Here is a 72089-nt window from a genome sequence, read left to right as displayed (position 1 = left end):
CGAGATTAAGTTGTATAGCCATGTCACGGTTCTAAGGTTAAACATGCATCGCGAATTTACTATTGTAGCCATGTCCACATAAAGCTGGCGAAAATGCAGCCAAAAATGTACTTTAGTATTTTACGAAAAATTCTAATATAAATGAAATAAGAGTCTAAAAACAGGTCCAAAATTTCCAAAAGAACTCATTCGAAAGCCTATATACATATTTATAATAACAAATAAATCTAATTAGATAACAAATCATATATACTTTCTTGAATCCCGTTTCTTTGAAATTTCTTCACAGGCCTTGACTAAATGGAAATGGGTGCAATAAAAAGTTTAATCAAGCACAGTAACAAGAACGCCATCTACCGGTCGGACTTACAATCACATTTTTTCATACCAATCTGAATCTCTTTATTTGCGAAGAACTCGAACAGCCCCTTTTCAGAAGCCTCTTTGTAGTTCAAATTTATTCCACCAAGGGCATTCGCCACGTACAGGAACAGGTGGTAATCACTTGGCGCTATGTTCGGGCCTCCCATCCGAGCTCCCGTAGCTTCTAACGAGTCATCAACGAAGTGTTGGCGTCTGGCGTTGTCCTGGTGGAACACTATACCCTTCCTGTTTTCCAATTCTGGGCGCTTCTGGTCGTTAGAATTAAGCGTCTGGCCATATGGGAGCAGCTCATAGTGAATGATTCCCTTCCAATCCCACCAAACATACAGCAAAACCTTCCTGGCCGTCAATCCCGGCATGGCCACTATTTGAGACGATTCACTGGCCTTCGACCACGACAGTTTTCGTTTCAGATTGTCGTATGTGATTCATTTTTCGTCGCCAGTCATCAACCGCTTCAAAAATGGGTCGAGTTCGTTCCGTTTCAGCAGCATATCGCAGGCGTTGATACGGTCCAGAAGATTTGTTTGCGTCAAGTCATGCGGCACCCAAACATCAAGCTTTTTTGTGTATCTATCCTTCTGCAGATGGTTTAAAATGGTTTGGTGACTAACTCACATCTCCTGGGCGATGTCACGAGATGCCACATGCCGGTCTAACTCGATGTTTTCCCGATCGGTATTCGTCGTCACAGGTCTTCGGTCGGCTGGTTAATCCGTGAGTCGTTTTCACTTGCTCTGAATCGTCGTAACCATTCCTCCTCTGTTCGAAGTGATAGAGTACCATCCCCCAAAACACCATTAATCTCACGGAACGTTTCTCTAGTGGATTTGCCTTTAACGAAGGAAAACTTAAAAAAAAGCGCGAACTTCGGCGTTAGTGAACTCCATGTTTACACGTCTATAACTGTTGAACGCAATAACCTAACTAATCATACATAGCGTCGTTTTGTAGGTTATGTCAAGACCTTTCAAATATGATAGTATTGCCAGATACGAACTCTGTAGCGCTTTATACATAGCCGCGAAATACAAAAGACAAAATGGCGGAAGAGTGATATTTGCCAACCTAATATAATATTTTGAATTTAAATGAGGGCATGGTTTAATCCTGCTACTCAAAATCGAAATTTTATTGTCAAGGTCCTATACAAATGTATAGTAATATTAATATCTTACAACAAAGCTATATCACAATAACTTTCCAATTGAATTTGTATTTGCTGTTTACCTAAAATCTATTATAAAATTCGTGGAAGCCAGAGTCGTGACATAGCAACTCTCAGCGCAAATACAACAACACAAAATAAATGTTCACATTTTGTTGCGCAATACTATCATCGTGCTTTATTTTAGTTTTCAATTAAAAGCGTACGCTGACTGCTTTCGCTTTCAATTAGCGCCGCATAATTCCGTTTTTTATTTCTAACAACTAGTAACTAGCGCATATATCTGAGGACTGGCACTAATTAATTCCTGAAAATTTTTTTGCTTGTAACAATTAATTGCTACTAAAGCACAGTTCAGGGAATAATGTGTTGGGAAATATAATGATTTTTATCATTACAGTTAGGTACTGACTGCAAGTACTTCGAAAAAGCTTGAAATAGCTCACCATTAAAAATATATTTAAGCTGGCAATAAAACAGAAATTGCACGCAAAAAATTGCTTGGAAAAACAAATCAATGCGGAAGCCTCGCCAGTCAAATGTTGCAAAAATAATCGCTTTTTCACGCAAACAACTAACGGCGCACATATCTAACGGTATGTTGATATAAGCAAATTTATTAGCACTTACACACACACCCATCCGCACAACGGCGCACATTTGTAAACATATCGAACTGCCGGAATAAGCAGCTGCAGCGCTGAAAATATTTGCAACCAACTCCACCTTCCTCCCTCACACAGAGCTTCACACTCGCACTCGGCATCGGTTTTCTAGCGTCGAAGCCAGCGAGAATGCATTAATCTTGTGTGCAAATCGACAGTTATGGCTAAGTAAATTGGGTTTTGGGGAATTTGAGACGCACACGCGCCAACACTTCACAGGCAACACCCGTTGCTGGTAACAACAACAACACCAACGGTTGAAGCATATTGCACACGGCATGCTCTTTTTTCGGTGTTCGTTCGTCGGCTGTGAGTGCATGCAGTTTCGTGCACTTTCTAAATCACGTGCGTAATTGTGAGTGTGTGTGTGTGTGTGTGTGTGTTGCAAGCACAAATGTCGAAGTTTATGTAAAATAAGTGTGAGATAGCAGAGAGCGTACAAAGAAAGCGCAAAAAATGCGATATTCTAAAACAATGCGCTGGCAAAGTTGAGCGGAACGATAAAGAAGCGAAATCGAATTTCAAAAGCAAATTTAAACAGGAAGTGAAGCAAAGTTGCTTGCTGCCTGAGTATGTGTATGTGTGCGTTGCAGCAACAAAATACCGGAAGCTTTTATGAACATTCGACAGCCAAGGCGAAGATATGCCGAGTCTGCTTTCATGCAGGCGACGAGTGCAGGGAGTGTTGATATATGTATGTCTCTGTGAGTGTGTGTGTGGGTATATTAATGCAGTCAGTATGTGTGTAATGTAATTGAGGAAATTGAGTAGAATATTTGGTAGTTGGAGTGCATTGAAGTCTTTATATTGCATTTAAAAATACACAATACACTTAAATGTGATTATCAATGCGAAAGAAAACTTTAAATTTCTATTTGTAATCGAAATATTTTGAACCATTTCACAGTGGTTCGACTTGTATGAAGGTGCGGTCATAAATACATCCCGTTGAGATATCGCTTTGAAATTTTCACCAAAAATCTAGAAAATTATTTTAAATATATAGTAAATTGGCCCCATCGGACTACTAGGTCCTATAGCTCCCATAGAACAGTAATTGCCATTATATGGCAATCATGCGCAAAAATTCTTCTCATGGTCATGGTCGGAGCGTCAAAACTTTCAGTAAGGCTTTGTAAAAACATTTAAGAAAGCGATAAACAAGCTGAACATGATTTTTCGTTATAGTTTCCGCCATCCAAGCCCCACATTCAACCTGTAAGAATAATATCATATAAACAAATCATGTAGGATTTGCTTTTTTCCTATCAGCCAATTTAATGCAGTTAATTTTTTCACTGCCGTTCTACTGCCATTATAATTAGAACAAAAACTTATAATGCACCCTCTAGTAAACCGTACATAGATTGAAATAAAGATGGTTTATCCTTCTTTCCTAGCTTTTTTAGTCCAATTATAATGAGTTTGAACTTAAAAATAGTTAATTCAAAGGCGATTACTTCTACATCTGCAAATTTCCGCACCTAACTTTAACACTTTTATTACCTTAAGACTCTGGTAAAGACAATGTAAAATAAATCTAAAGGGGGATCGCGGGGGAACACAACAAAAACTTTATATAAACACATTGAGGACGCAGAAAAAAGGTACAAAAATATGTGATATAAAACACTAATTTCACAAAAAATACAAATCACGTTAATCTTAATTAATTTCACAAGTTAAAATAAATAACTTTAGCTTCAAAAGCCATTAAAAATAATCTTGATTCGTTAACCTGAACAATTACCAGAACAATTTGAAGTGCGTTGTTGCTGCGAATTTAAAAAAAAATGTCTGATGTGCTTTAAAAAAATACAGTTGTTCATGGGTTTAACTCTATTTTTAGAAAGTACCGTTAGATTTTTGGGAAAACCCGGTTTGAATATAAGAAGTTTGGACAATTTAGAGGCCACCGGTTTACATTTTGTCAAAAAATCAAGAGATGGATTTTTTGATTTTTGGCCTACGGCGGAACCACTGTGCATTTGCAGTTTTTGAAAACACTTTCGACTATAAAAAAAGCTCCTTTTATTTACTGCTATTATTAAATATTTTTTAGTTTTAATTTTAATTTCAGATCATAAGTGCTTGGAGATTCATCTAAAATCAATCGGATAAAAAAAAATTGTTTTATAAATAGATAATCCTGGGCTTGAACGCAGCTTTTTTTTCAAAAATTAACAAAATGGCGGCTTCAGAAAATTTTTTGCTAGATTTTCGGGAAAAATTCAACAGTTAATTGGTCTTAAAAAATCGGAAAAAATCCTTCGATCAGGCCTGAGTTTATTATGTATTCTAACAGCTGTATGAATTTCATTAAAATCTACTGAGCGGTTAGCGAGTAACAGTTGTCACCAGTTCAAAAAACATAGTTTTGAGAAAAACGCATTAAAAGATTCACCCGAGCGTTTTGGAGCGCCCGAGCGCTAATTGTTATTTGTCGAATAATTCGAAAAGTTATTATCGGATCAACTTCAAATTTTTAGAGAATATTTTTAAGATATTACACTTAACGCAAATGCAAAAAAAATTGATTTTTTTGAAAATCCTGACTATCCCTAACACCTTAATACTTATATACTCGTATATTCGATGGCCTTGCCGCTGATAAGTCTGTATATAGTCCGTGAGGGCGATACCTTTCTCATTTGACTAAAATTTCTGACTCCGACGCATGACCTTTTCAAGCTTAGAAACAAAAGCAAGTCGTACGGTATCTAATCTGGAGAATATGGTGAATGAGACAGCAGTTACATGATATTTACTTCACATCTTGATGCTTTAGTTTGAAAATGGGTGCAATCGGTTCACAACCACGCCTACTTTCTGTAAAATACAATTGTGATTCCATCTCATTTACTTTATAATATATAAATCTAGAACCAATGAAGATGTCGGAATGAAGCTTTGTACAAATCCTATGACATTTAAAAATTGTCGAAATCGGACTGTTTATTTTCAAGATCCCAGATTTAGAACATGAAGACCTTAGTGTCTATGGATAATTTATATTAATGTCTTAAGTATTTTATAAAAAATATTTTTCTTTTAATAATGTGCCTCTGTGACAAAATGGGTAAAATACTCCAGATCCCATATACCATATATGTGGTTTTCAAACATCCGGTAGGTTTTATGCTGTACATATATATCGGTTAATGTGTTAGATATCTTAGCACGATTTAGTGACCACCAATCTTGGTTATAATGTAGCTTGGTATAGTTGAAATCGGTACAATTACCAGCCCTCATACAATGTATATAATGCTTTTCGTTGGTCTAGTGGACTTTATGTGGAATATACGAGACGAGTTGTGTGTTCACTTAATTAAATTAAATAAATAAATTGCGAGAGTCTAAGATATTCAGTTACACCTGAACTTAGCCTTTTCTTTTCTGGTTCTTAATATAAATGGTTGGCCATTATCACTAACCACTGTTAGTTAGGGAATCTGTTTGGTGTTGAAGCTATGGTTGGACTAAAATCTAGTGAAAAAAGTGAACATTTCCAATAGATGAGACGTTAGACTTTCTGAACTGTAGAGGAGTTTACTTCTGAGACGCTCGTTAAGAAATCATCTACAAAATTACACTCTAGACTATATCATATTTTTCCCATCTTCTCTCAAGCAAGTCAATACTATTATGCATATTTATATTAATATTATTTTCGATTATCTACAGTATTGTGCGATATAAAAGCAGTAACTATGCAACACTTTTGCACATCTTGTCACTTTTATAACTCTTAATCAACACCAGATGTATTTAAAAAGCATTTTCTAATATTGTAAAAAACTCACTCTCTTTTGCTCACTACTGTACCTAACTGTGACTTTTCTACAAAACCGAAAACTAAATTACACACATGAGTTGTACACAAGTGAGCGTAAATTTGTGCCACACATGCAAACAAATGTCTGTCTGTCTACTGTCGATATGCGGAAGCATTTTATGGCAGTCACTGCAACAAACAACGGAAGTGTTGCACACAACACCATGTATGTGTCTATATGTAAGCTTTATGGTGTGCGTGTTAGGTGATGTGTGGTTGGCAAGCATTTAAGATGTGGTCAATAGATTTTACAGTCTCTGGTTTATTGTGCTCACAGGACGACACACTGGCAGACCGAATGAACTTTTTGTTAAGCAACAACTTGTTTATATGTTTATGCATGGTGAGTAAGAAGCAGGCATGAAAGAATGCAAGCGCATAAGCGAACTCATCGATAGCTTGTATTCGAAAAAGTGCAAAGTCGAAATATTATCTTAGTTGAACATGTAATTGGGCGGACATTCAGCTGGGTTCACAGCTAGGTTCAGAGTTCGGTCGGTGTAATTAAGTTGGTGGCCACACTTGGACTTGGACTGTTTTCATAAATTACTGAGGAAAACTGGAAAAATTAGAAAAATGCAAGAGCGGAAGAAGAAGAAAGAGAACAGAGAAAGATGAAGATGAGAAAAATAATATAGTAAGAAAGAGGGGTTGGAGCTCCAGCTCTAAAAGTATGCGATGCAGAACCCGCTGGTGGAAGAGGGAGACCCCCACTCCGATGGAAGGACCTGGCTTCGCTTGGTATAACCAATTGGCGCCAAACTGTCAAAAGGAGATATGCGTGGCGCGCTGTTGTGGACTCGGCTATAACTGCGTAAGCGGTGTCTACGCCAGTCAAGAAGAAGAAGAAGAAAGAGGAGATAATCGATAAAGGAAAAGTAATAAGGGAAGAAATAGGGGTGGATCGAAAAGAAGAGAGAAACATGATGTTCGGAGAAGAGAAAAGATAAAATTGAAAGTAAGAAGGGAAAGAATTAAGATCGGTATCAAGGGCGGAAAAACTGAAGAAGAAGAAAGGAGAAAAATAAATAGGAAAAAAGAGGGGGAAAAGAGATAGGAAAAAGAGAGGAAAACAGAGAAAAAACGAGAGATTAAAAAGAATGACGAAGCGATGTAGGGATGATAACATTTCCTATCTTAGAAGTACAAGGACCAAACTTCGCACCAGTAAATTCAATTTCGTGAGCAAATCATCCATCATTTGTGAAGCGAGTAAGTCTGGTTTCAATCGCTAGTGTCCATTACTCGTCAATATCCGATAGTTAACTCAATAAATCAGCTATACTGAGCACTTGAAGCGTACTTTAGGTCCTAGCATTCTACAAAAAATTTAATGAAATAAATATCGCATGCGATATTCAATCAATTTCATCACTTCTGCAATGCATTGAGTAATTTCCGTTGCAAATTTCAGTTTTTAACCTTAATAAACTGTCGTAATAAAATTAGCGCATTGAATTTCATCACCTGTCGAAACGAGGGAATATTATTATGACATAACGTAATTACAACTATCAAGTGTCGGGTTGAAATTGCCACACAGCACACGCACATAATTTCGTTATATTACATTATATACATACATAAGCGCAGCATATACATATTTATATGCCGACATAACATAAGGTAAACCATGAGTGCATATCCGTTTCCGCTACCGCCTCAACATCCGCTTCGGTCAGAACAATAAGTTATCGCTTCGCCTGCTACATATTATGCAATTCATTAGCATGCAAATTCGTAAAATTCATCAGTTGCGTTGGCGTGAGGGCGGCAGCGCTGTATGATGCCTACGGCGTCAAGCATAAAGCCCGACTCCATATATGTCTGTATGTATATGCATATGATTTACTTTTGAAGGTGTTTGCGTGAAGTTGCAACATCATGCGCTACATATACATATCACATATATGTTTATATGCATGTGCGCAGCAACATTCGACGCCGAATTACTATGCGAGCATATGCTGCTGCTGCGCGCATTGATATGCACAAAGTTTATATGCCAAACTTTTTAAACAAATAGTGCAGACAATGTGTCTGCGGTCGCCGGCCCCAGCTATACCGGCATCATTTTCCGCCTCACCCACCTAACCTCACCCACGACCTTGCATATAACTCCTACTGCTTGCGCTACAAAGCGTATTATCGGCAAAATGTGGCATGTTGCATGCGAGCGCTCTCTATATGCCTCACTGTGAAATTTGAGCACTTTGTTTTTGTTTTCGAGATTTTTTTTTTTATTATTTTTGGGTTTTATGCAGTTTACTGTTAGCGGTGCAATGTTGCTTGTACAAGTTCGCCAGATTGCTATGTGCGTAAACGCGCTTCACACCCACAAACACCCTCCAACACATACGAACAAATATTTTCTGCATAGCATTTTGTGGGCTGCCGCTCGTTTGTTCGCACTGGTGTGATATTTGCCGCTCGGTTGGAGAGGTCGCACTCGGTGGTATTGGTCATGCGGTGTATAAACTCGGGTCCATATGTTAAAGCTAGAAAAAATAACAAGATTTATGGGTATTTTGTTGGCCGGGTAGGCGAGTGTTTGAGCATTTGTGTGCTTATTTGTTTAGATTTTAGTAACTCGAAATGGAAAGTGTAAAGTGAAAAATTGTAGTTTTCTGTTTGTGTGTGTGCGTTCACCTAAGCTCTGTTGCATTAGAATAGCTCTCGTTTCAGTTGTGGTAGAGATTTTTAATTGGACTAAGCTCGTGAAAATGGTTTTGGGTTGAGTTGAGCAATTTTTGTGATCTAAAAACATAGCCACCTTGACTCTAACTAAAGTAAGCCTAATTAGTAATAAGCCTTCAACAGGCTCCTGATTTTTCTGAACAGATTCGATGAACTCGTATCCTGACCTCATTTGATACCTAAGCGCCTTTAATCGCTAGTCAGACCTTGTTTAATTGTGACGTTTTAAAATCTTAACCCGCTACTTGCTTTGATTACGCCGGAAGTTCCATTGGCCACGTTCGACTTTTAGATGGACTTTTCTTGGGTACTGTATGGACCACTTTTGACGCCTAGCCGGGCTTCATAGCACCGTCACTCTAAACTTTGACTCATTTTGCTCCTCGATCTCGCTCGACCCCTAGATGGACCTCGCTTGAACACTGATTCGCCCATATTCGACCCTAGGGCAGTAGTAGTAGCTCAGTAGCATAACTCTGAACTTTGATAAATTTCACTCCTCCATCTCGTTCGAACCTCTTTTGACTCCTCACAGAACTATGACTCTCAAATTTGACTTATTTAACCCCTAGCATGACCCCGCTTGACCTTTAATTGGAACTATCTCAAACCTTTGCTTGATTTTGTTTGTCCCTAGCTGAACATTGCTAAATCTCTAGGTAAACCTCGCGTAATTTCGTTTGAACTTTCATTTAAACTGGTCTGACCTTTAAATTCACCTCTCTTGACCTCTGAATTGACCTCTCGTGGCAGCTATAAAAGATGACGGACTCTGTGTATTTATGTAGGTTTGCAAGTTGAAATCCAATTTTATGTTGTTGTTAACACCAAAAGGTGATAATTATATAATCGAATGGGCAAAAACAACAAACACAAGAGCCTATTGTAAGTAACAAATGTAATTCATTGATATGCAAATGACTTTGTGCACGCTTGACAACATGCGAATTGCGAGCAAAATATTATATTTAATGCGCTTTGCCAGCCAATTGATTAATAATATAACCAACAACAACAAATACAAACACAATCGCCTTTGAAATGAGCACTTTTACAACAACTTGCATTAAGTACAACAACAGCGAAGCAAAGCAGCTGTTTGCTTGTATATCTCAGCTTGCTAGCATTATTTTTTAATAATAACAGACTTAAGCAGGCGCATACACACACAGCGCGCCCGGCTGTCTTGTCATGCATTAAGCCGTTAGGTATCTAGCGCTGCTCCTTGTAAGCTCTGCGCTAATTAATATTTTAATTTATGCCGAGATACTTTGCTTTGTGCAAATATTTACTGTGCTTGTGCTTGCGTATGTGCTTGCATTCATAATTAATGCGTGTAAGGCATTTGTAAATACAAACGTGACAGTGAATAAACACATGAGCGACTCTGCGTGAGCGTGTGTGTATTGGTGTGTGCGTTTACAGTGATTGCATGTGTTAACAAAGGATCTTATTGTGCGAATGCAAGCAAATTTTATAGCTTATTAACATGTCGATGACGATAAGTTAATTGCTTTATGACGTAACACAAAGTTGCAATGCATGCACAGTGTTGCAAGCGCGTGTTGTTGTTGTAAATAGATACATTCAATTATTATATAAATTTGTGTGTAGCGCTGATGAGCCGCATGTTAGTTCTGGTCATAAACCATGGTACGTGAAATGTGACAACTGGTTCCAGAGTGCTTCGCGACATTTTTATTGCAAAACTTCATGATGGAGGAAATAAACTTGTGATATTGAAAAAAAGAAATTGAAAGTTTGAAAATTCAGAATCATCCTTAAGATTTTAGCACGAGTACGACTATTAAAGAACTCTCCAATGTGGTTAAAATACTTTTTAAAACACGCTGGCATCATTGAAAAATTAGAAATATCATACCTTAAAAAAGCTTCGAAAGCTAAATACTAATAAAAAACTTTGAAAAATCTACGACAGGTCAAGAAAGGCTTAATGGTCTAGCATCAATGAATATTCATAGGGATATTGATCTGTCAGTTGATCAAATACTAGAAGAATCCTTTCAAAAACCAAGGAGAATATAACATGGAATGTGAGATCCCGTGTAATCCTCAATTAATCACTGAGCTTCAGCGATACTGCTTGTACAAATGTAGAGAAAGTTCGAATTATATGAATAACAACAACTTATTATAATTGCTTATAATTTGATGTGATTTTTTTGATCAATAACCTCATTCCAAACCCATTTCAACAAACATATATTTTTCTCTAAGTTTAGGGGGTGTTTTAACACCAAAAACCCCCCGTGGATCCGCCACTGTCTACATCTATCGAACAAGCTTTTAAGCTTTCATTACTTTGAATAAAATGAAGAATCATTACAAAAGTTTATTTTTGTTCACTGAAAAATATGGCCGCCAAAAAGAACCTCGATAGGCTAGAAAGAATGCACAATTTTGAAAGTAGGATAAAAGTCCTACGGTTATCGAGAAATTACATAATTTAGTTCTACAATGCATTAGCGGATTAAGTGCAAGATTATCAGCTGCAGAGTATGAGTTGTAATTTCGAACGTCGAAAAAGCAAGAATTTAATCAAAAATCATTTCAAATGGCTTCGCTTAAGATGTTCATTTGTCGTCAAACAATATCAAACATCAAAGTCAATTTTTGGCGGAAAAAAGCTTATGAAAGCTCTTGAGAGCTCAATGATCAGATGAAAGCTCAATGTGAAAGCTCAGGTGATATAATAAATCTTCAATATCGTATATAACGACTACATCTAAATATTTAAAGAATAGTAAATATGAATTCATTACCAATATAGCTTCACTGCACATGTTTTCAATCAAATCCACTAATTTAGCTTTGATCCTCATCGAGAAGAAGGTTGATACAAACATTCAGCAACGGATTTTTTATTTGAAAAAAAAGGGATTAAAGAGGAACAAATTAAATAAGACTTGGATTTCCTGGAAACTGTAACTTTTCTTCTTGGTAACCTCTCAATTTAACCAACTAATCCACTAAAGTGATTAACTCAGAAGATCGTGGTTAAATACTTAATAAAAACGTCCATGAAATACGCGGAGTGATCCACATTACATATATTTATTACGAGGCAGAAGAGTTCTGGTTCTTTTGATTTCTAACAAGGATCGATTTTAGAAGATCCATGGAAACTGCCGAGACTTTTTATCATACGACTTTATTCATAAACTTTTATACTCAATAATTTATTCGCTTAAATTTTACTACCCTCAATCTATCACTGGGTGCAAAATTATTGCAAAATCCCTTCGATGTGCAACTGTTTACGAGCGAATGCATCCGCGTAAGCTATTTACAGCATATGTCTGTATGTAGGCGCATATGCTGCGCTATTTGCTGGCATTGAGTTGAGCAGCGCTGCGTGCACTCGTTAATCAAGTGTAACACAATGCAAATTACCAAGATTGCAACACGCATACTTTTGTGCGCCGCCAACCACGCGTTGCCAGTAACGTCAGCACCGCGCGCTACTCGCCCGCCCGCCTGTATGCCTCGACGCCACTGCCACCCACAACTGTCTATTCGAATTTCAACAATTATGCATTTCCGTTTTCCGGCGGCTACCCCAAAGGCGGATTTCCTTCGTTTTCAATTAAGTATGCAAATTAAAAGCCACTAAAGAATAAATGCGCCAACAAACTAAAAAAAATCGCTCGCCGCACTGGCGGTATAACAATAGTGCATGCGAAATGGCGCATGAAATCGCACATGCAAGGGTGTGCATTGAAATAAGATTGTAATGAGATTTCGGGGCGAAATTTGTTTGATTAGACCCTCAGGGCCGACAGGAAATATTTGCAATGTAGCGCCTAATTATTGCCGCGAATTTGGGCCAAATTTCCTACACTTTTTGCTTTTCTTTTCTCTCTCTACTACTCAACAGCGCTTAGCAATTCGGCAGCTTAGCCGCGGCGCGCTGATTGCCACTATCAAGCGCGTTTGATGCGGAATTGAAAGCGTTGAATAAGATGAAGCGCACTTGACAATTGCATACAACGCTCTTCACCACCCTTTAAGCCCACCAATTAATTGTCATTTGCATTGCGTTGCAATCGAATTTTCTTTATTCACTTTGCGCCGCTGTTTTCCGCGCGTTCCCTTCTAATTAATAAATCGAATTTTAATTCTTTTCAACGCCACTCAGCGCGCTCATCGATTGTTTGCCGCCTGCCTGGTAGTCGTGCGCGCGCTCTCTGTTCGCGTCGGCGCCGCGCCATAGGATGCGCTATTGAAGGATGCTTCATCGGTTTGCGTTTTGCCAACTTTAGCGCTTGTAATTAGATCTCAATTAGTTGGTGAGTGTGCGCGAAGGTGCCGCGCTTTCATGCAATTCGATTTGCTGCCTTGCCGCGGCGCCGACAGACGCATCCTCATTGCAATGAGCGCCGCCAGGACATTTTGATTAAGCTCGTTTCAGCACACACACCTATTGCAGCTAGCGCTAGAAATCATGCGCTTGCACGTAACTTTGAGCGCATTGCTCTAGTTTTTATTGTTCTTGTAATTGTGTAATTGTTGTGTACTTGCGTGTTACTTAGCGGTTTTGCAGTTCGCACCTATCTGCCTCTACGATAATAAACGCTGTATTACGGTGAATTCATTGCGGTGTAAAAACTAAACACAATTAGCGCATATAATTGTTGCAGCAACTACAGCCAGGACCAACGTGCCAGCAGCATGCACACACACATACTATATACGCTTGGCAGCGCTGTAGTTGTAAGTTTGTAATGTGCTCATTTAGCACATTGTAAACAATGGAAACCACACGATTTCGCTTAATTGCCTCAACTTCTATGTCTGTCCTTGAATAATGGTGTGAATGCAGCGTTATTGCAGTTACTTATATAAACACTCTCATTTTTGTATGTGTTTGGGGTTTAAGCGAGGGGGCTCATTGATGTTCGTCTAGTTGGCTAGATTAAGTGACCTCATCTAGGATAATTTGTCGAGTTATTATTTCATAAAATCTTGAAAATTCTCTTATTTTAGTATCAAAATCTCACAACGGTGTCTTTGAAAGTGTCTACCAGTTTGTTTAAAAAAAATGTATGTCACTAATTTGGGTAGATACCTACTCAGACCTACCTACCATTTAAGTTCCACAAGGGTAAGGGTAATTGTGAAAAGGTTTAAGCTAGAGATCGTATACCGTGATATAGTATCCGAGTAAACTATTACTGCTTCTATCCATCATGATCTGGCATCCTCTAGAACCATTTCTGAGCTTGTTGATCGGACTTATCTTGTGAAGTGACATTTCATATTTTTCCTGGTAGATTAAAAAATAACACATTTTCTTATTACTCAAGATAGCATTTATTTCGCTAAGGTTTCCAGAAACCGGGTGTTCTGTAACTGAACTGACTCTGTAAGCTACTGTATTTCCAGTTCCCAAGACAATCGAACGGCTCGGAGAGGTCCTTCCCGATCCTGACGGAGCTTTTGGTGTTGCTCAACGTCAACTTACACAGCCGTATTAGTTTTGCGGGGATACCAAATTCAGACATCGCGGCATAAAGGCAGCTCCTTTTCGTGCTGTCGAAAGCAGCTTTAAAGTCGACAAATAGATGGTGTGTGTCGATTCTTTTTTCACGGGTCTTCTCCAAGATTTGGCGCATGGTGAATATCTGGTCAGTTGTTGATTTTCCAGGTCTAAAGCCACACTGATAAGGTCCAATCAGTTTGTTGACGGTGGGCTTTAGTCTTTCACACAGTACGCTCGATAGAACCTTATAAGCGATGTTAAGGAGGCTTATCCCACGATAGTTGGCGCAGATTGTGGGGTCTCCCTTTTTGTGGATTGGGCAGAGTACACTGAGATTCCAATCGTCGGGCATGCTTTCTTCCGACCATATTTCGCAAAGAAGCTGATGCATGCACCTTATCAGCTCTTCGCCGCCGTATTTGAATAGCTCGGCCGGCAATCCATCGGCCCCAGCCGCCTTGTTGTTCTTCAAGCGGGTAATTGCTATTCTAATTTCTTCATGGTCGGGCAATGGAACATCTGTTCCATCGTCGTCGATTGGGGAATCGGGTTCGCCATCTCCTGGTGTTGTACTTTCACTGCCATTCAGCAGGCTGGAGAAGTGTTCCCTCCACAAACACAGTATACTCTGGTCATCAACCACTAGATCACCGCTGGGGGTCCTACAGGAGTGTGCTCCGGTCTTGAAACCTTCAGTTAGTCGCCGGATCTTTTCGTAAAATTTTCGAGCATTACCCCTGTCGGCCAGCTTGTCAAGCTCTTCATACTCACGCATTTCTGCCTCTTTCTTTCTTTTTCTGCAAATGCGTCTCGCTTCCCTCTTCAGCTCTCGGTATCTTTCCCATCCCGCTCGTGTTGCGGTCGATCGCAACATTGCGAGGTAGGCAGTCTGTTTTCTCTCCACTGCGAGACGACAATCCTCATCATACCAGCTGTTTTTTTGGCTTTTCCGAAAGCCAATGGTTTCGGTTGCAGCTGTACGTAAGGAGTTTGATATGCCGTCCCACAGCTCCCTTATACCGAGATGCTGATGAGTGCTCTCAGAGAGCAGGAGTGCAAGTCGAGTAGAAAATCGTTCGGCTGTCGGTTGTGATTGCAGCTTCTCGATGTCGAACCTTCCTTGTGTTTGTTGACGTGTGCGCTTTTCTACACAGAGGCGGGTGCGTATCTTAGCTGCTACAAGATAGTGGTCCGAGTCGATGTTGGGACCACGAAGCGTACGCACATCAAAAACACTGGAGACATGTCGTCCATCTATCACAACATGATCGATCTGGTTGCGAGTGATTCGATCCGGGGACAGCCAAGTAGCTTGATGGATTTTCTTATGCTGGAATCTAGTGCTACAGATGACCATATTTCGGGCCCCGGCGAAGTCGATCAGCCTCAGACCGTTTGGTGATGTTTCGTCATGGAGGCTGAATTTTCCGACTGTTGTGCCAAAGACACCTGTACAGTACCCGCTGGTGGAAGCCGAGGAAGAGGGAGACCTCCACTCCGATGGAAGGACCAGGTGGAGAAGGACCTGTCTTCACTTGGTATTACCAATTGGCGCCAAACCGCCAAAAGGAGAGATGCGTGGCGCACTGTTGTGGACTCGGCTATAACCGCGTAAGCGGTTTCTACGCCAGTTAAGAAGAAGAAGAAGACAATCGGTTCTACATAACCGAAACGTACCCGGATTCTTATCCGACCAAGGACTGTCAAATCTGCAGCTTTCCCCAGAATTATTTGGGAAATTCATATGCAGAATAATATATATGTCTACAAAAACAAATCAATGTTTGAAAAAAAAAACCGGGTAGAGCCAGAAAAAGTTAGGAATGGCGTAGTAATGGTTACCTTGAAGTCTACAAAACTGTTCTTAAATGTATGGGGAGATCTGTCATGAACAATGAACTCCTGGTGACAGATTTGAGACATATGATCTAATTTTTTTTTAGATCAATGAGGCAGGTTATATTATCCCCACACTCCATTTGGAAGCGAATTGAGTTGAGTGAGTATAATAATCCATAAAATAATTTGAAATTAGGTGACCGATATCTTCTAGAAGAATGCGGGGTCGCCATTGTTGCTAAATAACTGAAGTGGAAAATATTAAAAAGTCAACCAAATCCACGAAAAGTTATAATAAAAATGGTGTTAGTTTGATATTTTTGAATCAAATCGTGCGAACTTTGCTGAAATCCCCCGCAAGAATCCATGTGCTTGTTTAGACTTGGCTGCTGCATTAACACTAAGTGCTGTGTACAATTCGCTTGCATTAGCTAATAACAAATTAATTAAGTGCCTCGCCTAGCTGCTGACACAATTTTGTCCACTTAGATTCCACAACTGAGTTACATACTAAACTCTAGGTGATATTGTAAGAGATATATGGGGAGCTCGAGAGGATGGAACTCATATTTAAATTATATTTATATTATATTTGTTGAATAATATTATATTTTTCAATAATTCACTGATGTGTAATGATAAACAGTAAGCGAAAACTCGAAAAATTTTCCTAATCCATTAACCTGTTGACCGATTTCAAGCCTTCATAGACATAGACTAATAAAAGACTTTTTATACCACTTTGTTTCTGCTTCTTAGACCAAATAATTTTTTATATGCCAAGTGCATAAATCTACACCCATCAAGTGCATTTATCAAACACCATTTAGAGCAACAAAAAGCAACCATTTATTTGCTTATTAACCGAGACCTGCGCTCACAACGCTGATGTAAGTGTAGTTGGTTGGTGTGTTGGCTGCTAGTTGCAGGTTAGACTCAAGCATGCCGGATGGATATTTAATAGAAATTTATAGCTTTGAATGGCCCGGTGTTTATGTGTGTGCGCCGCATTTGTGTTGAAATACCAGCCGGATACCTTGCCAAGTTGTCCGACAGCCCATGGGAATGCGGTGCTGCACATTTATCAATGATACTCTCGATGCCATCAGGAGCACGTGGGTCTGGGTCGCTAGCTGCCATTGTTGTTTGTTTCTATTGTTGTTTTTGTTGTTAGCAGCAGTGACAATTTGATTTCGATTTGCAAGCTTTCAAGGAAATGCAACAACGCCAACAACACACAATGTGTATACATTGTGGCAACACTCAACGGATCTTCAAGGCAATGTTTTATTTTCTGCGGCCAACAAAAACTATGAAGCCTCTTCTACTGCAGAAAAACACATATGAGTGTCGTGACTTTGGATGTGTGTGTGTTTGTTAATTTTGCATACTTACTAGCATACTGTAGTATATATAGCAGTAGTATAGCCATCGATAAGCAGGCACAACGCCGCCGCTGCTCAGCTCACTATCATCTATGAGTTTCACATTGTTGTTGTTATTGCAACAAATTGTTATTGTTTCGATTTGTGCTGCACATTTATCTAATACGAGAGCGCGTGTGGTGGTATTCACTTGTATGGGTTTGTCTGCCTTGGCGGCGTACTAGTAGGTGACGCATATTTATAGGCGCATTTAGCCTTCCATTTGCCGGCAGCGACTGTTGCACAAGTATCCGTACACACACATACACATGTACAATTATGTAGAGGATAGATAAGCACACGTGTTGTTGACTCCAACACATCCTATCCAACACACACACAAACACAGAGACACGCTCGATTTTTAGTGACGTTCAAGTGATAAATTTCATTTGCGTTTTTTGCAGTCACCATTTCTACACAGAGCCACCACCAATACACCTTCATATCCGCTACAATGTCTCCTTTCGTATGTGTGTGTGTTTGTTGTGGATAAGCGTTGCATGTTTGAGTGTGGAATTCATTCTGAATTTATTGCTTTTTGGTAATGGGCTGCGAATATGTTTGAACTTTTACATAGATTTTAATTTGTGAATTTTCCATTAAAGGCCTATAAGAAGGGAAGGTGGTGTGTGGTTTGGAAGATTTCTGATGCAACTAGTAGCTATGTAAGCCGGAAAAATTCCAGTGAATTCTTTATTAGAAGAAGCTACAAATTCAAAATATCATCTACCTAATGTTGTGAAAGCTTTTTGAAATTTGCAGACCAGGATTTAATAAGACTTCGTCTAACTGAATATTAGAGGTTCAGAAGATTATGAAAATGTGGAAGACAGATGAATATTAAAAATTTGTTTCTGTGCTGATGAATTGAAGAGGAGAAAAAATATTTTTTTTTTTGAAAATTTTTTACTTTTTTAAAAGTTTTGTATGAAATCATGAATACTCTGCAATTAAATTTTTCTTTGAAAAAAGAATTACACTGAAATATACAATTTGTGGACTTGAAAATTAAAATAAATAAAGAACAATGTTATAGCTACTACCATGCCTCTCAAACTGTGCTTCTGTTTTCACTTAGATATGCCATAAAATTATCAGAGCGCAGCACATTGCTGCCAGCAGTCTCTAACTCTCGTGTACATTAATTGATATAGGGAATTTTTTCAAAGCTTTCAGTAGTCACAACTAAAAATAAAGTCATCTAATCTTTTAACGGAAACTAAAACATATTTTTTGAGAATGCTTTCAAAAGCTTACAATACAGCTTTGTTGAATGAAAAATAGAGTACACAGCTTATATAAAGCTAGGCAAGAGAGGTTTATGTATACATGTATACGGTTCGAGAAAAAAATGGCATACGCGATTATATTTTTTCTGAAGGTATTCTGTGTGGTGAATTTGCCGTAGAAAATATAAAATCGCTATTGGAAACATACCGTTAGTAAAGTCTTCAACCATAGATGGAAAACTTTACTAAAATATCTTTTCTGAAGGAAACATTTTTGGTGAACTAAAGTCCGCTACTAAAATGGATATAAATATTCAAAATATTAAGATACTTGTCTTGATATTAATGAGATTAATCTTCTTTGAGAATTAATGTAACAAAAAATCGTAAAAATTAGATTATTTAAAAAATTTATATAGGCAGGGTCGCAAATCTTTTCTCAAATCAGTTTCTAAACCTTTAAGTTTAGTCATCAACTCTGTGAAAAGCTAGTCTTTCAAAGCTTTGTAAGCTAAGAAACTTAAAAAGTTTAAGTTATATGCAATATTAAGTAATTCACCTCTATAAAGTAATGGTATCGTATGCTTTTTGCATTCTCTGGTATCAGTATATTAAATAACGAATTTACAGATTGAATTTGTAACGCACTGAAGAACTTTTTATAGCATTATCGAAGTCTGTTGGACTTTTGTAACTTTTGTAACTTTTGTAACTTTTGTACTGCAGCTAGCATTTTTTCATAGAAAAAAAGCTTTTCAGTCAATTATTAATGACTTAGCTTTCAAAGTTATGAACCATTGCTACAAAGCTTTTAAGTTAACAGTAATTTATAGGCAGTGTGCAAAGTGCAGATAGCTTTCAGTAAAAAGCTTCGCTTGTAAAGCTTTGAAAACCTTAGTAGCCAACCCAAAAATATTTTATGCAGCATCAAGTAAATAATCTGTAAAGCAATAGTGAAGCTACTGTTAAGCTTAGTGCTTTAGTTAACGGTTAGTTAGCTTTTAACGGTATAAAAAGCTGCAAATGATTTAACTAAAAAGCTCAACTTTTAAAGTGTTGAACCATTAACGTAGAAAAAAGCTTTTTAGGTAACGGTAAATAGAAGTTTTGCGACTTGCAGTTTCTAACATAAGATGGCGTGTGAACAGACATATGTCAGCAATACAACTGCGTAGTTGCTCTTAATTTCACTTTCATTGTCCAGTGTTCATTTTCATTCAACTTTCGTTGAGACAGGTTAAATGGTTTGGAAACGTATGCGCTATAAAGAGGACTTTATATTATTTTGTCACTAACACTTTATAACTGTTGCATATGTTAGTCTTTAATATAATCCTTTGAAATGTAGTTAAGGGAGATCAAAGGCTGGCAAAACAATTTATTTTTAACACGAAAATCCTCCATTATCGTAACGATTTTAATTTTTTTTTAAATTCAAATGTTTCTTTGTTCACTTTGATGCTTTGTCGTTTGTGTCTTTTAAGAAATGGCGTCGTCATTTAATAGCCTTAAGCATAAACGACGATTATCATTTGTCATCTGCTCAGCGACAAGCAATTTAGATGCAATTAAAAAAATAATTTTATTGGCTTACCCCCTAGTCTCGACGAGTCTTCTTTTCGTGTGCCCACAAATAAACACTTGTCATAATTCACTCGGAGCAAGCGTTTGCCATGTTCTCACTTCTACATATGCAATTACAAAAATATATTCTCATATGGATGTGTGTTCGGCAAGGCGGTATTTGAAATATTTCTATTTCTATGCATCGTAGGCACATCCTACCTACTCCCTCATGCTATGCCGCCTGTGACGCTTTGAGTTTTCGCAGTATTTGTGTCGTTTAACTTTTTGATGTTAGAATGCATTTTAATAATTAATGCTAATTACGGTTAAATTATGACGTACAAGTGGCAATGATAAGCTTGTTTGTATTGCGGTTGTTGTTGTTTGTTTATGCTTAGAAGTATCTTATAATTGTGCCACATGAAATATGCGTGGGTGATATGGGCGGCATGCATAATGCGACTTTATTTACTCACAGTTATAAATATGTATATATCTATTTGAGTAAATAGCCGTATTTGCTTTGAAGTGCCTTTTCAATTTATATGATTATTTATAGAATTTATTTCAAGGGTTCTTTCATATTTTTATAGCAGCTTTGACAATATCGAGCATATATAAATACAAACAAACTATTTTGGTTACTGATCGCCAACTGAAACTGTGCACAGGTCCGCGTAGACAGCAGTAGGCTTCTCTACAACCCCACGGCATCTATTTAATTTCGAAACACACCTGCAAATTCTCAGCTGTAATTTTATACAAGCTTTCGCTTGATTGCCTGTCGTCTCATATTTCTTCATATTTTCTTTAAGACCACAGCGAGATTTATTAATTCTCGGAAATGTTTGCCATTTATTTTATTGCCGTTGTGAATTATGTCATGCAATAAGCGTGTAAATGTCACGGCTAAGCATTTTGCTTCACTTAAAGGCAGTCAGTATACACCAGTGTGGTGAAAAGTGTTGCATTAGAGTGAATTAGGTTAAAGTGAAAGTATTGCTCTCATTAGGGTGGTTCTTCGGGACTAATATTTGCATAAAAGAAATTGAATTCGTTCATACACCCAATGGCTTCAATACAGAGAATAGTCCAACGTTCGAAGCCAATGCATCCTATATCTACCTGTAGGAACTATAAATCTTCATTAGCAACTTTCAGGGGAACAAACTCAAGAATGGATGTTTGGATATATCCTACGAACAGATGCAGACTTGTCTATTCATATAGCATTTAATACTGCGAGAACTGATAACTGGAGCTAATACTGAGAATACTTCCCGTACTTATACCTATACAGGGCTACCACTCTACTATCAGGACAAGTTTTTTTTTGGAAAGGTATAATTTCAGAGAACACTTGAGCCATCTTTGCCTGTCGAAAGATGCAAAATATTCTGATGAATATGTCCAGATTTAAATCAGATAACGCATTTTGATACAGCGTCCTCTACCAGTATACTACAGTGGCATATGTATGTATGTGATTGGCGTTGCAACCGTTTAGCCTGTTATAGCCGAATGGAAGATAGTGCGCCACTTCTCTCTCTCCTTCGCAGTTCGGCGCCGGTTCTAGATTCCAAGTGTAACCAGGTCTCTCTCCACTTGGTCCCTCCGATGGAGTGGAGGCCTTCCCCTTCCTCGGCTTCCTCCGGCGGGTACTGCATCGAACACTTTCATAGTTGGAGTGTTTTCGTCCATTCGGACAACATGACCGCCAGCATAGCCGCTGTCTTTTTATTCGCTGAACTATGTCAATGTCGTCGTATAACTCGTACAGCTCATCGTTCCATCGTCTGCGGTATTCGCTGTTGCCAATGTTCTGAGGACCATAAATCTTGCGCAAAGTTTTCCTCTCGAAAACTCTTAGTGTCGTTTCATCTGATGTTGACTTCGTCCAAGCTTCTGCACCATAAAGCAGGACGGGAATGATAAGCGACTTGTAGATTTTGATTTTGTTTCGTCGAGAGAGGACTCTTCAATTGCCTACTCAGTCCAAAGTAGCAAAGTTGGCATATACTCATACCTTAATCACAGACTGTACTTAAATGAGACCAAATTCATATTAAAAACGATTATGCATACTTTATTAAAATTACAAATTTAAATTATTTATCGTTTTCCGTTTAAAATATATATATGTTTGTTCAATGCTTGCGTAAGACACATTATTTATTTTATAATTAAAAGAGTGTAAGCTTTGTTCTCTAGTTACAACTGAAAATTATCTTAAAATATTTCATTTTCGCTAATCTGTTTATGCTTTCCAGAGAATTCCTTTTGTGGTTTTATGGCTTTAAAATGACCGAATTGTAACTGTTAGTCGTAGAATTCCTGTTATGTATTTTTGGCTTTAATTTCTGTCTCACTCACCGCCCCGTTTGCGAGACCACAGCGTGCATTTGATTTCTACGCCCTTATGTGGCATTAGTGCATACAGTATGCCACCACGAGTGTCAACAGGGTTGCAATACCAAAATTGGCGTAATTGGTTGCTGCACCGGCGCGCAGCATGCCGGAACTTTCGTCCAGCGCTACGGTGGAGTGTGAGTGGCGAGCATAATAAGTGCCCGGCAATTTCATAATATCCGGCTGTCTGTTCGGGATGAGCGGCGCCAAGGCGACAGAACCCTCTGGTACTTCTATCGGTGCCAGTTGGGTGAGCGGTGCTAATGGTACGCCAATTTCCGCATTGCTAATGGCAGCCGGTGCGACGGTGGGAGCAATAGTTGTCGTTTGTGTGGTGGCGCTGCTAGCTGTGGGTGTGACCGCTGCAGCCTCCGTTGCATTCGTTGCGACTGGTGCGGGTGTTGTCGCCTCTGGGGGTGGTGCCGGGTAGCAAGCTATCTTCTCCACTTCAATAGTCTTTGTGCTGTCAGCTGGATCTGGTTCAGGGACACGGACTGGTACACAGATAATGCCGCCAGGGGCGGGCGGTTGTTCAGGTGCTGCGCCAGGTGCTGGAGCGGGTGCTGGCACTGAACCCGGATTAGCTGCGTTTGGAACGGGTGCACCGCTTGCAACAGGAGCAGTCTCACCAGTGGTAGGGGCAGGTGCGGCATTAAGTGTTGGAGCAACGGCCGCGGTGATTGCTGCACCGGCAACCGCACCGGTAGCCGCACCGCCTACAGCAGCAGCTACATTACCACCATTATCTGTTGGAGTAGTACCGAAAGGTGCTAACTGCGGCGCTCCTGAATTTGGTGCAATAGGTTGTTGGGCCATGTTCGGCTGTGGTGCATAGTTTTGTGGCGCGTAGTTTTGTTGCGGCACTGCTTGGGGTGCAGCAGCGGGCGCCGCAGCATTGGTAGTGATGACAGTCGTACCGGAGCCGGCATCCGTAGTTGTAACTGATCCCGGAGGTCCATTATTAATGATAATGATGCGATCGTCACCACCGCTGGCCGGTGGAGCGCTACCGCCACCGCTGTAACCACCTCCAGCGGGCACGCGCTCAATTACTTTGGTTTGTGATGGTGTCAGTGCATAGCCCAGCAGAGCGCCACCCAATGCGCCGGCGGCCAGACCAGAACCTGTGTGAAAGAAATGAGAAAGGTTGAAATCATCGAATTATAAAAGATGCTACAAGAGGATCGACGACATTTTCAATGTCGTAAATACATACCGAATCCTAAACCGGATGAGGATTTCACAGGCGCCTGTGGATAGTAAGTTGCACCAGCCGGTAGTGATGAGCCCGCCGGCAGGAAGGTTGCGCCAGCTGGCACTGCTGCTGCTGCTGGATAATAACTGGCACCGGCTGGCACCCCACCAGCTGAGGGATAATATGTGGCCCCGGCGGGTACATGTCCTGCTGGGTGATAACTAGCTCCGGCTGGCAAGGCACCGGCCGAAGGGTAATAGGTAGCACCGGCAGGCACACCACCAGGTGCATGATACGTAGAGCCGGCCGGATGATAGGTTGCACCCGCAGGTAATGAACTGTGATAAGTCGCGCCAGGCGGCAAGGAACCGGCTGAGTGATAGGTTGCACCAGCTGGTAAATGCGATGCCGAATTGTAATACGTTGCACCTGCAGGTAAACTCTGTTGGGGATAACTAGATTGTACGCCCTGCACATTAGTACGCTGAATTGGTGTATTTGAGCCACTGCCGAAACCTGTTGAATTTGCTCTTGGCCTATAAGTCTGCGCCGGTGTCATCGAACCGCGGTAGTTATTAGGGGAAGCCGCTGCGCTTGGATTGTATGTTTGTGCGGGTGTCATTGAGCCGCGATAGTTAGTAGAGGAAACCGGTGCACTGGGATTGTATGTTTGTGCTGGCGTCATTAAGCCACGGTTGGCCGTATTCGTTGCGGCGGAATAATTTGGTGGCGGCGCACTGGCCCTGTATACTGATGATGAAACAGGTGCCGTAGCTACAGGCGCCGTGGCTTTATAGGATGGCGGTGGCTCGTGTATATTAGTGCGTGCACCGCCCACTGGGTTGGTTGGCGAGTAGGCTGGTGGTGGACCTTGTGATTTGGGTACATTCCAACCGATAGGTGGTGACGAGGCGGCCGGACGTGATTGCGTGTGGCTGGTTACGGAGCTTTGCGGTTTGGGTGCCGTATAAGTGTTGCCACTGTAGCTGAGTTTCGAAGCATCCGAATGGGTATAAGAGGGACGCGATGCTGACGAGGAGGATGTGTGTGAAGTGTAACCACCGCCATAAGAGCTATGCGACGACGACGACGACGACGGCGATGAGGTGCGACGTGATGAGTACGAACTGCTGCTGCTGCTGGACCTGCTTCGACCGCTGCTGAAACGTTTAGCGTCCACAAACAGACAATTCGATAACAGCAAGCAAGCGATTGCGATGCAGTAGAGTCTCAGATTTGACGGACTCATTTTGGTGGGCTTTAAAATAAAGCAGTGGGGGCGCTGAGATACGCTGTTGTCTAGTGTCTTTGCTGAAAAGAGTGAGAAATGTATAGAGTTCAGTAATCGACGCTGGAATTGTGGTTTTTCGAAGGAAATTTATAGAAGTTTTGAAATGACTAACGATGAAATGAAGAAATTAGTGGAAGCGCGATACTTTTAATAAATTACTATAATAAAATGTAGTGAACGGCAAGTAAGCTATAAACATAAGTGGTAGTGGCGAGTATATCAAATACAGCTACAAATATTGCTTACAATCAGCAAAAACCCAAAGCTATCTATTTACGATTATACTCATGCCTCATCTTTCCAAGAGTCAGCGCTAGTTATCACTCAATTCTTAGAATTAATCAGCGATTAATGAATTAGTCGAAAGTCTATGTATAGTAAATTGTAGTAATTTATTTGGTTTATGTATAGTGGAATCTTGACATTGGGGTGGAAAAGTGATTATATCAAGATAATATTTTTTTTATAGTTTTTTTAGACTCTCTAAATTGTGATAGCATTAATTTATACGAATTTTTGCAGTCAAAGATTCTTAAAGGAAATTCAAACATAAATACATATATTTTTTGTTTCTTTTTAGAAAACTGAATTATCACCGGTTCTTAAGTAGTCTCAATTACGTAGCAAGTTTAAACTCACACTTCCACAACAACATTTTATATTACAACTGTATGTTTGTTTGTGCGCACTTCCCTTGTGTTTACAATTTATTTCGTTGTCACTTGTCAGTCATAATTAAGAAGAGTGCTTTCGAAAAACAAATAGGCTGCGGCTCAATGAGTATTTGCGCACGTAAAGTGCGCGCTGGAATTCGCTGGAGTCCGCAATTTACTAAATTATGTTTTCGGTTTGTATTTTGTAGTTGGTTGGTGGTATGGTTGTGTACAAAGTTGTGTTTATAGTTGTATTTACAGTTGTCACTATACTTATCACACAGTAAAAGTGTATATTTTCGCGCCCACGTTGACAACAACTGATAGTGGCTGCATTTGGTTGCTGTAAAGTGGCACAGCGCTAAATTTAGTTGCATGTGGCACACACAAGTATTAATAAAATACAATTGAATTATTTACATGTAAGCGATATAATTAGGTTTACTCATTTTCAGTTGAAATTTGAAAAAATCGTGTCTGTCTGTATATTTCGCATTATTCGGTGAAAATTATTGCTCCAAAACGCAAATCGCAGTCATTCAACTAAAAAACTTGTTTCAAAACAAAAACTTGTTACTCATCGCTTACAACAATCACAATTAACTGGTTGCTCTTACTGCGTCACAGCTGACTCACTCAGTCTGGTTAGTGCCATATATGAGCGGCAAACAATAAAACCGATTACTTTCGCGTGAACCACATATTTTTCGCGCATAAATTATGGCGAAATCCAAATTATTTTTTTTATTTATAAGGAAATATTTGTTAACAGCTTTAATGCATTACGTAACGTAATTACAAGCGCATTATATATAGGCCACTAAGCAAACATACTAACATACACATAAACGAATATTTACACTTATTTATGTATTTCTGTGTGCATCTCCCACATGAAAAAGCGAAAAAAAATATAATTTCCCATTTTAATTATATTAAGTTTGCAGCAAATGCCCCCGCAAACCGCACTTATTGGCAAGCTGCCTATTTGCCGATCAGCGAGTTGTCTATTTGTTCGTGCGCATGTCTATCTGTCTGTCTGTCTGTTTGTCTGTCGGTCTCGGTGTCTATCCGCCAACCACTCTTCGGCACTTGAAGTTCCACTCGAGTGGTTAGTTAAATGTGTCAGTGATTAATGAGACTGCCGTGGGTAGCACGAGTTGTTACCGAGTGCCTACTCAAAGTAAGCAGGTGAGCGACATCAATCGAAGGCTGTCAATTGTAAAGTGCGAAAAGAAGTTATGAGAAATGAGGAAACAACATTACATTTACATACTTTTGTGGGTTACGGTAAATAAATGCGTTATTAAATGGTATGCTGGAGGATATTGCAGCAAATAAAAATAATTAAAATAAAATATAATAGGAAAGAAAAGAGAGCTACATATAATTAAGGTTAGGAAGAGAGGTTACAAATTCGTTATTTCTAATGAGTTTAACGAATGTATTGAGGATTTTTGAGTTGGAAATTTATATCTTTTTTTAATAAATTTAGATTTTAAGCTATTATATCGACTTTTGTTTCTGAACTTCTCCGCTCTCTATATTTCTGTACTGTTTTCCAGTCAAAAATATGCTCAAAGAAGTAGCAACAATATTATCGAGTTGAATTCACCATCAGCGAGTGTTTTGTATTTTATATCTATGGCTAGTTATTATATCTTTTTATGCCAGTCTCTTATTTTTTATACCATTTACTTGTTCGATTCGCATTTTTCTATGATTCAACGTGAAAACTATATATATTTTTTTACTTTCCATTGCTTAAGACCACTGATTTAGTTAGAATATAGTATTTCAACATTTTTTGAATACACAAAGTTTTATCACAATTATAATTAAGATTATAGAATTAATGAATTAATTTTTTTTTTATTTTTGTCTAGCTGATCTTTGAATTCAGCAAGAAATCGCTGATAATACTACCTTGAGCGTATTGAAATCATAAATTTTCAATGAGCCGCGAACAAGATACGCTTATCAGCTGTTGGAGATCAAATGTCAATTTGGTCTATCGCTGTGACTTCAGCTGAAATTTACACGAGTGACGCGCTTCCAAATACAAAAAAAAAATATGAATTATAAGCAGAAGCAAATGAACTAAACAAATAAATATTTTTATTACAAAATTATTGCGAATAGACTTCGGTATATAGATGGAAATTAGAAAAACCTAATTGGTGCTCTTCCATTCATACAGTAGTGGGCATATAATTATGTACGTGGAGAAAAATTATTAGTTTGTTGTTACGAGTTCAGCTTTTTTGAAATTATTTGAATTTATAAGCTTCAACTAAATCACGATTTTTATTTTTGAATAAACTGATATGTATTTTGCGACAGATTTCATAATACTTCGATAAGAATTTGAACTGCGTTTGCTCTCTATGAAACATTTTTTATATTTATTCTAAAAACATTTCCGAAGTAGTTGTAAGATCTACAAAAACAATTTTCTAAAACATTTGTATATGTTTTTTAATAAAAAAATCTTGCAAAAAATTTCAAAAGAATATAAAATAATTAAAAATGCCGAACATTCATTTTCTATTAACTGAAAAATATCTAAAGTAAAGAAAAAATATATAAATTTCAAAAACATTGAAATTTTTTTCATAGAATATTCGGGGAAACTTTAGTATAGTATCCCCCGATTTCAGGGTTAAAATGGGTATGGTTGGAATGAGGAGGATCTCCAGAATACGTAAATGCATTGTTGCCGCCAGAAACTTATAGTTTTCGAGATATCCGCATTTTATGTTGAAAATTTCAAAAATTTTATGTGGCGATTTTTCCATCCAACCACACCCATTTCAACCCTGAAATCGTGGGATACTATAGTAAAGCCGATCAGCTATTTCCTTACAGAGTTCAGAAGAATTTATATTAAATTAGAAATGATAGCAAGTAACTGTCGTTCATAATGGAATGGCAGTGACTGTATGTATATAAAACTACACGTCTCATTTCATCTGATGATCATTAAAGGAAACGCAAATTCAATACCATTTTGTAAACACATATAATTTTTATAATATTTTTTTTTTGTTTTCTTGTTTATTTGCTAGTATTAAGTCATGCGCGGAATTTGCAAAATGAGCAGCACATATTATTAATTTTTTTTAATAAAATTTTTGAAATTTTTTTACCACTAAATACACGTTTGCATTCAAATATTCTAGAATATTAATATGCATATGCACAATAGCTAACAATCAATTCATAAAAACACACTTTTGAAAACCCATAACGTTGCAATTTAATTCCATTCAATTCAGCCGAGTGAGCGACCATTTAATAAAATTGATAATGCATTTTTAATTAAGAATTTCTTTTTCAAATAAAACGTACTTCAATTTATTTGACCTTCAGCGAACTTTCTATAGAAATACACTTGCAATAACACCAAATAGCAGAGAGTCAATTAAAAAATGTTATTTATGTTTTATTATTGCGTCTTCTGACACACATTTGCATGTATTTTTGTACCGAAAACCGGTAGTTTTGAAATTTATGCAAAAATCAATGAACACACACTTACATGAAACTCGATTCACTTGTTGTTGTTTGACGACTCTATAAAAAAATCTGCGCTTGAAGCACACGCTTCGCTTCACTTGCGACGGGTTTTATTGTTTTCTGTTTGCTGGTGTTTTTGTGTTCGCGCTGTTCAAAGCTTGCGAGTAAACTAAACTTGAAAATATATTTGCGGGCAGTTGCTGCTGCTGGACGCAGCTCAAAGCAGTTCCACTGAACTCAGCTCAGCTCAGCTCAGCTCAGCTTAACATACAATATACATACACACTCGTCTATGCTGTGCACGTTTGCTAGTAATTAGTTGATCGTGTTTGTTTCTTTGTTCATTGTGAGCGATTCTGTTTTCATTGTTATGATTATATATTTGTTGTTAGTTCTTGCTTTTAGCATACGAAATCGCCTAAGCCGATGTGTGAACATGATAATCAAGAGTTTGTTTGCATGTGTAGGTGTGAGTGTTTGTGTGCACGTATCGTTTCGAAGCAGTTGCAAGCACCGGCTGGCACAAACGTCAAAGCGGGAGCAAAACAAAACGCCAGATGAGTCGCATGTGCAGGGTTGCAAGTGAGTAGTTTGAAAAACGCATATTTATCACGTAGATTAGTTTTTCTACTCCTAACTATCGATAACTAATCACAATTTTGGTAGTAAAGCGATACTCAAAACAAAAAACTGAGAGCAAAAGAGTGAGAGAGAGAGTTTGAGTTGTGGAGAGAGCAATATTAAATTTCATTTATTCCAAATAGCGTTGATTTCGTTTGAAGCACAGAGATCTTTAGTAGCTTAACTCAGTACATTGCTTGTTAATTCATAGTAGCTACCCATTTATTTACCTTATCATAGCCGCTCTCTTAGTGAGAGTAATTCTCTCAGTTTTCTCAATATTCTCAATATTCAGCTGCATATTATATAAATTATTACTCGCAGTAATGAAACAAATTTTTAAAAGACTGTATGAAGATTTTGTAAATAAAAAGGTCTATAATATCAATATTAAAAAAAATCTCATTTTATTTCTTCACTAAGGTTCCAAAGTGTTGATATTAAAACAAAAAAATTCAAACTGAAACATGGATCTGACTAAATATTATATAACTGAATATCAACTATTATTTTCAGCAAAATCAAAGAATTTAACTAGAGGCAGCAGTGGTTGCTGTTGTTGTTGCAGGTGGATCAACATCAATATCACCAGCGATCGGTGCCACGGGGGTGGTAGGCGGTGCGGGTGGTGCTGGTGGCGCGGGAAAGCAAATTGTTTTCTGCACAACAATAACATTTTCCGGGTTCGATGGATCAGTTTCATTGAAGTTCCATGGCATGCAGATAATGCCATTTGTGGGCGGTGTTTCAGGCGGTGCTGCTGTAGCTGACGGCAGTTCGAAGGTTGCATTCTCGGCCGTAAGCTTCTGAGCGCTGATAATGGGTGGACTTTTAAATATAGGCTCTGTCGACTGTGATACGCCATTTGGTATCAATGTGCTGTTGAGCGGTGCCAAGGCTACTTCAGAGTCAGTGGGCCAATAATTGGTTTGATTTGTAGTGGGTGCTACAACTGTTGGATTCGCTTGAGTTTCTACTATAACAATTTTCGGTTGTGTCTCATTGTTGGCCTGCGCTTGCGGTTGTTGTTCGTAGTGATGATGGTGGTGATGACGCGTGCGTGTAAGACTACGGCCCACTAGATAACCCAAAGCAAAATCTGCCGAATCTGTGAAACATATATTTATGAATTTAGGAGATTTTTTAGATTGGAAGATATTTATTTCCTCAACTATTTACCGTCGTTATTTGTATGCGTCGGTGCCTGTGCATAGTACACAGCATTGGTTGGTATGCTGGATGGTTGCGTGACGTAGACATGTCCAGGTGGTAATTGGTGTCCACCCCAGTTGTGGGTAACATACGGGTTGACAGCATGAGTGCCATGATGCATAGCACTCGATCCCAAAGGATACAAACTGTGTGTATTATGCTGAGTTTGTTTCCCCAAAGGGGTGTGGCTGTTGTGATTTTCGTGTGCTGAATCGTGTTTTTGATTCTTGTGGTTGTTGGAGTTACTAGGGCTGCCCGTACTTTTGTGATTATTGTGACGGTGACGCGATCGATGTCTTGCAAACTTCTCATCAGTGGCCTGTGCAGCCAACATTGAGTTCGTGTAGTCCGTGTGCACTGGCGAGGCGCTGATAATTTTCCTCCTTGAGCTACCTCCACCTGAAGAGGTTTGTTTCTTGTGCGAGCGCCTATAAAAGGCGGAACCTAACGAGCCGCTACGACCGCGGCCACCTCGCGCCTCAGTGGTGATCACTAACGCACACAGTGTACAAATCGCCAAAAGGCAAATCAATTTGTGTGACATTGTAAATTTCACTATGTAAATGACCGGAATGAAAGTCCGACTGCTGCGGTATTCAACCGTAAGAGTCGACGTTTAGAACTTGACTACACACGAAACTTGACGGAGAAGATATGAATATAGCATCAAATTAATGGCTGCTGTGTAAGTCGAGCTACATTCGGGTGTATGAACTCGTCTACTAAATCTTTCGCTTGTTAGGTTGCAAATGATGTGCATAAACCTGAAAACAATTTATTTTAATATATCACGTTTTGATGTGAAGCGATCGTCAGTAGCTCAACTAAGTCGATTGCTTGGGTTTTCATTGCTATGCTCTTTATGAGAATATTTCTCTAAAAATTCTCAACATTTGTAGGAATATTAAATATTCTGAATATGAATTTAACGTTAAAAATCTCAATTTATTGTTTTTGTAAGTACTGACATTTAAAAAACAAAATTACAATTAGAAAAAAGGATCTGGCCAAATATTATAGATTAAAATGTTATTATATTTTGGTTTCAGCAAAGTTTTAAGCTGGGACTGCTGCTGGTGTTGTAGATAGATTAAGACCAATATCACCAGTGTTCGGTACCAATGGCGCGGTAGGGGACGCCTCCGGTGGTGGTGGTGGTGGTGCGGGAAAGCAAATTGTTTTCTGCACCACAATAACATTTTCCGGTTTCAATGGATCAGGTTCATTGAAGTTCCAAGGCATGCAGATAATGCCATTTGTGGGCGGTGTTTCAGGCGGGGCTGCTGTAGCTGTCGGCAGTTTGAAGTTCTCGGGGATAACATTCTGAGCGCTTTCGATAGCTGGATTTTTAAATATAGGCACTGTTGGTTGTGATACGCCATTTGGTACCAATGTGTTGTTGAGCGGTGCCAAGGGTGTTTCAGAGTCAGTGGGCCAGTAATTAGTTTGATTTGCAGTGGGTGCTACACCAGTTGGATTCATCTGATTCTCCACAATAACAACTTTTGTTTGTTTCTCATTGTTGGCTTGCGCTTGCGCTTGCGGTTGTTGTTCATAGTGATGATGGTGGTGATGGTGGTGATGACGCGTGCGTGTAAGACTTCGCCCGACGAGATAACCCAAATCAAAAGCCGATGAATCTAGATAATAAATTAAAATGTTTTTCAGATCAGAAAGTAATTATATGTGTTGTCTTAGCTATTTACCGTCGGTATTAGCATGAGTCGGTGGCTGCGCGTAGTACACAGCGTTGGCTGGAATGCTGGACGGTTGCGTGACGTAGACATGTCCAGGTGGCAATTGGTGGCCACCCCAGTTGTTAGACGCATGTGGACTGGCAGTAAGAGTGCCATGATAGGGAGCACTCGAACCCAGGGGATGCCAATTGTGGGAATTGTGCTGAGATTGTTCGTTAAATGTGGTGTGGCTGTTGTGATTTACATGATCTGTATCCTGTTTTTGACTCTTGCGGGGGTTGGAGCTACTGAGCGTCTTTTGATCTCTGACCACAATGTCAGAAACGGTGTGGCTGTTGTGATCTGTATCCTGCTTTTGACTCTTGCGGCGGTTGGAGTTACTCTGGGTCTTTTGATCTCTGACCACAATGTCAGAAACGGTGTGGCTGTTGTGATCTGTATCCTGCTTTTGACTTTTGCGACGGTTGGAGCTACTCTGGGTCTTTTGATCTCTGACCAGAATGTCAGAAACGGTGTGGCTGTTGTGATTTTCGTGTGCAGTATCGTGTATTTTATTCGTGTGGCTATTGGAGCTACTGTCGGTATTGAACAGTCTGGCCCAAAAGCCAGGACTGCTATTGCTGCTGTGATCTGTATCGTGACTCTTGTGACTTCTTGAGCTACTATGGCCGCTCGTACTTTTGTGACTGGCCCACAAGACAGGACTGCTACTGCTGCTGTGATCTGTACCGTGACTCTTGTGACTTCTGGAACTACTATGGCTGCTTGTACTTTTGTGACTACTGTGACGGAGACGCGATCGGCGTCTTGCAAACTTCTCGTCAACGGCTTGTTTTGCAAACGAGTCGCGATGGTCGCGGCCATCTCGTGCCTCTGTGATGATCACCATCGCACACAGTGTAAGAAGCGCCAGAAGGCAAAATAATTTGAGTGACATTGTAGATTGCGCTATGCAAATCAGCTAAATGAAAGTGCAACCGTTCTTATAATTATTTCAGAGTTGATTAATGCTTTCCGTCTACTGCGATATTCAACCGTATGAGTCGACGTTTAACACTGGACTACAGTCGAAATTTGCTTTAGAAGATATGAAATTAAATTTAATGGCTGCTCAAAGCAGAGCTACATGCGGCTGTATGTATTGGTCTTCGGTAATTAGTGTGTTGTCGTTAATTATCGGCAGTTCGGAAACTACTTAAACAAATGTTCGTGAAATCTCAACAAATTCAGAAGTTATTGGGTACAAGTATATAAATTTTGACTTAACTTTTGTAGTGAAATTACTTCAAAATACCTTAAAAAGCCTAAAAGAATCCCACAGTAATGATGGAATAATTTAAATCACTGGCTGTAGAGACACAGTAGAGACACAGTAGAGCCGAAACTGCCAAAACAGAAATTGAGTGCGTAGCGAATATTCGGCTGATAGGGCGTATTTATACATATTAGGGAGGTCCAAAACAATTCACTTGAGGTGTTATATTTGCTATTGTTGTTACAATATAATTCTAAAATTATTAATTGAAGTAGATACTGTAGGATCTATTCCAAAGGCTCTACAACATTTCTGCGATTTTACTAGCAGCTACATAAGTTATAGAACATCATATGCTAAATGAAATTATAATCCAAAAATGTTTTGCAAATAAGGCACACCCTAATGCCTATCAGAGAGTACCGCTCGGACTTTCTTTAGTATTCACAATTTTTAGATTACGATTTGCAGCTGCGAACTCTTATAGATTAACATGAGAGTCAGTGCATATACTATATAAGAACATGTATGTATGGCTATACCATATACTAGGTCTATACTATAAAATAATAGCTTAATAGCCCAATTTAGTTGTTCTCAAAACATATGTAGGCTTTGTACTCAAGTACTCATTGATTTAAGCGAAGTGACCTGCAGACTGTTTCAAACTATACATCAAGTCCAGTTTATTTAGTGACGTTCAGAAGTGGCCCAGCGTGTGAGAATGAATCATTAAGTTAAATGATAATTTAATTTGCGCTATAAAATAAAGAGCAAAATTAGATTTAACTAGTAATATATATACCTCAGAGCCTCTTTAAGATTAGTGTTAATACATATTATTGTAGGACACCTATGTGTATTGTAGAGTGTCTTACATCAATTGACACATGATCTCCGTGTTATTTGCGACTATTATCAGCATAACTTGATGTTCGCAAATACAACGGTTTATTATTTCGCGATACCTTATCAAGCGTTGTCATTCAGGTTTTAGCTTATCATTTATTTATTAATCCCACTAACTGTTTACGAAACTAATGAAGGGCAGCCATTAATGCATTCTCTAAATGATTGATTAATATTAGATGTTTGTGCAGTTACTACTTATTTGCTAATATTTTCCTGTATGACATAATTGCGCACTGTTTATTTTGATGAATAACGTCAGCTAGTTCTAGTGTATATATTTTTGCTGAGTTCTAAGTACCGATTACTTAATACAAAACCACTTTTAATGCTACAACAATAATTCTTAGTCATAGACAGGCCTTAGACAGTTGTGGGTTTCTTAATCTTATGTTGAATCATTTCTGAGATCTTGGAACTAGTTGTCTGTGCTGATAACAGTGTGACATTGACCCAAAGAATCGCATCATGTTTCGCAAAGAAGGCAGTACCATTAACACATGGTTTATAAAGAGATTATACGGAGTACCGAGACTTAGAGCGTGTATTAAAATAAATAGTTAGAGGGTTCCACTTCCACCCCAACATTAACCTGGCAATCAAACCTTCGAACGCTACAAAATATAATATTGGACTACATGTGCTTATATATATGACCTTGAACTGAGAATGCAACTGATAAATAAATATTTCACCGTTGAGTAAAATGTTTTCATATTTTTTTGGCGGCGACCGCGCGGCTACTTCGCAATTGAAGAAAGAAGAAAAGAAAACAAAAACATGACAGATAACCCTATAAACTGTTACTCTTGATTCAACAGAATCGCAATTCCAAAAATCTCCGCATGACGCTTTCACTCTCATTGTTCTGAGAATATTTTGATATATTTGTCTGAATAATACATGTGGCTGCTGCAATGTATTAATGCCGTAATTATATTTACAGCTTTTTATTGTGTTTGCCGAGGAGTAAACTAGCGAGATTTCGTAGAAAAGAAAATACGATAAAAAGTGAAATCCTCATAAAAATTGCTTAGGCCACACACTGCTCACAGCGTAACCACAATGGCCTCGGTGTGAACACGAAAAACTGCTTAGCCATATTTTTCCCCAAACCCCAAACAACCTCAGCCGTGGAACGTAGGCAAACCGAAACCGCTTGACGACGACCTTGTTCGGCAATTTAATGCAATGCTTCACTTCCTGCACAAGTGTTGACAAATTGCTGTTGTCAGATTTATGGCCAATTATGAGCGTGTTATATTTCACAGCCACCTTAATGGGCAGCACAAATGAAATGAATGAGCAAAAGTGGCGCGCCTGTCGCGCGGATTCGAGGCGCTGTTGCACAAGTCGCAAGTCGCAAGTCGCCAAATGACCAATGGTGTACGTGCTCATACACATACATACATATGTACAGTGCTTTTTGTTGCTTGGGTATGCCGTACGCGTAGGCGTTAAGCTTGTAAGCAAAGTTTGCCGACAAGATCGAATACTTCACTTGGTCATTTCCAGCCATTACGGTAATATCGTGGCGTGGACGTGGGGTACGCAGGAGTGCGCTAATGGGCGCAGTAATGTCACGGCAGGCGTGTGCGCACAGTGTGGGTTCGTTCGAGGTGTTATGGTGGTTCGTAGGTGCTTTTCTGTGAGCGAGTGTAGTAGAAACTCATATTTCATCATTAATTTCTTATATAACCTCGTATATAAAATATGTTTTCTTGTAAAACCTCAGAAGTTTCTAAAAAATTGGATTTCTCCTAAATGTAGGCAACGCCACGCCCACATTTTGAGTTTTTGAACAGAACCGTATTCATTTGTATCATAAATTCGGTTATTATTTGTTAGCGAGTTCTCATATTTTTAGAAGTCTCTTAAAATACCGCTATTTTCATGTAGAAGGTTAGAGTGTGGGATTCACACCCTTTTTTCGATATTTTAAAGGCAATAACAACCCTTGGCTTTATCTCAGATATTTATATACACCAACTTATGAGTATTACTATTCATTATTTAATATTATTTCACTTCAGAAATCATGCATTTTTTAATAAAGGCCGTGACCATTCGCTACAAATTATTCCTTCAGTAGCAAATGAGATAAATCCTTTTGTGAGCTGATTTTTATACACTTATTCAATAATGCAAAAGGTGAGCTTGTGGTGAGGTAGACGCAGAGAATGCTTGAATAATGCGAAAATGGAAACATTGAGTTACACAGTGAGATAAAGGGTGCCTCTGAAATCATAAGTTAAAGATTTTTCTTTATTTTTTATGGTAAATATTGGTCTACAACTTTGCTTCCGCCGTTTTCCAATAGATGTCTCTAGGGTCAAGCACTGGTTGATTAAATCGATTAAATCGTTTTATATCGATCTTGGACATTTGTGTCAACATTAACTCAACAAAATATTTGTAGAGATCTGTTTGCATCCCAAACTTATTCTCAACTGAAAATGTCACTTTTTGAGCCGAATTCTCCACATTTGCACGGAATACGCATGCTGCCAGAAAGATGGTCAAAAGTAGTAGCTGGCGACGGCCAATATTTTGAATAACATTTTTGTAACCGTTTTTATACAAAAAAAGCCTTAAATTTACAAAAAAAAAAACGACGGAAGCAATGTTGTAGACCTAATAGATATGACCGGATGGATAAAATAAAAATATTCATATAATTTCGGTGACATAACTTCTGATTTCGTCTCATATTCAGTGTGATGATTTTTGAGTAAGACTTGAGTACTCAAGGCAACACCCTATAATAATTTCATACTTTTTCAAATTATTGTAAAGAACTTCTTTGTTCTGTGGCTGTGGAAAATTGGAGATTTATTTTAATTTAAACAAAATATTTAAAAAAAATATTGCTTTGAAACATCCTGTATATTTTAAATTTATACATTTAATGTGGCACATATATATGTATTTATTCGAGAAATAATCGAAGATTATTGCGGATTATTTTCGTACACATTCAGTGCAAATTATCTGTTGCCACGCAGTTGTGCAACACTTGTAGCTTTGTTATTGGTGATTGCTGCGAAATCGAAATGGAAAACTTAAAATGGTGTAAGTTAATCAACGCTGGTAGGTTAAGAGCATTAAAACTGGATTGTAAAAATTATAAGAAAAATAAGAAAAATATATCAAAATTATTATTAAACCATAATTTCCAGATTTTCATTCTCTTCAGTATGGATTTATGAAAAAATTTAGTAAAAAATTGTAACTGAAAATTAATAATTTCGAGCTCTAATATTAGATTGACAAGTGTTACAGTGATCGGATTTGGTTCAAATATGCGCCTCCCATCCGAGCTCCCGTAGCTTCTGACGAGTCATCAACGAAGTGTGTGTTCTGGCGTTGCCCTGATGGAACCCTACATGAAGGGTTGGCAAATTCTGAATGCTTCTGGTCGATCGCCTGCTTCAAGCGGTCCACCCACCAAACACACAGCAAAACGTTCCTAGCCGTCAATCCCGACTTGGCAACTGTTTGGGACGATTCTCCGGCCTTCGACCACGACCGTTTTCGCTTGATATTGTCGTATGTGATCCATTTTTCGTCGCCGATCAGCTTGCTCTTCAAAAATGGATCGAGCTCATTCCGTTTCAGCAGCATATCGCAAGCGTTGATTCGGTCCAGAAGGTTTTTTTGCGCCAAATCACGCGAGAGCCAAACATCAAGCCTTTTTGTGTAGCCAGCCTTCTGCAGATGGTTTAAAATGGTTTGCTGACTAACTCCCATCTTCTGGGCGATGTCACGAGATGCCACATGCCGGTCGAACTCGATGTTTACCATGATTTGATTGGTATTCGTTGACACAGGTCTTCCGCCGGCTGGCTTTCACCTGCTCTGAATAGTCGAAACCATTCCTCCACAGTTCGAAGTGATAGAGTACCATCCCCCAGAACATCATTATTTTTATTATTTTTTATATATATACCCAATACTATAGCATCATATAAAATTGCTAAAATTTAAATATGCTCAGCAGAAAAGCTGCCAGTCACAAATACTTGAAAGTATTAAACATTTATTAAATTGCAATCCTTTCATACACCACAGTGATTTCTGCATAAAAACTAATTATTAGCCATTAAGTGTGATCGATGTGCTTAAAGATAACAGATTTGCAAACTAACCGAGGCATTTGAATGCTAATTGTGACTGTGTGGTGGCCATTAATCGAACATCCTTGAACTTCTGCGGCAAATAATGTTGCCAATGTTTCAATTGTAGTCATTGAAGTGAGAATAGTTGCTGTTGTTCTGCGCTCTGAATGTGAATATAAATGCGGGTTGTTAAGATTGTCATTAAGATTAGACTGCCAGCCAGCCAGCACAATGCATAGTTACATTTATGAAACTTATACGACAACAACACCAACAACAAAAGCAAGTGTACCGAAATAAAATTGCTTGTTTTATGTATAACTGTAAGTATTTATAGGAGCAGCCATAAACATAGGCACGTCTTAGCGGGCATTAATATACAAATACCCTTGGATTAGCTGTGCAAGGACGAGGGCGAGGGCTGAAAAATTTAAAAACTTTCTCGTACTGATTGCAGTGATAGTGAGAATACGGTCGCATTAAAAAATATATACCCCAAATACATACAAACTCGTATATTTGTTCCCAAATTAGTTTGACCAGCGTTTGTTATGCTCGTGCCCTTTTTGCGTTTTATACTTTGAATTGCTCGAAGGCAAATTGAACGAGTGACGCGTCGTTTGGCGGAATGTTAGTTTCCTTTGTTTCGTTTTTTTCTTTTTTGCTGTTGTCGCAAGAAAAAATTGCAAGTGCCCTGTGAGACGCCGAAGGATTACTCGAGGTGGTGTTAGCGAAAATTTGTGTGAGATTTGATACCATAGGTGGTGATTTTTGAATAGAACTATATCCAGAAAATATTTATGACTTCTAATTAACATATTTTGTATTTCACTACACTTAAAAGATTCACCACAATATTTTTTGATTATCGCATAAACGAACTAAATCATCAAGACAATGTTCCAGTAATTTTATCTTGCAATTCACCACACTAATATATATTTCCACCACGAATTAAGTTGAGTGTTCAAAACAGCTGTTCTATGTTTTATTTTGATAATCTCATCTTGTAAAAAAATTCACCACACCTTAATTTCACCACAAATTAAGTTGAATATTGAAAAGAGCTGTTTCTACGTTTGATTTTGATCACCACATCTCGTAAAAAAATTCACCACACTTCTTTAATTTCACCACGCATTAAGTTGAATATTGGAAACAGCTGTTTCTATGCTTCATTTTGATAATCTCATCTTGTCGGAAATTTCACCACACTTTCAAAATTTCACCACTAAATAAATTGAATAATAAAAACAGCTGTTTCTGCGCTTTATGTTGATACTACGAATTGAGTTTAATATTGCTATATTATGTCACAATTCTGTAGAGTCCAAAAATATAAATTCCCCTCTTTCTGCAAAGCAATTCCTACAAGCCCTTTGTTGCGCTATCACTGCTCTTTCATATTTGTCTTCAAATTACACTTGTTGTTTCGGATGTTGGTTAGGGTTTCGTGATTTTTTTCTCAGCTTATTAATGAGCTGCAGGGCATATTTGCATTATGTCCACAGATTTTAGGCTACATAGGAATTTTCCTTTTTAAATATTATGTTTTGCTGTCTTCTTTGTTTTCAAATTTGCCACTGACTCAGGGCTATGCAAACAACACACATACTCGTAAGGCACGAGAGCAGCTGATGTTGGCGTAGGGTAAGTCACATTTCCACATTTTTTTTTTTCGGTTCCCTCGAAAGTAGTAGGCACAGTTGCCAAAAGTAACAGGATTACAGCAACGCTTTGGTATAATTTATTTTTGAGCGGATAAGCAACATTTGTTTTCCACTACACACTTTTTCACTTTTTTCACATTCTTTTGCAGCGCTCTTATGTTTATTTCGTGGCGTTTATTGTCCCTTTTTATTGTCGCTCTGCATTTTTTGTTGCTTTAATTCGCATTTTTTTAAGCGAAAAATTAATTCAAAGTTACTAACATAACTACAAACAACTGAGCAAACAATCAAACCGCCTACAATGCAACGCAACTTATTGAGCAGAACCCACAAAATACAAAGCCTGAAGAACAATGAACTGAGATACACACACACACTCACATTAATGTCAACGAAAGCGGATGTTGGGCGCTGTTGCGGTCGGGGAAATTGCGACGCGAAAGGTCAGCACGCCCTCGACGTGCACGTATCAAAGAGATATACCAGATTTTCGAGGGCAAATACGGTTGACATTGCGTTGGCGGCAAGGATTTTTGGGCCTTGCCACGTACACCGAGTGTAGCTGTATGTATTTGGGGCCAACTTAATTACTGTTTGCGAATTAGATTCGCTACAAATTGAGTACATGTTTTTACAGGGTTTCTTTTCTTTAATTGTAATATATTTAGTTTGCATACAAAGGCAGGCGCTGGGAAAGGGTCGTGTAACTGATTATTTCTAAGTAACGCTTTGTTGTTTTTGTTCTGCGTGCGCTTTAAAGTTTGATGGTGCGTGCGGAGAACTCTTTGAAGGCATATTTGGCTTTTTCAAAGTTGGATTTATTTTTGGTTTTGTGAAGTGCTGTAACTGAAAGCCATTGAAGTTGGTTGAAAGAGGGAAGTTAAAGCAACATTTTTAGTATTATTTCGTCATACTAGAAAGTCTTTAGAACTGACTGAATTAAGATTTTTCTTAGAACTGAATGAAAGAAGTTAGTTCTCAAGATATCATTGCCAGCACTAGTTGCAAGTGAATTTTCGAAAGTGCTTTTCAAAAACATTATAATTTACAGAAAAGTCACTTAGCATGTCCGATATAAGTAAGCTAGATCTGTCGAAGAGTGCGAGTGAACGAAGTTGATTCTTGAAGCGCGCAAGTGCAAGATCTTGGTGTAAGTGACTTTCCGAAGTACTTTCGCAATTTTGTTTCGAAAATGAGCAAAATCGGTCTACTGCCACGCCCACAAAATGGCGAAAACCAAAAACACATAAAGTGTCATAACTAAGCCATAAATAAAGTTATAAAAGTAAAATTTGTAACAAAGGATCGCACTATGAAGGGGCATATTTGGATGTAATTTTTTTTGGGAAAATGGGCGTGGCCCCGCCCCCAAATCGGTTATTTGTATATATCTCGCAAACCAATGATGCTATATAATCCAAACTCCCTGCAGCCGATTTTCTTACGTACCCCACCACACACCATGAAAATAGTTAAAATCGGATAATAACCACGCCCACCTCCCATACAAAGGTTAGGTTGAAAATTACTAAAAGTGGGTTAACTCATTAACGAAAAACGTCAGAAACACTAAATTTCACATAAGAAATGACAGATGGAAGCTGCACTCAGATTTTTTTTACAAAATGAAAAATGGGCGTGGCATCGCCCACTTATGGGTCAAAAACCATATCTCAGGAACTACTCCACCGATTTCAATGAAACTTGGTTTGTAATGGTTTCCTTACATCTCAATGATATGTTGTGGAAATAGGCCAAATCGCTTCACAATCACTCCTACTTCCTATATACCAGAAATTTGAAGACGATCTGAAGCGTTTACTTTACAATATATAAAGTAACCACTATTGAAGATATCGGTGCAGAACTTTGCACAAATACTATGTTTATAGTGTGGCAGCCCCATTCTAAAAATCGCCAAAATCGGACCATAGGTTTTCAAGGCCCCATAAATGGCATATATCGAACATGAGGACCTCGGTGCTTTTAACCTAATATTAGGGTTTCCAACTTTCAATGGACTTTATACAATATATATGACGAATATGTGGGTCAAATTGTGTATTATATAATATTAAATAAATAAATTGCGAGAGTATAAAATGTTCCGTTACACCCGAACTTAGCCCTTCCTTACTTGTTTTTTCGTAAATTTAAGGATTTTTTTGTATAAAAACGGTTACAAAAATATTATTCAAAATATTGGCCGTCGCTAGGTGCTACTTTTGACCATATTTCTGGCAGCATGCGTATTCCGTGCAAATGTCGAGAATTCGGCTCAAAAAGTTGATTCAGTTGAGGATAAGTTTGGGTTGCAAACAGATCTCTACAAATATTTTGTTGGGTTAATTTTGACACAAATGTTCAAGATCAATATAAAACGATTTAATCGATTTAATCGACCAGTGCTTGACCCTAGAGATATCTATTGGAAAACGGCGAAAGCAAAGTTGTAGACCTAATAGATCTACCCAAGGGTGCCTACCGTAGCACCTTTTCGATTTACAATTACAAGCATACCACCACTTATTCAATCAATCGTCAGTCAATCACTCGCTGCCGTGTATTTGCGCTTACATATCGCTTGTCTGTTAAGGAAACGCCATTGAAAGCAGTTCTACAGTTGCATAAATGGAATTTTGTTTGCATCAGTGCACATATTAAATTCGTATTTGCATGCATTCGTTTTCGTATTTGAGCAAACACGCGCGCATTTCATCCATATTTCACTTGCAGTCGGGCAGCTGGTCAAAGTGTGCTTTTGGAATTTCACGAAAACATGGCGAACACTGACACGCTTTGACATATCCTTTATAATAGCGCATTAAAGCTGCATTTTCAGTTGACTGCATTGGGCCATTTGTGCGAGCACACACACACACACAATCAACTGTAGCTAGTGTAAATGTAGTTCGTACAAACAGCAAATAAATAATTAAAAAAACTCACATTTCTTTCATGAACACAAACATTTACAACAACAACAAGCGTGATTTCTCACTTTGCTTTTGTAACTTTCTCACTCTTTTTGACTATCTCTCTCCTTGCTTTTGTGAGCTGCAAAGATGTCTGCTACATCACCTTCAATACCTCCTACCCCCCCGCCGATCTTTAGTTTCACTCGTGTTTGCTCAATCACCGCACCGCTCGCGGTCGCTTTTCGGTCTGTCGTGTCCTGCGTCTCTGCTGGCGTGCTGTCGTCGCGCTGTGCTGTAGTCGCACTTATTTTCATGCAATTCCATTTTAATTGATATTTGCACAAAAATCAATGAGAAACAGTCGAACACAAATGAATTCATGTTTGCTTTTAATTTGTGTGGCGCCACTGGCGTATTGGCCACTCGGGGTTATTTGATTTAAATGAATGCGCGAAATGAGTGTCATTTTAAACGCGAGATTCCATCGATTTGCTGTAAGCGCATATGTAATTGAGTATTCATCAGTTGGGCTACTTAAAAATATAGTAGGTGCGACAGCTACATTTGTGGTAATGTACTACCTTCATGGGAGCAATAAATTATATTATTCAGACAAATAATGGAGAATTCTTTGACCATACAAATAGTAAGGGACATTAATAAAGAGCTTCCATATGTTCAGACTAATCAAGGTATCTTTTTTGGCTTTGAAATATATGAGAAACTTACTCTGGACTCACTTTTTGTAAGACGAAGTGATAAAGCTCTCATCGTAAGTACGTCAAATGTTGTGTGTGTTTTACCAAGTAGTTATCATTATAAACCGATCATATTATTTATTCGAAACCTGGTTGTAGGGAACCAGTCTGTTATTCAGAGCTCATGAGATTTTCATTGACTCTTTAACGAATAAATCGAATGTTTAAATCATCCACTAATAACATATTTGTTTATTATTTTGTAAAACTTTTCCAGTGGCTTAGTTCGCTTACTTGGAATATTTTCTTCAAGCTGAGATAAAAGCTATCTACCAACTATGAGGCATGCTCTCTGAATCCGTGATTGATATAGAGTTGACATGAGCGAATCTTACAAAGCATACATTAGTCATATATTCTTAAATTTATATGCATGAGAATTTAGTATGTATAGATGAGAAATTATGCTCTTTCGTTCGATCATAGTTTGTTAGTACATATTAGGTCTACAACATGTCATGCCAACGGGTCATGCTACCTGAGCTTATTCCTGATGTCTATTACTAAAAGTCGAATGAGTTCACATATGTATATGACCGGTGACCGGATAATTGGTGAATGGCTTAGATCTACATCAAAATAAGAAAGTATCGAAGAACGAAACATATAAAAAATACAACTTTCAGCCTCCTACTCATTCATACGGTTTAACTCTCTCAGACGACTTGTTGTGGAATATCAAAAATGAATCGCCTTTACTGATAAATTTGAACAATAAAATTAACGAAGCTCAAAAACGAATGGGACTGGACTATTTTTTATGAGACACGGAAGACATTAAAGGAACTGATTTATTTTGATTGCAATTTTTTATATCTATAAAAAGCATGATTTATATGTATATATGTAGATATATAATCCACCTCTAAAAAAAATCAGTTTTCAATTAACTGCCACTTTCAGTCACTGTATGTCCACTTGCCGTGTCTGAAAGCAATAAATTGCGCGCTCTTTTTTATCAACACACCCTGTCAATAATTTCTTTTCAATATATTGTTTAATACAGCGAAATATGTATAAAATCCTTTGAATATACAAATTACAACCAATAAGGATATATGCATACATAATGGCGCACTCATTAATGTTGCAACACACCCTTTGTGGCATGCGTGCCCTGCGCTTTTTCATATTCACACCTTTGTGCTTAACTCCTTTACTACTTCATATATCCTTAGCGCCGAATATCCTTTGTAGCATGCAACTTAATTAACACCAGCTTGTGCTGCGTTGGGCGATTTCTTTTGCATTCTTCATGACTTACTTTTTTTCTGTTCTTCATAACTTACTTATTAAGCATGTGGCGCTCGTTGGCAATCAGTCTGCAGAGGCTAGCAATAAGCATGACGCGACTGCGGTCAACCATTAAGCACACACCCAATGCAATTCTTCAACATAATTAATTAAAAAAAAAATCAGAACACGCAAAGTTCAAATGAAGTTTTTGTCGTTATGTGTGATTTCTTCGTCATATTTGAAGAATTGGTTTGCATGCTACTTGCTTTTGTAGCGTCTGTAGTTGAACTTATCGTGTATATTTTTTATGGAAGAGCATAAATACCTCCTCTCTTCTCCATTCCTTGAAACTTTTCTTTCCTTTATCGATTTTTTTTTCTGTTTCTTTGTGTGAATGATGGATTTTTAGAATATTGGTTTATCGCGTGACGCTTTTATGCTTGACGTCTAATTATTAATATATTTCTTATAAAAAACTATAAAAAGTAAGGTGTGTAAAACATGCTTTTAGTATTTGTTCGCATAACTGTTATTAGCTTCATATGATTTATATTCACATATGTATGTATAGGTTATGTGCTTAAGGCACACTCGGTTTTGTTTATAAGTAATAAATGACAATACGATTTGGTATTTCTGATATTTTATGCTTTCAAAGAAAGGCGTGTTATGCTGATTAGGCATGTTTCTAAAGAATTTAACTTTCATTATTTTCAGCACTAAAACGAAATTTCAAATTTATGTACGATAAATATTTCAGGAGAAACCATCAGTCATGCAAAATTTTTGGTAATTTATGATATTAATGTGTTTCTAATTAAATATGTGGTATTTGAGGAAAAATATAATACATTTTTAAATTAGTAAAGTTCTCTTGAAAGTTATAACATTTTATTTCTTAAAAGTTCACAACCGTTTTTTTTTTTCTTAAAAGGTTGTAGTCATCTGGTTACTCAGTGCTTTCTCATGCCTTGGAGCAATACCAACACAGAACTAATTGGGGTAGTTTGGATAGCATTAGTAGGTAATGAGCCTGTGATTGCAATTAGATTCCACCTTTATCCACTGAGATCCCACCTTCAGATCGGTACATAGGAATCAGCGGGAGATAACAGAACATGTTCGGAGAATGATGAGATGATACATCATTACTTTTGCTTCTGGCATTCAGAATCATCGGGTTGAGATGGGATATCTTCAACGACTGATTTGATTCTCAATTGCGGACGTTTGCGATATTACTTCCACGAAACCATTTTTCAACGAACTACTTGTTTTCTATTTTTTTAAATTATTTGCGAGTGCGGTAATTTATTCATTGAAAATTTGAAGACAAAAGAAGTTTATGGAATTTAACTTCTTTCAAAGTACCCATGCAAATTACAAAAACTAAATATAGATATATGAGGTTATATGAAGCTATGACTTCATAGGGATCCTATTCATATTCTGAGTATCGTGAATGTTGTTAAGGTATCTCTGGAACAGTAAAATATTTTAAAAAATTCAAAATACAAAGAATATATTAACCGTTATCTGAAAAACCATCAACCAGCGACAAGTATCTATGTTGAAACAATTTTTAATATTTACCTATCCTTGACTTACAACTAATATGTAGAAATTTTCCGTAAAATATTCATAAAATAAATTATTTTATTGTACTCACACCAACAGCGATTTACAATTACATTTTACCTACATTCTGCGGCTTGTACTACATTCCAATAGGATGCGAGGCACACCCCGAACAAATTTCAACTAAAAACCACCCGCAATCACGCACGACCACATCAACGGTTGTGTCATTAGCCCAACGCATATTTTAATTTTCCAATTTAAAATTTACTGCCACACCATAATCATATATGCATGCACATACACTGGCTTGATTATTTTCAAATATATAATTTATCTAAATAAATATTTAAATAAGTCCCATTTCCGCCCACAGCCCTCACATGGCAATCACATTAAGACCCATTGATTTGTCAAACGCCAGCAATTTGGTTAATGAATTTCCATAAATAATTGTAAGCGAACTCATTTGAATGTTGAAAAGTTGATTTTATTGTTGCCTCCCAGACGCACACTCGAACCAAGCGCAGGTATGCATATGAGTTCCATATGCGAGTCGCGTTCGCGTTGTAAAACGGGAGCATGGCAGTGCGCGGCTTATTGGATGGTGTGTGTTTGTGGCGCGCCTGTGATCCATGTCACGTCAGCTCCAGCGTCTGTGTACAAATGATGTTTAAGGTTTTAATCTAAGTGTAATGCAGTGCGCGCTGCTAGAAATAACAAGCTATGAGCTGCAGACTTCGTGGGGCTCTTAAGATACACAGCAAATTGTTATCACTGCCATTCGCCAAGCAATTTGGACCACCCCTCACACCCCTGCTCCACGTTCTAACGTCTGTGCGCTGGCTTCAAGAAGTCACTACACTCGTATAATTCGGTTCTTAACTCATATTGCTCATACTTCAGTCTCGAACATGCAGATTCAGTTTCGGAGTGCATGGCAATCGCGGATTTCGGTGCTGAGGCAGACGTAGGTAATAGATTGAAATCTCAACATGCGCGACGTGGCAGTTATTTGGCTTTTACAGTGTGAGTAAGTCTACTTTCCATTATGCCAAATGTGTTTTCTAACTTGCATGTATGTACCGTTACTCGCAGTTATGCAAGACGCTTTTACATATGCAACGTACGCTTCCAATAACTGAGTATGGTACGGCGATGCGTGCATGACACGCAGCTATGTGGACCTCGCCACCTGACAAATGACATAATTGAAAAGTACAGCGGCACGCAATGTCTGCGGCATGCTCGTCTCCCCGCTTCAATATAGAAGTTCCGCTCTATCCAAAAGCAAACTCATGTTCTTAATGTTATCCTTTATCCCATGTTTATTTCTTAACCAGTGGAAGCAGTCGACTCCAGGTCGTCAGAGGAGGCAGGGGAGGAAATTACTTGCTTTTGTGTGTGTGTGCAATTATGGCTTTCTGATTAACCGTAAATATATATGTTACTTCTAACAATTATGTTCCGTATTCGTTTGTATTTATGTCTGAATATTTCCATTAGCTGGTGTTCCGACACGCAATCCTTTTCAGTCCCTCTAATTATGTCATTAGCAATATTAATTTGCTGATTATTACATCATTTTAGGTTTTTTGATTTTTTTTCAGAAAACGGTAACGGTAAATCGTAGTTCATTTCACCAGAATTAATGGTAAAAGTTATATTTCTAATCGTATTAAGTCCTTTCAGAAACATAACCCTAGACTTCTTCATTCCTTGACTCCCCGCTTACCACAGAAAGATAAATTTGAACTCGCGTCCTCATACTAGATTTATATTTTATATAGAATTCTATTCTATTTATTAAATTATAACTGTAACTTTTTTTGACCTAGATCATTGCCACGCCCCTTGAGACGCATTATCCATAAAGATTAGCATCTTTCCGCAAAAATGTATCTCAGAAACTAATTTCATGACATGAGAGAACTCTGATCCAAAAATTATCGCTGTAACGGACCAACATTCCCATGTCCTTAGAAATTAAATATGAAAATTTACTTTCGATTTTTCGCATGACAAATATCTGTATATTATTCACAAAATTGGTTCTATTGAGCATTGTTCAGATTGTACCAGAAAACAATAAAATGGGTAAAAATTTTCCGCTTGGACCTAAATATCGTAATTATGTCCCTTCGGAGAACTTTGCATGTAGTTTCTCGGTCGGAGTGTGGAATATTTTGGGCATTTGGGAGCTTAAGTGGATGAAATCGGTCGGTATTTTCCTTGAGTTGTATTACCACCTTCTGAAGACTTCCAATTATTCTTCAAAAGAAACCAAAATTTCCTCGGTTAAGGGAATCCAGATCCAAGAATTCATGAAAGTAGTCATCTCATCACTTTTTGGTTCCCACTACCTTTCCATTTTCCTTAATTCCAATAACTACCATCTTAAGAAGCAGTAGCGCTCCTTCATTAAGTTTTTATTCTTATATTAAACTGTACAACTACATGATAATACATTTTTACAGTCTTTTCATGAACTCTTCTTAAATTGCGGAAAATTATGTAAAACACTTTATGCAATTTCTTAAGCGGCGCGCAAAACATTTCCACCGAAAAACCAAAAATATGTGTCATATAAACTGATTATGCATATTTAATGTTGGTGGGGGCTGTGATTTTTGGGGTTATTACAGTTTTTTTGCCACCAACTTTAATGCCCCCTAGTGTGCAGGAAAGCCAAAAAAGCGGCTGCCGCTGAAAAATTCAATGCTGAGCAGACTCACTAGAAGCAAACCTTTGAATTTTAAATTTGAAACAACTTCCACTCCTACTAACGCGGCGTAAATTACATCATAAACTCATAAAATGCTAAAGATGAAGTGTCGCGAGTGAGCGCAGTGACGCGTCGTGTCGCACTGGAAGACTACTACTACTACTTATGTGCTTGTACTTGGTTGTGTATCCAGTAGGGATGCTGGGAACTTTTTTTCTTGGAAATCATTATTTTTAAGATGGTTGGAATACTGAATAAAAATTTCATTTTAACGTCTTTTAAATAGATTCCACTTATTATTATTTGCTCTGGGATTACCTCCAGCGTTTCTTAGTACTATCGGGGATAAGGTTTTAAGTGAGAAACCGCCGATTTTCATTTGTTCTCGTCCGAAACTACTTCAATTCATATTTAATTACTGTTATTTTTTAGCTTTTTGAGCTAAGTTCGAGGAACTTTTGACTATTTTTCCTGTTCTTTATAACGGGTGATTTTTTTGAGGTTAGGATTTTCATGCATTAGTATTTGACAGATCACGTGGGATTTCAGACATGGTGTCAAAGAGAAAGATGCTCAGTATGCTTTGACATTTCATCATGAATACTAACGAGCAACGCTTGCAAATCATTGAATTTTATTACCAAAATCAGTGTTCGGTTCGAAATGTTTTTATCGACAAATTTTGTTCAGCGATGAGGCTCATTTCTGGTTGAATGGCTACGTAAATAAGCAAAATTGCCGCATTTGGGGTGAAGAGCAACCAGAAGCCGTTCAAGAACTGCCCATGCATCCCGAAAAATGCACTGTTTGGTGTGGTTTGTACGCTGGTGGAATCATTGGACCGTATTTTTTCAAAGATGCTGTTGGACGCAACGTTACGGTGAATGGCGATCGCTATCGTTCGATGCTAACAAACTTTTTGTTGCCAAAAATGGAAGAACTGAACTTGGTTGACATGTGGTTTCAACAAGATGGCGCTACATGCCACACAGCTCGCGATTCTATGGCCATTTTGAGGGAAAACTTCGGAGAACAATTCATCTCAAGAAATGGACCCGTAAGTTGGCCACCAAGATCATGCGATTTAACGCCTTTAGACTATTTTTTGTGGGGCTACGTCAAGTCTAAAGTCTACAGAAATAAGCCAGCAACTATTCCAGCTTTGGAAGACAACATTTCCGAAGAAATTCGGGCTATTCCGGCCGAAATGCTCGAAAAAGTTGCCCAAAATTGGACTTTCCGAATGGACCACCTAAGACGCAGCCGCGGTCAACATTTAAATGAAATTATCTTCAAAAAGTAAATGTCATGAACCAATCTAACGTTTCAAATAAAGAACCGATGAGATTTTGCAAATTTTATGCGTTTTTTTTTTAAAAAAGTTATCAAGCTCTTAAAAAATCACCCTTTATAAATAAATCACTTTCTCTTCAAGCAATGACTCATTTCTTCCTCTCGTAACTACTTCTACACCAAATTAGAAGAGTTAGGTAGCTGAACCACAAAGTTCGTTAAACTGAAAAAGACGTTCAACGCTTAATCAGTGTATATTTGTATACGAGGTATGTTCAAAAAATAACGGGAATTTGCAAAAAGATTTCATTCATCTACATTAATGTTGTTGTCTTCAAAATATACACCATTCGATATCATACGCTACTTCCAATCGTCGAAACACTTCTCAAACTCGATTGTTGGGATTGCTTATGGCTCAGTGATTTCTCGTATGGCCCTTTATGGTTGTCTTTATTTTGGGAAATAGGAAAAAGTTAGGCGAATATGTAGGCAGGGGCATCGTTACAGTATTGTCTATTGACCAAGATTTCACGAACAAGCAACGAAGTGTTAGATTTTAACAAATGAAAGCGCCAAGGTCATAAAAGGACGTCTAACCTTAGTGGTTACTACAGACAAAGTAATCAATGAAAATAGCTGGAAATTGTATTGTACTTTAGCGGAATGTAACAAAAAATTTGTCAATTGAACTCTCAAAATCCACGAACTTTTTAATTTAAAAATTCCCGACATTTTTTGAACGTACCTCATATATACATATGTGGGTATCTCCTTGTCTGTTTATATGTTTGAAGTGCTGACAAACCCATATGAAAGTCGGTGTGAAAAATTCATACTGTTGACAATGACTTTTGTGCATTTCTAATAACACTCGCAGACCTCAATGGTTCACTGGCTGACAGCTGACATGAAAACATACATACAAAACACAAAATCCGATTTTCTGGCGACAAAGTGACTCGCAATCTACTTGTAAACAACAATTTACATAGACATCAAGTCGTTCATTTGTATATATATAGTTTGTGTATATTTTTCTGCACACATATGTACATATGTATGTGTGAGTACTCTTATATTCACGTGTGAATAGTGGTGGTTGTATGGTTGTCAGCGCTTGGTTTATAGTCATTGCTGGCTGATGCTCATTACCAGCAGATTGGTGGAGGGTAAGCACGTTAGCAACGCCACACAAATCGACAAATCGACGTGGGTGAATAAGTTAGTTGAATGCTTACCGTGAGTATGTGTGTGTGTGTGTGTATTTGCACACGGCAGTGTAAGTTTATGTAAGATTTAAACACATTTATACGCGCTAGCTTGGTATTTAAACAGCTGTTTGTATGCTTAATTTTGAAGTTGTTTGCATACAACAACAACAGCAACAACAACAACGCTGACTCTTAAAGCATAAACGTATTTCCGCACTTAGGCGAAAGTCATAAAGGGCTTGAGGGGTTGTGCTGCATTAGAAGGGGGTTGAAAACACAGACAGAAGGGATAATCATGAAGAAAAAAGTAAATTTCTTTACTCATACTCATGCATATATGCACGACTAATGAAGCAGAATGTCAGAGTTGTTTGTAGACATATGTGTTTGTTGTTGTATCAAAGGATTTACATGAGTGCTGGCACACGACACAGACACACACACACCTGCACGAAGAAGACTATGAAGAACGGAGCGCCGAGAACTTTTGCCATTTATGCAGCCGTTTTTGTTGTTGTTGCTTTTTTTGTGATTATTTTTGTTTTTTTGTAAAGCGCACTTTTTACCTTCGTTTTCAAAGCTTTTGCCTCAACTTTTTTTTTTGCTTTTTTTCTCATTTTTCTTTTGCTGCGCTGCCTGTGTGCCGTTTCGTCTCGTAACTTTATTACAATTCATAACTCTTACTTTTTTCGCTTCCGCCGTGAAGACGTATACGTAGGCGCATATCAAAAGGTGCTTCAATTAAAGGTTTAATTAAAAACGTAAAACTTACTTGAAAAGCGTTAAAGCCTTAAGGCTTAAGCGCATATGACCACTTACAGTTTCGTATTTCAACTTTTTAAGGACCCACCTCTGGTGCAGCGTGTGAGTGTGGCGATAAATTATAGAAAAGCGATTTTCATGTCGTTCAGCACATTTAAGCGCTGTCGAAGGAAGGGCCAAAAGAGAAATGCATTTTTAAGCTAAAAGTCGTATAGGCTATGACATGTTTTTAATGAATTTATGATAAGCAAGGTGTTCAATTAGAGGTGAAAATAAATAAGAGGAGATAAAAAATAGGTCAGAGGAGAAGATAACTTAAGTGGAAGGTTGATTCTTCGGTATTTTATTTGTTCGATGAATCTTTGCTCGAACCGTATCTGATTATTCCTCTCAATCCAGACGAGAATCTGTGTCATAACTTAGTTGTTTGAATCTTGTCTTGGGTCGATGAGCTTTACTTTCATACTTAATAGGAGGTCAATCGAACTAAACCTTACCTTAGTTCTAAAAGTTCGAAAATTCGGGGTTATCACTGAAATATTACCATGGGCAATCTTATGTAGGAATGATATTGTCAAGAGTCCGAACATCGAGGAAATGTTATTTTGAAATGCAGAAGGAACTGTGTTGACTCTGTTTAATTGATTATCTCAGAAGATTCGCCTTACAGATACTGGCATTCAGATGACTTGAAGCTAGTGAAACGACATAAAGCTATAAGCGAGAGATCAGTAGTAAAAATGTCAGTGGCTATGGGTAGTATTTAGTCTGGGTAGTTATATGACCTTGCGACGAAGACACCTGGGTTTCAAACCTCAGAAGTGCTGAATCTTTCTGGGTTGGGGGTTGAGTTGTTCGGTTGGCTATATTCGAGGGGGTAGGGGATCACAATACACTATCTATACCTATTTATCTATCTACATACATATATGTATATGAGTTGTCTTCTGTGGTATAACTTCCATTAATTAACTCGTTCAACAGAGCCCTTCGAATTGGTTTGATTAACAACCAGAGCAGCTGTAGGTTTATTAGCTATTTCCGAGCAACAAAAATCAAATATTATTCTCAACAATTAAAACACAAACTTTTATGGAAGTCTGCTTTTAGGCGATTTTGCCCTATACATTTTAAACGCATTTAATTCGTTTACAACCTGAAATCCGTTTTGCAAAATAAAATTATTAACTTGGCAATTCGGTATTATAAATCATGCGCCTTCAACAATAGTACTAAAATTTACTAGCTCACAGCATTCAAACAAATTTTATGTGCTTTCAACACAAATAACAAAGAAGCGCTCGTAGAATCTCATGCCACCTTACGCATTTCCTTGCTATGCTTCATGGTCATAAAGCAGCTTTTTGTTTACCTAAAAATTTTGCGGTTACAGGTCTTGCAATTTTATTCAAGCTATTGATTCGTCGTCATGCTCGCTACCACGTCGGTTTACCGTTTTATTATATGCGCCTGTCGCCACATTCTGAGCATTGACAAGCGCCAACAGCTAGCAACCCCTTGAAAGCCATTACAAAATTTTTATTGCATTCTATAAATTTTATTTACAATGTAGCGTTCAAAATAAAAACACTACAGTCATTCATATCCATACATATTTATAGACATTTAAAGCTATAGGCGACGCACATGATACGCACAACTGGTTGACTGAGAAGACTCAGCGCCCTTTCGCTTTACAATTATACATAGACTTTCATATATGTCCTTGCTGTGTTGTTGCTGTTGCTGCTTGTTTATTAACTTTTCGCCTTTTATACAGCGCTATTTCCCTCTGCAATTATTTATGGGGTACCTAGGAAAGAGACTAGTAATACTTTGTGAATATATATCCATTGGTAGAGAGCGTTGTATTCCATGTAGGATATTTATAAGTGCAACACTGTTGTGATTAGGGTATTGTGGGTATCTTACTAGTTGTTAAAGTATTAAGCACTGGGAGAGTCAACATTTCATTAATATTCTAAAAATACGGCCACATTACTGATATAGCAAGCAAATATGATAGAAAAAAGTTATTTTTCAGCAACCCTGGCATAACGAAACTGGTGCTTTTTGGTAAAATTAAAGTCGGTATGCTCCAGTGTAGAGAGAGCGAGCGCTTTACTCTCTCCAGTTTACAGTAAATGCAAGATATTTTTGCCAAATTTGAAGTCTTTCTTAATTTCTAATTTCCAGTTACTTCTGACTAACTCTCATTTTTCCTACAGGGTACTTTCAAAGCTTTATAGACACATAAACACATGGACACGAAATCGTTTAGTGGTAGCAGTTCATCTGTACGCGCATTGACCGGAAATGCGTTTCATTTCCATCAACGTGAGACCCGGTCAGCTGTGTAAACCATTCCAATGGAATCGCTTCGATCCAAAACATCTATAGTTGCTAGCATGTGCCTCCAGTTGAGTGTGTGGCTGGCTGTGTGTGCTTGGCAAAAGCGTCTTTGTATTGCCTTCCTTAAGCTTAGCAATAATTTATTTTATTCTATTTTGCCACTCAGTTTCGTGTCCTTTTTGTTGTTATTGCTATTGTTCGAAGTCCTGCAGCCACAACAGAGAACCTATTGACCGAGCGAGCGAGCCGAGGTTCCTGCTCCCCTCCTGGCGTATGTGTGGGTCACATTGTGCCCGAAATTGCAATATTGTTTATGGTCATAAAAATGTGCGCCTTGGGCCATAGGGTTACCACGAGTATTACTTTTGTATTTCTGTTGTTGGCTTTTCACTTTTACCCCAACAGTGACACGCGCGCCCTCTCTCCCTATCTCCCTCCCTGCAATATCCATATACTAAGTATTTTGTGTCCGTTTGTGTGTGCTCGTGGAAGAGTTTGAGAGTTAATGGCAAACCGGTGATTTGTTTTATCATAGGCGTAACTGTGCTGTTGACATACTGCCTTTAATGTAATTTCTGCTTTTCTTCAACTTTTTTATTCCCGTAAATTGTTTATTGAGACTTGAGAGCGTCTCTATGTGTGTGGCTGTGTGTGCTCTTCTGATCTTCGGCTCAGTGGGAGGGCCAATTGTATTACATTTGCGAGCAGACTGAGATGATTTAGAGCGGAAAAAGTAATCGATTATGGCGATTTTTGTTACTTTGTGCTAGTCGGTAAATTTATTGTTATTGTTTTTGTTAACTGCTTTGTGTGGGTTAAAATATGTTGACTGTAAAACATTAACTACGCTCTCGAATTTATTTTGTGCCAATGGGTTAGTCGTGTAAGCCTATTTCAAACCCAACAATGACTATATTATGTGCATAAATTGTCTCGATGCTTTAAGCGAAAATGATTCAGTCGTTTAAATGCGAGGGTAAGTGGTCGAGGGACAATTGAAGTTGTCGGCTCCTTATATGCCTTTTTTTAATTCGAATAAAGTCAGTTAATTTTAGTGCTTAATCTCTTAGAAAATGCTGCTACAAGTATGTGTTTCTGAATAGAGAGGGACAGAGAGAGAGAGAGAGTTCCTGAATTCTTTAATAATGTATCTCTCATGATTTATAAAATATTTAAAAATTGATTTCAGTACAAAATGTATGAATTTCGTATTTCTCAGAGAGTGGACGGAAAGAGATCAGTGAGAGGTAATGAGAGCGCACTTATAAAAGCACTGAAAAACAGTGGATCTCACTACAACACAGATAAGGTATATGCATGCTATTGATGCTTCCAGAATACATGTGTCAGGGTTCTATCAATAGAACGGTGGAGAGTTCTTCGAAAAACGATTAAAAATATGATTAATTTTTTGAAAGAACATCAAAAACCTCATAAACTCAATATATTTAATGAAATAAAATGAAATTTATTCGTAAGTGGTTTTGATAACTTTCATCCAAATGAGAACCGACGCAGAACTTTCTTCTTCTAGACTTCGAAAAAGCGAGAATTCACATTATATCTATTCCCCATGGCACATATGAATAAAATTGAGTACAAAATTTCTTCGAATTTCTTCCACATCCTTCTAAATCTCCGAAACAAGCCACAAATACTTGTTCATGTTCTAAGACCTTAAGATAAAATGGTCTCTGGAAGACAATTTTCAGAAAAAGAAATGGTAAATGCAGAAATGGGGGTCTCTCTGGAGGCAATAAGCAAATCGTGTTATTAAAATGTTATCGAAAAAAGTCGGAATAATCTTATAATCGGTGTTTTGCCATACGGTCGAATGATGTTTTTTCTTGAGCCACAGGCGGTTTTACTCTAGATACGAGCTCTATTTCATACATTACTCAATCCCTTTGCAGTCTATTCAATATCAAGTTATGCTTCTACCGAGCGATTACTTTAATATTCTCAAACACTTTCGCTTGAATAAAACACAAACACTACAACAACAACAATTATTCCACCAAAGTTGACACACAAACAATTACACACACCGAATGATTTTACAGTAAATTTAGCAGTTAAGAAATCCATACAACACAGGGAATTATAATCCAAATTGCTAATTGCTGCTGGTAAACACAATTCAGACAGCCGATCGGCTAGGCATGAACACATAATCAATGCGCAATTAAGCGCTGATATACATACATAAGCATAATATTGAGTTAAAACGCGCAAGAGGACACACACACACACACACGAGTAATTTCACTTTGTGCTAAATACATTTGATTGCAGGTGGCATGAGTGTGTGCCTGTGTGTGTTTGTGTTAATACATATATATAATTAAATTGCACAGCTGTGTGACAAGCGTAACAGAGCGAATCCCACATGTCAAACTGTAATTGCAATGCCATCTTATAATCAGTGCGGTGACACACATATTTACATGTATACATGCTGCTCTCTCTGTGTGTGTGTTTGTGTGGAGATGTTAATAAATTCACTTACAACGTTGTTGAGGTGAACATACAACACATTTACACATATATATGAACTCTTTCTGTCCTCTGCTGTCCCCAAAGATATGTATTTTCAATAAATATCAAGGCGAATATTTTACATTTGCTCGAGGTAGAAATGTCTTTAAATGAAATTTATTGATTGATTCAATCATTAATTTATACCTAAAAGCACTCGCAGCACAAACACACACACTAATGCAAGTGCCGTATTACGCCCAGAGCTGTGTGTGTGAGCTTGGTAATATTTACGTAGGCCAAAGTGCCTCAGGGGCCTAGTAGTTTAGCAAATTTGCATGTGTATTTGTGCAAGTAAAAATTACAGTTACCTACACATACATACATATATGGCTCCTTATATGCTCGTGTGCATATTATTGTTGAGGTTAGTGACTTCAACAGGTCATTTGCCGCTTTGTATACTCTTATATGGCTGAGATGTGTGTGTGCCGAAGACACTTATTACCGTTGTTCTTAAGTGTTTCTGTGCAAATTATGCCTTTGGCAATATTGCTGATTCGATTTGTAGAGGCAACAGGCGAGCAGTGACCACACAAGAAGCATACAGGTGTAGCATACTTTAAGGGTTTTAAACAGTGTGTGCTCGAAATATGTGACTTTTTGAAGAAGTTGTGGCTGAATTATGATGAGTGAATATGACAATATCGATGAATTGCTAATTCTGAGCTCTGAGCCGTTCAAAAGCAAGAAAACCATATCGCTCAAGTATGGCTCCATCGCGTTCCACCGAAGTCAAAACGACAGACAACCGAGTGGATCGGCTTTTAAAGCAATGGAATCTATATTCTACGTTGGAAAACGTTAGAAAAAAAAAGCATAAATTCGATTTTGAAGTTCCTCCTCCTCTACTATATTCTCCGGATCTAGTTTCCAAGGACTTCTTCTTAAGGTCAAGGACCGCGAGTGAGTTATTGTCACTGTAGAGGAGAGACGCCGCGAGTGAGTTATTATTAATGTAGAGGAGAGACGCCACGAGTGAGTTATTGTCACTGTAAAGGAGAGAAGAGATTTTGAAGTTCCTCATCATTATATATATTCTCCGGATCTGGTTTCCGAGAACTTCATCGCGACCTTACACCGCGAGTGAGTTATTGTCAATGTAGAGGAGGGACGAGATTTTGAAGCTCCTCATCATTATATATATTCTCCGGATCTGGTTTCCAAGGACTTCTTCTTGACCTTAGAACGCGAGTGTGTTATTGTCAATGTAGAAGAGAGACTACAGACAGTTTTTCGAAAATGCAAATCACACCCCAAAAATACTATCAGATTGACGGAAGATCGCTTTAATCGGAAAGTGAAAAGAAATTATATTTTTTGGAGCTCCTGTCTTCATTATAAGCCTGTATGGAGTTTATTGAATATTATTTAACAATGTGTAACGCATAGTAAGAAAATTTAAACGTAGAAGAATGAAAGGAATTTGCGCACCTGGACAGTCTTACACAGTTATATAGCATTCTTGTGAAATCTTAGTATTTCCATTGAGGAATGATGATGTCAATCAAAGGAGCACATATGTTGATGGCTTACTTGGTAATTTAATTTGTGCTGAAATATTATGTTACAGCAAAGTGAGCAGCCAGCTGGACAGTAATATGGAGCACGAGTATGTGTTTTCATACAAATTTGCGTACTACTTCAGTACTTCAGTAAATGGAAGAGGTTACATTTTTGATTAGTTTGCAGAAGAGTTGTAGCTTCAATGTATATTTTCTGGAATTTATTGAATTTGTTAACTTATTATGAGTACTAGTTGTTCGCTACATCATTTAGAAGTCGAATATTGATATTTGAAAGCTATAATTACTATAATTTTAATACTTGAGAGGAATCATTACTTTAATTACTTGGTTGTCGTGGATTAGTACCTACCAGAGAACGGCATTTGCTGAATGAAAAACATTCGTACGCGCTCAACAGCTGAATAATCGCACTGTTCGGATCAGCCGATCAAACTTGCCTGCGCTCACATTTTCGTTGTTGATTTTAAATTCACTCGTGTTTGTGCGATTTTTTGTTTCACTCCGAGTTTGTTCGGCTCGTGTTCAATATAATGATTTCGGGCGCTTGCTCATTCGGTTCAACAATCATTGTTTTGAACAAGAACAACACTCAACTCGCAAAAATCAACTCGTATGATTTTACTCATGCGCGCAGCAAGCGGCACTTTTTCTGCACAGATGAAATGTGAGAAGAAGAACAAGACAAGCTACAACAACAAACTGCATAGAAATTGTTACGGTACATGCAGTCGTAACGCTCACATCGTGTCGTCTTGTCGCTAATTGTTTACTCATAATCGATCAACTCAAATTAAACCGAATGATGCTTTCGTCAACACAGGCTCATTTTATTGAACGCTGACTTTTGTTCAGTGAGTTGAATTGAGTGAGAAATTTTGAATCGAGGACTCAAAATCCAAAGAATGATGTGTACGGCAAATTGAGTTGATTTTTACTCATCACTCTATTTTTTTCAGTGAGTTGAGTTGAATGAAAAAGTTCGCGTATGAGTAAATCAAGAAAATAGTGATTTTTGCAGTTCTCTGGTACCTACAGTATTACTAAACAAGATATGTCTTCGTTTCCAACTACGAACTAAAGTCAAAAATTATATTTTCTGCAAACACTCATCTGTCAGCAACTAATTTCCATCCATCTAATTTTTAAGTTCTTTAATACAAGCTACGCGCTTCATATGCAAGTGCTTATACAGACTTAGAAAGCTAATCCGATCAGCAGCGTCTGAGAAGTTAACAAAGGTAGTGCCAACCAACACCTTGCCTCCCAACTTAGTGATTGACGCAGGCGACAAAGGTGTCAGAAAGCAAAGAGCCGCCGAGTACAAGCGCTCTTATTGCTGAAAATTGTGTATTTCATGTGCGCTTATCTGATGAAATAAAAGCGACGCAACAAAACCCGCCGGCGCTGAATGGTAGGGCGTGCGGGCAAAGTTTTCCAATTACATACGACTTAATGGGAATTTCGTAGAAGCGTACGGCCGTGCAGGCGGCGCATACGAAGTCGCAGTCGAAACCGCAAACCCGCCTTCATTAAAACATGTTTATCTCATTTATAATGCATGTGAGTTTGTATTTGTGATTGTGTAGTACTAACTATATGTGTATATGTAAGCTCAGACGACGTTCCATGTCGTCAAGTCACATATGCAGCGGAGCTTATAAGGCAGTTGCAGAGTTGCTTTGCAGTGACGTTTAAACGAAAGAAAATATAATGCTAGGAGCTTGGAAGGTGTTTATTTTTTTAAGCGGCTGCCGAACTCTGTGAAGCTACTTAGTTCCAAGAGAATACAGCTGTTAATGAGGTTGTGGTGAAAGGTGGTTGGGAACCCAGATATTAAGGGAAAGATTACCGATGGCGAAGAAGCCAAGCGAAGTTCTTCCGCACTTGAAGATCCAATATGGAGGAGATTCACTTCCTCTGAACACTTCCAGAACTGTGGAGTTTGCATCAACTCTCGAATGAGATCACTTTTTCTGAAACCCCATTATGGTTGGTATGAAAAGGTCCCTCCCAATTCTTATTTGGCTCATGATCTTTCTCAAAATAACTGTGGAGTACCGAGTTGGCACCTCGAAATTTTATTTTTGAGATCTGGACATTTTTTACTTACGACTTCAATAGAGAACCTATAAACCTCTCATTATCCATTATCTACAATTCATTAAGCTCCACTAAATTCGCTAATTTAAATTCTAAATAAATAATGACGCCTTTGATTAAGTTAAGAAAAACATGTTAGTCGTCTACGGTCATCACGCAACCGACATATTTTGTTGCTGCAATATAAATTCCTTAGCAACAATTCGAAAGTTTCGTGAATGAAGGCGCCGTCGCCAGAGGGTTGACGGCCGCTGGCACAACAGCACGGCCATAGTGAATGTGGCTAATCTTTTAATTTTCATGAAATAAACTTTTTCAATTAATATTACCACAATTACTGTGGTAAATCAATTTCCCTTATTTGCGCTATAAATATATAGACAGGCAGCACACCTCGCCATTATGCCATGTTATGCTTTACTAGGTTGAGCCATGCCTTGCGCCGTTGCATTGGAATTCAGCTTATGTTATGTCGGCTACGTGCTCATAATGACGACGCCAGCACCGCTGTTGGCTGGAAAGTACGAAATCACACCATCTTTGGTCAGCCTTTGTGCTTCAAAACACTTCAAGGAGACTGCGAAGGTGTGAGGGCTGAGGTGCATGAGCGGGTGAGTGAGTTCACAAAACTTCGACGAACTTCAATACACGTCGATTACATAAATAAAACATAAGCAACAACAACAGCAACACTTTTCAACTGCTATATAGAGATATACACACATACAAACATAAAGGGTGTGTGTTTTCTGAGGGGTGTGAGTGCTAGCTGTGTGGCAATGAAAAGTATTGCCATAGCAATTTGACAAATTGTTATACTTATCCGGGATTTGCGGCCTCAGTTAGGGTTGAATTTTACCTACACATTGATGTATTGAATATTGGCAGTGCAATGGAGAGTGCGAGTTAGAGCGAAATGAGTAGCGCTGAGGTTTCGGCATGCGGCAGCAATTTAAAGTGCCGGCAAGCGTAGAACATTTAATTACCTGAAGTCTCTCGAATGCGGCGCCACGTCTATAGTCCGCCGAGGCAGTGTTTCAAGTCAGCTTGAGTTATGTATGTGTGTGTGTAGTGGTGGTGTGAGTGGGTCATGTGTTTTAATGGAAAAGCAATAACTTAAGTGATTGAGCTTTGCTTTGGGTTTTCGCAATCGGTCACTCGTTTGTTGTTGTTGTTGTCGTAGATTTATTAAACAAGAAGGCTTTTAAAGGGCAACAGCGATTTGTGTGGTGAGGAGATGGAAGCCGTTACCATTATTGTTTGGCAAATTGAAAACTTTTTGAGGAAGATTGTATTGCTGGTGAAATAGGTTTAAGAAACGCTAGAAGACGAGGTCACGCACGGCGCATTAAAGCTGCGAAATGAATGACAAGCCAGTTGAGTTGAGTTAAGGAGTAAAGGAGAGATATGGAGGCCTATTCACTGCAAGTAAGACTAGTCTAACTTCAAGTTTTTTATATTCAAAGTAGGTTTATGCCAAGAGCGCCATCTATGCTTTTCGAGCTTACTGGAACCGTAGAGCGCTTAGCAACTCAAATAACTCACTCTAGTTTGACCATTTTCATCATCAACGCATTATACTGCCTTAGCTAAAACGCAAATTTGTGTTTAAATAAGCATTATTATAATCAAAGGACACGCAGCTATAAACCAGTCGCACGTAAACATGTTTGCAATTAAATTAAATTTATGATTATAAAGCCACACACACACACTCATATCATTTTGCGCAAATTTGCATATGTTAACACATGTATAAATTAACATACACACACACACACAGAAATACACTCGAATATATTCAAACAATTTATTCAAATGCACGCATCTAAGCATGCCAGCGTGAGTGCCCTCTAATTTCACGCCAGCTAGCTAGCTTCAGCTACACAATTGTTGACAATTTTCGACAAGCATCAACAACACAGTATTTGCAACATTTCACCAGCAGTTCACCACCGTTCCAACAACAACAACAACAACAATAATAATAATAATAACCAGCGCGCACAGCAAGGCATTCACATGTACCACAATTTTACGATCCCTCCTGGGGAATCACGTAATTTTATTGCATTTAAATTATGTCTGTAATTTGAAATGAAATAAAATTCATTTTATGCACCTGCATTTAGTATTTGTGCACGTTCGCACCCGAGCATGCTGTACTACAACTGCATTTGAGTGAATGTGTGTAGGTTTCTATGTTTGGAGCGGAATTAAAATGGAATAAATGTGAATTGCTGCAAAAAGAAATAAACCAAATTAAGAACAAATAAAAAACAACAACAAATACGACGTGGATCGAGAGATGAATATATATATGCGTTAGTATAAATGTGCGCGAATTTAAATATCAAGTAGAGGAAAAGTATTTTAAATTAGCGACGCACCCGATAGGAAATGTTTGGCGCCACAATCTCATAAAAATGCGTTGTTTCATTTTTATTGTAATCATTACTTACACGATTACTAATAGTATCCGGATTACCATTACCATTATCATTACTATTACTCTAAATCATATTATCATTGACAATACCAATATAAATATCTATATTTATAATACCATTAGTAATAACATTACTATTATCAATACCAATATCATTACAAATTCCAATAACAATACCTACATCAATACCATTATCATTACCAACTCTAATATAAATATCGATAATAATAAGAATACCAATACCAATACCAAATATCAATACCAATACCAATACCAAATACCAATACCAATACCAAATACCAGTACCAATACCAATACCAATACCAATACCAATACCAATACCAATACCAATACTAATACCAATTCCAATACCAATACCAATACCTATACCTATACCTATACCAATACCAATACCAATACCAATACCAATACCAATACCAATACCATTACCAATACCAATACCAATACGAATACCAATACCAATAGCAATACCAATACCAAATACCAATACCAATACCAATACCAATACCAATACCAATACCAATACCAAATACCAAATACCAATACCAATACCAAATACCAAATACCAATACCAAATACCAATACCAAATACCAATACCGAATACCAATACCAAATACCAATACCAAATACCAATACCAATACCAATACTAATACCAATTCCAATATCAATACCAATACCTATACCTATACCTATACCTATACCAATACCAATACCAATACCAATAGCAATACCAATACCAAATATCAATACCAATACCAATACCAAATACCAATACCAATACCAAATACCAAATACCAATACCAAATATCAATACCAATACCAATACCAAATACCAATACCAATACCAAATACCAATACCAATACCAATACCAATACCAATACCAATACTAATACCAATTCCAATACCAATACCAATACCTATATCTATCCCTATACCTATACCAATACCAATACCAATACCAATACCAATACCATTACCAATACCAATACCAATACGAATACCAATACCAATACCAATACCAATACCAATACCAAATACCAAATACCAATACCAAATACCAATACCAAATACCAATACCAAATACCAATACCAAATACCAATACCAAATACCAATACCAAATACCAATACCAATACCAATATCAATAATATCAATACCATTATCATTGTCAAATTTAATATAAAAGTCGATAACAATACCAATGCCAATAACATTACCATTATCTATATCAGTACCATTACCAATACTTTAATCGCTAGCAAACGAACATCAATACCAATTCCTACACAATCCATGTCCTACACAAAATCCATTACCATTACTAAATAGCAATACCATTACCAATACATTTCAATTATTTAAATTTACTTAAGTAATCTATAATTTTTGCATTTCTCCCGGTCACAAGTATTTTCCAAATGGGTCCCGTTTCAAATACATCTCTCGTTTTTTGCATATGCACATAATTTTAACTACATAGGTGAGTGAATGCAGCTAATGCACGCGCTCATAAAAATTAGCTATAAAAGAGCTTGTGCAAAAAAAGCAAATAAAAATAAACACAAATAAACCCCGACTCCAGTACAACCGTCACGTTTGCCAAAGCGACATAAAGAACTCTTGTCTTTTTATACCCCGAGTGCAATTCGTCGTAAGTATTATAACTTACAGAGACGAAGAAGGAAGGATAAGGACGAAGGACGAAGTGGTGAGAACAAGAAATGGGAAAATCTTAGCACGAAAGTAAGGAACCATCCTACATAATATAACTCAAGAAATTTTAACAGTACAGTAGTCTCCTATAGTTCGGAAGAAAATAGATTCGCTTCATTACAGATTAAGTGGAACTGACGAAGAAAGTGACTCTTACCCTCCACTCTCGATTCTTCTTCTTGTTCTTCGACAAAGCTTTGTAAATAATCTTTCGTTAACCTTCTTCGAACTTTCTAATTTATCTTTTAGTACTTTACGCTTTCGGTTCCACTCCATCCTTGTCTCACCTTAAATACTCGTTTATTATGTGCGTGCATTTACCTTTCGCTGAGTTAATGTCTGCGCTCTAAAATGAGATGATTAAACCTATTATTTTTACGCATCAATAAAATGTAAAGCGAAATTCACAAACCGAAAAAATTAAAAGCATTAATGTGGGAAAAAATGCAAATGTTTGTGCGCGCACATTTATAGCCACAAGCACATATATGTAAGTATGTACATAAGCAGCGGCGGTTTGGGGTGTCACAAAGCAGCAAAGCCGTTAACGAAGTGCAATATTAAAGGATTAAAAGTTGTGAAGGCATTTTTATTTTGTTTTATTTTTTTTTCTCTCACCTGAAAGCATAAAGGCACTTCAACGTTATTGTGCTGCGCTTTAAGGACATATGAAGGAGCCTGCTGTGAGTTGAGTGAGACGCGAGTGAGTAAACGTGCTGGCGAGTGAAAAAAAAATGGTGAGTGAAAAAAGCGTTTGAATTTTAAGTGTGAGTGACCTGACTAATAAATTGTTGTGATTTGTGAATTTTCAATGTGACAACACCACGCTCAAACCTGCATCTCTCACTTCTCTTCTTCATTTATACTGTCAATTTTTTATATATTTTTTTTGTTTAAAAGCTCGACGGCAGGCTTAGTGTTGCCGCCAGAATAAAGCGGCGACTAAGTGGATTTTTAGTCGCTGACAATCAGAGCACGCAATCGTGCACGAGCTCAGCGCTCTTAGCTTTTAGCCATTCTTACGTTATTAGAGCTGCCTAATCTGTTTCTAAAATGTCTGGAGAACAAACTTTTCTATTTATCTTTCTAGCATTCGCTTGCTCATACTTGGCGGTATTAGTGCGCGCAGTTGGATAGAATTTCTTCCAGTACAGCCAAGACTAGTGGAAGATTTCCTCCCTCTTTCCACTCTACCATCGTTATGACTTTTCGCTGTTTTTGAGCTTCAAATTTTTTATTCATACATTGCGCTCGCTGTTGTTGTTGCTTTTTTTCAAATTTATTTTTGCGCGGCAAAATTTTTTGCTTTAATACTCTTGGGTATATTTTGGAGTCTCATGTGACAAATTGCTCGAGCACGTGCATGGCATTAGAATACTTTTGCTTTTCGAAATCCGTACGTCGCCCGAACAGCTCTTGCTAGCGGTGCTTCCTTATTTGCGGCCCTTACCTCATGTAACTCATGATACTAAATATAAGTACAACGTCACTTTTGCTGCCTCCTCTTCTCTCCCGTTAGGTGCGCGTCTTTATGAGTACGTGTATGTATGGCGGTGTGTGCTGCGTATGCGTGCGCGCTGACTGGATTTCGTAGTTTTCACAGCATCCATTTCAACTTTTGTTTCATACGTGCTTGCTCGAGATGATGGATTACGAATGTCATTACCCACATTCCTGACCATTGTTCTTACCTTTGCCAAGGCAGTGTGCGCGTCGGCGGCCTCGTATATTTCATACTCAAATGCGCAAAATCTAAAGTGATTGTGCCATTTTGTGTTTTACTTTAATTTTTTTCCTCAAATATATAGCTATGAGTGCATTTGGACGTGGTATTTATGAAAGCTGTACGCTAATATGTAGATTTCTGTGCCGAAATCCCTCGCATGTGACAGCGTTTTTAAGTTAAATGCAGGCTTATTTTTTCTCTCATGGTGTGGGTGAGAAATGTTGGTTTTAAAGATTTTTTGAAGTAAATCTTTGCGGAGTTCTTGTTAGCATGATACTTTTGGATTCTAAGTAATGGAAAGTTATTATAGCATTATTTTTATCAGTACCATTACTAATACTATTACCATTAGCAATATCAAAATCAATACCAGTACCAAATCCAATACTACTACAATACAATACCATTACAAGTACATCCCTTAAAGGTTTTCGAATTGAATATGTGAAAAAATTTAAGGATCTGGTTGAATTAATATTCCAGTAATGATTACCATCAACAGTATCAGTACCATTACCAATAAACTATTACTATTATCAACCAATACCAATATCAATACCAATACAAATACCATTACCACTTCTAATACAATACCATTACAAGTACCTCTTTTAGTGTCTTTCTAAATATATATGGAGAAAAATCAAGGGGTCTGACTAAATCATCTCGCACTTCAAGTTGAAAGCCTTACCGACTATTTTCTGTATTCGTTAAAGCTTCCGCTAACCTTACCTAGCTTCTGAGATTTCGCTGAAAGTCAACATTTTTGCTATGGCCATGTAAGCGTTGACAACTTTCGTGTAACACAGAATGAGCATTGTTTAATTATCGATTCCATGTCCGTTGCTAAGCTACACACCAGCTTACGGACCGGAGAATGTACCTCAGTCACACATACGCACACTCGACATAAGCATCCTGTGTGCTGGTGCGCTTGCGAGTGGCGTATGCTGTTGCGACTTAATGCTTATTGAACTGTTATTAATTGCTGCGAAAATGTTACGTTTCCAATTAGCACATTGCACAGAGTACGTAAAAAATTCCTGTTACATACTAGCATGCCAACAACGGAACACACACATGCTTGCAGTGGAACGCACGCATATACCTTGCGTGCGGAGGGGCATGACCATGCAATGTTGTGCGGTGCAGTGGGACGCGTCGCAGTGCTGAGCTGGTAATTAAATTGTAACTGCACTAAGCGCACACAGGAAATGCAATTTGCTGCTCGTGCGTTGCGCGTGTGTGCGCGCAAATCTCCTGGCGCACTAGCGAAGCGCGGCGTAAATTGTTTGTTGGCATTTGAAGCGCGTATGTCAAAGTTGTAAGCACACGCCGTGGGTTGTGAATGCGACGCTGATAATGCGAGCCGCGCGCTGTTGAGTCAATGCGCACAAAGCGCGCGACTATGCGCTGCTTTATGCATGTATTGGAGTGAATTCCATGAATACGCCTTTGATTTTGGATCACAGCCGCCAGCATTGCCCATGGTGACTGCACGCGCCGCCGCGTGAATGACGAACGACACGCGGCGGATTGGCGCTCGCTAAGTTGTCAAAACGTCCGCACTTACCACGCGGCATTGACCAACGAAGCGCGCTGGCGGCAGTTTGTGCACGAAAAATGCGCGACAGTTGTTGTTAGCATGCGTTAATTTCTATGTTGCTGGTGACACTTGACAACTTGACTGCCGATTGCGCTTCAGTGCCGCGCCGCACTGCTTCGCATCCCACATGTGTACGCATATGTTTGTCGCTGGCGGTTGTACACACCCCAAACGAGCTGGTATGCTGGTGCTCGGGCAGCTGGCCGGTTGTTTGCCTCATCAATGAGCAGATGTGCTGACATGTGCGCGCACACACAGATGTGTCACAGATTTGTTCAAGTGCGTGTATCTGTTTGCAGTTGTGTTTGTACTTCTGTTATTTTATCGCGCTGAATTGCACCCAACAGGGCGTTTTGACAGTTTATGGTTTTGTTGACGCGCATAAATTACCAACATGTGGCGCATATATCATCCCCGCGAAAAGGAATCACGAGTCCAGTATGCCTGCAGACAGTTCATCAAATAGTTAGCAGGAGGTTAGATAGGGTGGCGCATATATACTTCAGCAGCTCGATATGAGCGAATGTTAAAATGGTTTAAGTATAGAATTGAGCGCTTATTGAAGATATTGGTAAATAATATTTTTATTAAATGAAATCAATTTATATCACAGAAACCTTGTTTTTAATACCTGAGCCGCACGTGCATCTACATAGTACTGCAATTGAAGTTCGTCCACCACGGCGTATGAGTAACCCGCTCAGTTACACTGGACGACACACAAAAAACCGAATATTAATTGTCTACGAAAAATGGCACAAATTTAACCAATTCCACCACTTATTTTTTGCAACTGCATATTTGCTTTATGCTGCCGAACTGCGTGCAAACACATTTTTTTCTGACTCGCCAGAGCACTTTTCAATTGCAATTTTAATTATGCGCAACGGTATGTGTGTGCCAGCTTTTTTTATGCTCAATGATTCTACGCTTTTGCCATTTTTTTCCTCGATTTTCTCGCACTCATTTCCAATGCTTGTTTACCATGCGCCGTCGTTCTTTTTGCATATTTTCCGGTCACCATTTGCGGTTGAGTGGTAATGAAATTTTCGCATTTAGTACTTCTGGAATATGATTCATTAAATGACTTATGACCGGTCGTCAGCTCTATTAAATGTGCTGTGATATGCCAGAGTGTAAGCACAAATAACTTAAAAGCACTATGGAAAAAATGTAACAGTAAATGAAAATATTGCTGTGCGAGGGGGAAATGCACTTTGAAGTGGTATAAAATAACAAAAACAAGTTGAGAAGCACGACTATGCTATGAACCGCGTTTGAAGGGAAATTTAAAGCTTTGAAGTTGAAAGGACAGAAAATTACAGCATTAATTTGTGAATGTATATATATTTCTGTCCTTAGACAATAACTCCGAACACATAGTTATTAGCTAATGCGATACCTGATGCTTCCAAATTTTCGATAAAAAATGTATAGAATGATTTCTCGTTGGGTTTAAAATGGATCTCAGTCTCGGCGATAACCCCTTTATACTCACAAATTTCTCACCAGCAAGCTTTCTTTAGAGCTCTGTTAACATGAAAAGTCGCTGAATGTACAATCTAAAAATATTGTGGTCGTGGAAGCAATTCGAAGACCGATTCACGCCATTTCGCCGATTTCATTGAGTTAGGGGATTATCTAGATTAAACCGAAAGTTTTTCTGTTTCATACGAGATTGTTCATAGCGATTTCAATATTTAAAAGGTTCCAAAATGCTATGTTATGAACGTCTGTCCAGTCTTGTCTAGTGACATTTCTCTTAGAAAGGGCATGCATTTCAACACCTACCCGCCAAATAATATTCAGTTGTTTTCGAACTTAGAACTTCCTTACTCATTTTCTTCTCCTTCCAACTCATGGAATTCAACAAATATTAAACAAAAAATGTTTCCTTTGACATAGAAAGCCTTAATATTAACTTAGATTTGAGCACAGCCAGCATACTTGCCTCCAATACCCATCTCCACACACTTCAAACGAATTAATTATACTGGCAACTACTTGTATTTCTGTGTAAAGTCAGCAAGTACTCCATCGTTAAGCCATAAACACTTCTAAATAATTCATTAACTTAAGTACTCGTTCATAAAACAATCAATCAACCGGGCTTAAGGTAGATCAGTGCGATTGTATAAGGCATGTTGACTAAACCTTCCACAGAGCATGTTTACGCTTACTCAAAATTTTAACGGCATTATGCAATAATCGCAAAACTCTGTTGGATATTAATCGCCAGGATTTTGCTAGTTATATATATTATCAGTTATAGTTGCGTTACATAATGAATGTGAGTGCGTAGTTCTTACTTACATATGCGGTAGTGAGGCAGATTAAAGTAATGAAGAGGGCTTGTAGGAAAAGTAGAGGGGAATTCCAGGGCACATAGTTTACAGCAAGTTAAATGTTAAATGTTAAATGTTAAATGTTAAATGTTAAATGTTAAATGTTAAATGTTAAATGTTAAATGTTAAATGTTAAATGTTAAATGTTAAATGTTAAATGTTAAATGTTAAATGTTAAATGTTAAATGTTAAATGTTAAATGTTAAATGTTAAATGTTAAATGTTAAATGTTAAATGTTAAATGTTAAATGTTAAATGTTAAATGTTAAATGTTAAATGTTAAATGTTAAATGTTAAATGTTAAATGTTAAATGTTAAATGTTAAATGTTAAATGTTAAATGTTAAATGTTAAATGTTA

General features: G+C 38.0%; 3 protein-coding genes across 6 annotated transcripts; all 3 read right to left on the bottom strand.

Moving 5' to 3' along the window:
- Positions 1–22379: 22379 nt before the first annotated feature.
- On the bottom strand, positions 22380–29577 carry LOC105214153 (uncharacterized). Of its 3 annotated transcripts, none has more exons than XM_054226562.1 (3): positions 29422–29577; positions 23942–25231; positions 22380–23849 (listed from the first exon to the last, which is right to left on the bottom strand). In XM_054226562.1, exons 2-3 carry the CDS (start codon positions 25167–25169, stop codon positions 22744–22746), a joined length of 2334 nt encoding a protein of 777 aa, XP_054082537.1. In that variant the 5' UTR covers positions 25170–25231; positions 29422–29577; the 3' UTR covers positions 22380–22743. The 3 variants fall into 3 exon arrangements, with proteins under 3 accessions (XP_054082537.1, XP_011185701.2, XP_054082536.1); XM_011187399.3 differs by having other exon boundaries at positions 29406–29566; XM_054226561.1 differs by lacking the exon at positions 29422–29577 and adding an exon at positions 25851–25881.
- An 811-nt stretch (positions 29578–30388) lies between these two features.
- LOC105214151 (myb-like protein AA) lies at positions 30389–31974 on the bottom strand. Of its 2 annotated transcripts, none has more exons than XM_054226564.1 (2): positions 31184–31974; positions 30389–31103 (listed from the first exon to the last, which is right to left on the bottom strand). In XM_054226564.1, exons 1-2 carry the CDS (start codon positions 31758–31760, stop codon positions 30535–30537), a joined length of 1146 nt encoding a protein of 381 aa, XP_054082539.1. In that variant the 5' UTR covers positions 31761–31974; the 3' UTR covers positions 30389–30534. The 2 variants fall into 2 exon arrangements, with proteins under 2 accessions (XP_054082539.1, XP_028897436.2); XM_029041603.2 differs by having other exon boundaries at positions 30389–31112; positions 31184–31971.
- A 162-nt stretch (positions 31975–32136) lies between these two features.
- Positions 32137–34216, bottom strand: LOC128920107 (uncharacterized). The gene is made up of 2 exons (XM_054226563.1): positions 32923–34216; positions 32137–32856 (listed from the first exon to the last, which is right to left on the bottom strand). Exons 1-2 carry the CDS (start codon positions 33848–33850, stop codon positions 32273–32275), a joined length of 1512 nt encoding a protein of 503 aa, XP_054082538.1. The 5' UTR covers positions 33851–34216; the 3' UTR covers positions 32137–32272.
- Between the last annotated feature and the right edge of the window lie 37873 nt (positions 34217–72089).

This window comes from Zeugodacus cucurbitae, chromosome 3 (assembly GCF_028554725.1).
Source record: "Zeugodacus cucurbitae isolate PBARC_wt_2022May chromosome 3, idZeuCucr1.2, whole genome shotgun sequence".
NCBI lineage: Eukaryota > Metazoa > Arthropoda > Insecta > Diptera > Tephritidae > Zeugodacus > Zeugodacus cucurbitae.
This window is presented reverse-complemented; position numbering and strand designations above follow the sequence as displayed.

Excerpts from the sequence above, each read along its gene's own strand:
- LOC105214153 (XM_054226561.1), bottom strand. Across the intron at positions 23,850-23,941 it reads CTCATCCGGTTTAGGATTCG|GTTCTGGTCTGGCCGCCGGC; the intron begins GTATGTATTTAC and ends TCTTTCACACAG.
- LOC105214151 (XM_029041603.2), bottom strand. The coding sequence starts at position 31,760 with ATGTCACACAAATTGATTTGCCTTTTGGCGATTTGTACACTGTGTGCG. Across the intron at positions 31,113-31,183 it reads GACGCATACAAATAACGACG|ATTCGGCAGATTTTGCTTTG; the intron begins GTAAATAGTTGA and ends TATGTTTCACAG.
- LOC128920107 (XM_054226563.1), bottom strand. The coding sequence starts at position 33,850 with ATGTCACTCAAATTATTTTGCCTTCTGGCGCTTCTTACACTGTGTGCG. Across the intron at positions 32,857-32,922 it reads GACTCATGCTAATACCGACG|ATTCATCGGCTTTTGATTTG; the intron begins GTAAATAGCTAA and ends TTTATTATCTAG.